Source organism: Lactuca saligna, chromosome 6, assembly GCF_052625555.1.
Source record: "Lactuca saligna cultivar CGN05327 chromosome 6, ASM5262555v1, whole genome shotgun sequence".
In the NCBI taxonomy this organism is placed as follows: Eukaryota; Viridiplantae; Streptophyta; class Magnoliopsida; order Asterales; family Asteraceae; genus Lactuca; species Lactuca saligna.
The window spans coordinates 56,568,259-56,640,347 of NC_136422.1; the positions used below are offsets into that span (position 1 = coordinate 56,568,259).

The 72,089-nt window shown below is 34.8% G+C and overlaps 1 protein-coding gene across 1 annotated transcript; it reads left to right on the top strand.

Annotated features, from left to right (window-relative positions):
• Positions 1–13,158: 13,158 nt before the first annotated feature.
• On the top strand, positions 13,159–19,726 carry LOC145000674 (linoleate 13S-lipoxygenase 2-1, chloroplastic-like). The gene is made up of 9 exons (XM_078959940.1): positions 13,159–13,581; positions 15,204–15,481; positions 16,385–16,628; positions 16,977–17,297; positions 17,398–17,483; positions 17,901–18,011; positions 18,097–18,404; positions 18,509–18,775; positions 18,849–19,726. The coding sequence occupies exons 1-9, from the start codon at positions 13,194–13,196 to the stop codon at positions 19,606–19,608; spliced, it is 2,763 nt and encodes a 920-aa protein (XP_078816066.1). The 5' UTR covers positions 13,159–13,193; the 3' UTR covers positions 19,609–19,726.
• The last annotated feature ends 52,363 nt before the right edge of the window (positions 19,727–72,089 follow it).

Below are 72,089 nucleotides of genomic sequence, written 5' to 3' on the forward strand. Positions count from 1 at the left end.
TGCCCCGAAGATACAAGATGTGCAAGAACAATACATCGGTGCCACCACCACCGCCACCTCCCCCACAAATGGATACTATTGTGTTCCAAGCTACATTGACCGCTGTTGTGGCTGCTGCTATAGCCCAAATAAGCAGTAGTACAGTTCCAATCAAAGTGAAAACCAAGGGCACCCGAGGGAATGTACTTATAAAGACTTTGCAAACTGCAAGCCCAAGCTCTTTAATGGGAGCGGGGGCGTCATTGCTTTAAAGCAATGGTTCAAAAATATGGAATCAGTATTTGAAATATGTGCTTGCCCAGAGGAGAGCAAAGTTAAGTTTACAGCCTGCACATTTTCTAATAGGGCCATTTCATGGTGTAATGACCACATCAAAGCCCTAAAACTCCCGGTAGCAAACTCGATGGGTTGGGAGGATCTCAAAATCATGATGCTCAAAGAGTACTGCCCAAGGGGTGAGGTACAGAAGCTAGAGCAGGAGATTTGGAATCTCACTATGGACGGTTTTGACATCGAAGCGTACACTACCAGAATTAGTGACCAGGCAATCCTATGCCCTGGAATGATCACTTCGAAGAGAAAGAAAGTAGAATGTTTCATTTGGGGACTATCTCCCTAGATTCAAGGGAATGTAATTGCTACAAACCCAACAACTTTCGACAGCACCAAGCGCCTTGCTCAAAAGCTCATTGACTATGGAGTACAGAAGGGCATAATGATTCCCGCCACTGTACAGAAAAAGGGATATGATAACAAAAGGAAGTTTGGAAGCAAGATGAAGGGACAACCAACCCAAGAACCCGCAAAGAAACAATAGATTGTGGCGGTCCATGCCACTACCACCCATGGTGCACCAGCACCTGCAAAACCGTATGCGGGCACTCTCCCAAAGTGTAATAAATGTAACTTTCACCACAACGGTGCCTGCCGAGAGATGCACTGTGCAAACTGCAACAGAAAGGGGCACACTGCCCGATACTGCAGAACACATACATAACAGGCCACCCAACCCACTAATGTTGGGGTGGGCCAAGTGTGTTATGGTTGTGGGGAAAAGAGCCACTACAAGAGGAACTGTCCTACTATTAACAACAAAATACTGGGGGAACGGGAAGATTCCTAGCAATAGGACATGACGAGACGATGAAAGATCATGCAGTGGTCATCGGTACGTTCCTCTTCAATAACATTTATGCATGCATACTATTTGATAGCGATGCGGAGAGAAGCTTTGTGAGTCCTAAGTTTAAGCATCTACTCAAAAAAACCCTCAAAAACTAAATAAAACATTCACCGTGGAAATGGCCAACGGAAAAACTAAAACAACAAATGATGTATTCGTAGGATGCACACTAACTTTGAATAACCATTCTTTTCAAATCGACTTAATGTCGGTTACCATAAGAAGTTTTGATGTGATCATCGACATGGACTGACGAAGTCATCACCACGCCGACATAATGTGTTACGACAAGGTCATTCGCCTTCACCTACCAAGAAATGAAACCTTGGTCATTTACGGTGACAAAACTGGTATGAACCTTCGCATCATCTCATGTATCGAGGCACGAATGTGAGTACACAAGAAGACCATACCTTTTTAGTCAACGTGGTCGACAAAAAGAAAGGAGAAAAGAACATTAAAGACATCCCGGAAGTATGCAACTTCCCCAACGTATTCCCTGAAGACCTCCAAGGAGTGCCCCCCCCCCCCCCCCCGAACGACAAGTTGAATTTAGGATCGACTTGATACCCGGAGCCACACCAATCGCCAAGTCGTCATATAGATTAGCCCCTGTGGAGATGCAAGAACTTTCCAATCAATTTAGTGAATTACTGGACCAGGGATTCATAAAGCCAAGCTTCACACCTTGGGGAGCTCCGATCTTATTCATAAAGAAGAAGGATGGGTCGTTTCGCATGTGCATTGATTATCAAGAACTAAACAAGCTCACCATCAAAGATCGATACCCTCTTCCTCGGATCGATGACCTAGTCAACCAGTTGCAAGGTTCAAGTTACTTTTCAAATATAGATTTAAGATTTGAATACCACCAACTACGGGTTCGAGAGGAAGATACCCCAAGACCGCATTTCGAACACGATACTATCACTATGAATTCGTAGTGATACCCTTTGGTATAACAAATGTGCTTGTTGTATTCATGGATCTAATTAACCGGGTGTGCCGACCTTACCTTGACAAATTTGTGATAGTATTCATCGATGATATACTAGTCTATTCATGAAGCAAATAAGAACACAACCAACACCTACGACAAGTTGTGGAAACATTAAGGACATAGAAGTTGTATGCAAAGCTCTCCAAATGCGAGTTCTGGATCCGAAAGGGTGGATTTCTTAGGTCATGTGATCAGTAAATAAGGGATACACATGGATCCTGAAAAAATAAAGGCAATCGAAGGTTGGGCAACACCAAGAACCCCAACAGAGATCAAGGAATTCTTAGGCCTTGCTGGTTACTACCAGAGGTTCATACAGAATTTCTCCAAGATCGCCTAGCTGCTCAACGCTTTTAACTCAGAAGGGTGTACCCTTCATCTGGTAGAAGAAATAAGAGGTTGCTTTCCAAACTTTGAGACAAGCTCTATGAAGCGCCCCTGTCCTCTTTCACCCAGAAGGGACAGAGGACTCCGCAGTCTATTGTGACGCACCCAATCGAGGATTATGATGTGTACTCATGCAGCGAGGAAATATCATAGCCTACACGTCAAGACAAATAAAGACCCACGAAGTAAACTACATCACACATGACCGCAAGCTGGGAGCAGTGGTGTTCACTCTAAAGATATGGAGACACTACCTTTATGGTACAAAGTGCACCATTTTCACGGATCACAAAAGCCTCCAGCATATTCTAAACCAGAAAGAGCCCAACATGAGGCAGCGGCGATGGGTAGAGCTACTGAACGATGACGAGTGCAAGATCCGATACCATATGGGAAAAGCCAGCGTAGTAGCAGATGCCCCAATCCAGAAAGAATTCCCGAGTCGCCGAGTAAAGTCACTAACAATAACCATCCATTCCCACCTATCTTCACAACTCAAAGAGGCTCAACTGGAAGCCTTGAATTGGAAAATATAACAAACGAAGCCTTGGGAGGGATCGATGAGAGCCTTACAGTTAAGAATAATGTAGCTTACTACCTCATGGATCGAATCTGGACACCAAAGTTTGGTGGGTACAAAGACGTTATCGTGAATAAAGCCCATAAGACAAAATACTCCTTTCATTCGGGCTCCGACAAGATGTACTAGAATCTCATGAAACATTATTGGTGGCCAAACATGAAGGCCGAAATCGCTACACACGTGAACAAGTGCCTGACTTAAGCCAAAGTCAAGGTAGAATACCAGAAGCCCTCAGGTCTACTGCAACAACCAGACATACCCGAGTGGAAGTGGAAACGGATAACCATGGACTTCATCACCAAATTGCCCAAGATAAAGAATGGACTTGACATTTGGGTAATCTTTGATAGATTAACCAAATCCGCCCACCTCCTGCCAATAAAGGAAACTGACAAAAATGGAGAAGTTAACCAGGACCTATATAAAAGAGATCGTAAGATTACACGACGTGCCAATATTTATTATCTCCGACAGAGATAGTAGATTTACTTCACGGTTTTGGCAGTCACTTCGAAGGTCATTGGGAACCAAGATCGATATGAGTACAGCCTACCATCCCCAAACAGATGGGCAAAGTGAGAGGACCATCCAAACACAGGAGGATATGTTAAGGGCTTGTGTGATAAACTTCGGCAAGGCATGGGATACCCATTAGCTACTCATCGAGTTCTCATATAACAATAGCTATCACACTAGCATCAAGGTCTCTCCATTTAAGGCTCTATATGGATGCAAATTCCGATCACCTCTATGTTGGGCCGAGGTAGGAGACATGCAGCGGGAAAAAGGGAAAGTACCCACTAGCACACTCACTGTCCCAAGATCATCAGAGAGACAACCGATAAGATTGTCCAAGTTAGGGAATGGAAAAAGGCATCCAGAAACCAACAAAAAAGCTACGTGGATAAACGACGAAAGCCCTTGGAGTTTCAAGTTAGCGACCGCATGCTATTGAAGGTCTCTCTGTGGAAAGAGATGATACGCTTTAGGAAGCATGGGAAATTGAATCCAAGATACATCAGACCATTTAAGATCCTTTCCAGAATCGGTCTAGTGGCTTATAAGCTTTAGCTACCGCCTAAACTCAACAATGTACACCCTGTATTCCATGTGTCCAACCTGAAGAAATGTTTATCCGTCAAAACTCCCATTGTCTCGCTTGATGAGATTGAAATAAACGAGAACCCTCATTTCATCGAGGAAACTGTAGAAATAATGGATATGGAGGTGAAACGAACATAACAAAGTCACATCCCTATTGTGAAGGTCATATAGAGCGCCAAACGTGGACCTGAGTTCACCTGGGAACGCGAAGACCAAATGAAACAGAAGTACCCACATATCTTCCCCAGTTTTTGAGTGACTACTCTGAACTAATTTCGGGATGAAATTCCCTTTAACGAGGGGATAATGTGACAATTAGTCAATGTATGGTCAAGTAAAGTCTAGATTGTAATCATGAACAAATGCATACATAATGTAACCTTGTTGCAATTGATTCTTTTAAATAAAAAATGACATTGTTATATGAGTACATAAAAATGCATATTTATAATAAACATTTAAAAGACCAAAATAGATCAAATAGTATCACATGAATTAAAAATGGGAATTTCTTTAGGGTTTTCGGCCATGGAAACCCCCATGACCAAAATCACCCTTAATAGGTGATTTATAAAAACCGAAAACCTCCCCATGAAAAGCCAAAAGTCGAAAATGCCCTGCCTTGTCCAAGAGATTTCAGTTGGGTTTAGTATCCAAGATATTGACTTTGCAAATTGGCATCTTCCCTTTACTTCTCATTAACCATCGAATTCTCATACCCTACACAATAATATACACCATGCCTCCATACAAGACACATAAGTGACCAACATGTATCAAGAAAAGCCTCATCCTCCCCTCCCTTTTAGCTTGCAGTCGAGAGGTCCTTTTCCTCTCACCACTTTCACTTTTCTTCAAAACACTCTCTAGAACAAACTCAAGTTTCTCCAAGATCTTCATTTTCAAGTCGGATTTAGAGCCCCTTGGTAAGCATTTTTGTGTATCACAAGTGCTTCTATACATTTCTAGGTTAATTTCATTATGTTTACACACATTTTTCATATGTGAAACCCTTAGGATACTAACACCTCCAAGAATCTCTTCAAGCTCATACCAAAATCTAGGCCCAAAAATCCTCATCATCTTCCTTCAAACCATCCACAAAATCAACTGAAGGTGAGCTTCATTCCCCCATTTTTGATTTTTTTTCATGCTTTTAGCATGCCGGGGGGAGGGGGGGGATACAAGTCAAAATGTGTTTTTCCTTTGGATATTTGCATGCTCTATTCTTATTTTATGAATATGGAGTAATATTTGTATGAAATGTAGTTACTAGTTTCTTATCATATAAAAATATGACATATAAGGTTGATAAGAAAAAATGACCAAAAACATAACTCATTTTGTGGTAACAAATATCAACAAGAAAACTATGGATTATGCAAACTGCAAGTGTATGGTAGTTTTTACTAAAAATACTTTTTTTTAATCTTTACACTTTAGACATTTCGATTTTGGTTGGTTAAAAACCTAAGAAAATGATGTGTTAATAACATATATTAACACTAGTCAAGATTTCAACTTTTTATTTATATAAAAATGTATATAAATAGTCCACACAAAAACATACAAGGGAAACTATAATGGGTATAGTTTGGGAGTCACAAAAACCATAATCTTATAATGTTTCAATGGTATAAACATTTCATGATACAAGAAAAAGGGAGTCGTAGTTTGTGTAAATCTGTTAATACTCTAGTGAGACATTCTCTTCACCGTACCTACCTAGCGTACACTTTAAGTCCTACATTATAACCAGAGTCTCCCGAAGGGATAGCGAGATATTTATGTATAGATCTATACGGGATTGACAACCCCACACCTGAGTTGTTCCCTAAAGTTAGACCGGCAAGTCTAGGGTGACAAATATCTACCGATTCCTACACCTGAAGAACGTCGTACATGCATAACAATAATATTAAGCATGGGTATAATAACTCACATAGGTATTAACAATACTATCTCGGTTTACGGGAAGCTTACACTTCATTGATTTTATACTTTTATAAAAATATAAAACTACATACTACCTTTCAGTATAATATTGCTTACATTTCTAGTCTTAGGGTTTAAGACTACAGCTCACATATAAGAAAATATTGGATTTTCTGGGAACATAAATTATCATGTTTACAAGGAAAAGATACAAAAGAGATACATACATTTTTATTCTTGGATATAAGACTTACAGTCGATTTTTATAGAAAATGTCGGATTTTCTGGAAGTATACAAAACCACTTTTAAACAAAATAGTTACAAACCCTTTTCATTCAAAAATGTTTATGAACTCACCAACATTATTGTTGACGCTTTTCAAAATCAATTGTATTCTCAAGGAGCCAGTAACAGGTATCCAAAACTTTTGAGATCAGGAGTTGTAGAGTTATGTAATTCTATATTCAGTCATTTGTTGTGTAATTTTTGAACAAATACAATATCTAAACTGTGAGAACCTGTATTCTCAATGTATGATGTTTGGGTTGCTATGTTTCATTTATATTCAACCGTTATGATACTATGCAATGACGTCATTCTCCCCCGGGCGTTTCTGTCGCTTTGATTCGGGGATGTGACAGCTTTTGATGGAATTTTTTCATTTATCACTATAGCTTGGTCAGAAATTGGTTTTGATGGTCCTTCTAATCTACCCAAAGGGGGTGAAAAAGAAACTGGATTATCATCAATAACATCAATTTTCCCTTCTCCTTTGTCCTTTTCACTGAGTGAGTCTCATTTGAATCTTTTCATTGTATAATTTGTAAACCATCTTTAGCAGTTTCTATATATATATATATATATATATATATATATATATATATATATATATATATATATATATATAAATCATATATGAATAAGCAACAATTATAAACACAATCATATATAAATAAATAATAATTATAAACTAATTACCTCCATCATATCTTTATTTTCATTTGAACAATCTTCTATTGCTTTCCCTAAAATCGAATCAACTTCAACACCATCACCTTCTACCACACCTTCTCCATCCTTATTTAGTTTAGAAATTTCAACTAACACTTTAGCACAACCTTTCAATAAACTTGGATCAATTAATTCATCTTCTTTTTTCTTTTCTACAATAACTTTATGAACAATATGATCTGAAATTACTTCTTTACTATGATCATCCTCACCTAAATTTACAGTCCCTAAATTATTAAAATCATATGTGAATCATCTATATAACATACTCATATGTATTTTGTGTATAGAAAATACATAAATAAATACTTACCGCCATCAAATTTATTTTTCACAAAACTAGTCAAATTGGCATTCACATCATCTTCAACTTTTTTTTTGATTTATACAACCATCAACCGAGTTTTCAATACCTATAAAATTCTAATATAAAAAATTAAAATCATATATGATTAAACTATTTATAACCAAAACAAATGCTTACCTCGATCCAAAATTTTAAGAAAACTTTCAACAACTAGATCGCACATTAATTGACTAAAAGATACACCTTCTTGGCTATTAATTAGACCAACACTCTTAGTAACATATTCGGCAATAGAATTTAAATTCATCGCCTCTTTTTCATTGCATCCACTTCCATTTCCTTGTTCATCATCTTCATTACCAAAATTTTCCATCATAACATCATCATCTTTCTCATTCAACAAATCATTATTTTTACCAATATGGTCCTCATATGCATGATCATCAACATCACCTTTAGCACCATCAACTTTACCTCCAGCATCATTTTTATCAATATGGTCCTTATGTGCACGATTTCCATCCCCCTTAGCACCACCACATTTCCCTTGATCATCATCTTCAACATTTTCATGATCTTTCAGAAAACCATTTCCATAATCTTCATCATCATTTACTTTTATGCTTTCTTCATCATCATTAACTTGACAAAAAGCAGGTGTTAGTATTGGTTCTTTAATTTGCTATGAAACATAATGGAAATCAAAATTTTATGTGCTTCAATCTTCAACAAAAAATAATAATTTCCAGTTTTTCAAAATTTGACTTTGATGAAACTTCAACACTACCTGATTTATCTTTACAACAAGATCCTTTTTCAAATCCTCCATCTTATGATACATATATGAAATTTTAGTTTCATACACCTACATAAAAATGATACTTAAAAATAAATACTTAATCATAAAAAGTCATAAATGAATACAGTAATGAAATCATAAATGAATAAAACTATAAAATTACCTCCACAACACCAAATTTACTAACATCAAATTCTTCTTCATCCTCAGCACATAAATCCTCATCACCACCAGAATCCTCTTCATTATACTCAAATTCTTGACATTCTTCTTCAACATATGGTCCATTAACATCTCCACATCCAAATCCTCCATCCTCTTGTAAAATATCCTCAAGAAACCTTATCTTCTCTGACAACCAATAAAAAATAGTTAGATGTTTACGTGTGACTTGCAAATGATCAAAGTTGAAACTATCCACATACAACAACTACAAAAAACATATATATATATATATATATATATATATATATATATATATATATATATATATCAAATAAGTTAACTTTCTAAAAAGATATATTTATACATTTTAATATATAATAAATAATATATATATATATATATATATATATATATATATATATATATATATATATATATAATATGATTAATTATATTACACTGCATAATCAAATATGATTTTATATATATAAATCAAATATATCATTTATCATAATATATATGAATAATCATATATGATTATGATAAAAAGTAGACTATATAATCATATATGATTATGCTGTGTAATATATAATTAATCATATATGATTTTACAATCATATATGCTTAAAAATAAAAACAAACATATCATTACAACTAAAAATGGATTTAATATTAAAAATTTGTTCATGTACCATAAGGTATGTTGCTAGACCAAAAAAGAAAGATGATTTTTTCTCTAGGTTGTAAACCTTCTTCGTCCTTACCAAACAATCGAAAATGAAATCGCATCAGTCAATGCTACTTAAATCAATATCTCTTCAGATTAAATACAATGGATTCAGATTACATTTACCCATGCTTGTAGACTCACATAATGTAATAATAAATGGAACCAGAAATTGATTCTAATGGTATCATCCTCTATACTAGTTCGAACAAGTTCATTCTTTACCTATTTCAATCTCAATTTATCATTATTTCCATATTGTTTCTTCCACTCAAATAGACATCTCTCTTCATCATCCTTGGAAATGTAATCCATGTTTGAAAGTAATGAACCACCAGATAGTAATCCTAACATCTCATGAACATATTTACTATAAACACTAACTTGATAGTTCTCAAACTCCACCTTCAAAGTTTCAAAATTAAAATGATCAAGAACATAATAAAGAATCTTTAACGCTACGTCAATCGTATTCATCCGTAACAAACTACCAAATCCCATAAACCTAACACACTCCTTCTGTTCTCTACTTAAACCTTGAATAATACCTAAGAATGACCCGGGTGAGCATCTATTCTTCAATGAAGAAAAATTCTTTTATAACAACAACTTTTTTCTCTTTCTTCACAACTTTAGCTTCTCTTTTTGGTTTCTTTGAAGATCCAGGACGATTTTGAAAATCAGAATCACCTTCATCATATAGTTCACGTTTCTTACATACGATTTTGACCTTCTCCAAAACTAATTTATTTCCCTTAACGGTCAGATTCACTTTTGGTTGTTCAACAACTGATTTTTTGGATTTCTTTGATCTTGTTTGCACCACTCCCTTGGCCTTATCTTTTTTGGAAGATGTTTGTGTCTGCCTTAAGCTTTCTATGGATACATTCTTTGTAAAATTACCCTTTTTAACTATATTTTTTATTAGAAAAATAGTATTAGTAAAAAAGGAAACAAAATATATATAGTTAGTTACAAATGAAGAAACATAATCACTTATGATTACCAAAACATACCTTTATCATTTTTAATCTTGGACATTTTCTCTAAAACATCTTTACTTTCATTTTCATAAACAAAGCATTTACTACAAAAAAAAAACATAATTAGTTATTAATACACAACAAGAATACATATGACTAATAAACTATGATTTTAACTGACATAATTACTAATGATTATAAAAACATACATTCATCATTAATATTTTTTTGACATTTTCTCATTTGATCGCGAAAAAGCATCTTCATATTCAGATTGGTTTCCTACATAAACAAACGTATAAAATCATTTATGATTAGAACTAGAAATAAACATATAACTAAAATTATAAAATATCACTCCATTGAAAAAAAAAATCACAAAATCAGTTATGATTACAAGACATACCTTTAACATTTTTTTCTTTGAAATTTTCTCTTTAACTTCGCCAGAATCGTTTTTGTATTCACGTGGGATACACAGAAATACAAAATCACAAAATATGATAATCAGTTATGGATAAAAAATTAATAGAAGAAAATGCGACAAAAAACATTACAGAAATCTCTTTGAACATTGATTTTTTGAACTGTGCCTTCGAAAATAACACCACTTCTACTGCCTTCGAGATTTTTTTTTTTAGAACTTTTTTCGAATATATTTTGTTTTGAAATCTTTATCTGTGAAAATATAAACAATTACTTAGATAAAAAAAACCACCACAAACAAACATAATAAAAAAAAAAAAGATGAACTGTAGACAAAAAAATCATCAAATCAAGTAAAAATGACGAAAAAACTACTAAATCAAAACAAAAATCATCATTATCAACATAAAACTACATACTAATTAAAACAAACATTCATTATCAATAAAATGAAAAATTAATTGTATTCTAACATTTCATTTCAATTAACAAAGATGCGACTTCGTTTAGATTTTCTTTTGAAAACATTCACTGATTTTTCAAACTTAATTTGCACAACTGACAAACGCAAAGTAGAGCTCAATGCGATAAAGAAAGAAAAAGAGGGTTTTCATGAGAATTTCTAAGTGGGATTTTGATCGAGAAAGAAAATAAGAGTATAGACGGTTACAGTATTGTAGCCTCTGCAAAACTGATATGATTGTTTGTAAAATTACAATACTCAACCTAAAATGGTTACCAATGGCGTTAATTTGAATAGTTAACTACGTATTTACAATTATATAACCGTCGGATTTTACAAATAAAGATCATAAAATCAAAGGGTTATACAACTATCTCATAATCTTTAATTTTTTATTAATCTCAAAAAAACCAATATATATATATATATATATATATATATATATATATATATATATATATATATATATATATATATATATAAGTACAATTGAGAAAAATAAAAAATGTTGAAAATAGGGGAATCATTCTCAGCCACAAATTTATTTTTGCCGCAAAAGCCTCCATCGTACCGGCAAAAATGGGAAATGAATACATATGTGTTTTCCAACAAAACATGTTTCCTTAAACTATGCTAATTATTACCTTAATATATACAAAAACATGATTTTTTTTTTTTTTTTTAATTTTAAGGAGCTATTTTTATTGAAAAATGGTTTTAAATATATCAAAATTCATAATTTTTTTTATTCTCAATAAATACACATCCATATTGCTATAGTTTTAAGATAAATTAAATTTTTTTTTTTTAAGCTATCATTATTCATAAGTGAATAAAAATGTATCAGATTTTTGCTATAGTACATTTGTTATTCACTTATGAATAAAAAATATGATTTTTTTTATAGTTTAGATATCATCTATACTACTTATTCATATACGAATAGCAAATTAATTGTAACAAAAATCTGATAAATGTTGTATTCATATATGAATATAAAATATGACGCCAACAAATATACGTTTTATTCATATATAAATATAATATATGATAAAAGATGATGTAAAATTATATTTTAAGAAACAAAACTTTATTACGTGTTATATTTATAGATGAACGATACTCAAACTATAAAAAAAAAGTTAAGCATATGTTTTTATTCATAAGTGAATAAAGAATATATTGTAATAAAAATTTGATTAATTTTTATTTACTTTTGAATAACAAGAGAAAGTCTAAAAAAATTAATTTTTTATTTTATCTTAAAAATATATTAATATGGATGTCTATTTATAGAGAATAAAAAATTATGAATTTTGATGTATTTAAAATAAATTTTCGATAAAAATAGCTTTCTAAAAATAAAAAATAATAATTTTTTTTTTTTTTTTGTATATTAAGGTAATAATTAGCATATTTTAAGAAAACATGTTTGGTTGGAAACATATGTATATCTATTATCCATTTCAGCTGGTACACCTAATTGTTTTGCAGCAAAATAAATGTATAGTGAAAATGATTATCTCATTCTCAACATTTTTTTTCTTAATTGAACATTTTCTCTCTCTCTCTCTCTCTCTCTATATATATATATATATATATATATATATATATATATATATATATATATATATATATATATATATATATATATATATATATATATATAATCGAAATGGTGGTTGGTTTTTTCTTAACATGCTAAACTTGCACCAAAATATACATACATAAATTATTAAATAAATAAAAATGTTACATATATAGACATATAGTATATTTATTTTTTTGAAAAAATGAACCAATTAAAAAATTATGCATGTGTTAAAAAGATATTTTAGGTGATTATTTGAAACTTCTTGGTCCATTCATTTTACTTCAATAAAACTCATTTATTCGTTGCTTTCAAAAAAATAAAATATAACTCCAATTTTATCAGTTCAAAAATAAATGAGTGAATATCACTATCTCCAGGTTTAGATATTAAACCATAATAAATAATATTATTGTATCTCCCAGAATAATACTTCAAATATAAAATATTCAATTATTTATACATATCGAACCTAAACCAAGACATAGTATCCCACCCTTCTCGTACCATTCATCACAACAAAAAAACATGATGAAACCTCACCTCCACCACCACCACTCAAACTCTACTCAACCCTTACCCACACGGCAGCACAAGGCTTTTGTCGCCGGAGATGGCAGCTCTTCTGGTGGTGACAGTGGAAGCGCCGCCAGTATCCTTTCTCTCAAGATGCTTTCATTTCCTATCAAACCAAACGGCTTACATGCAGTACGGTCATCCCGTCAAATCAAAGCCATCGCCGCTGACAAATCCATCGCCACCACAACCACCACCAAGGTGAAAGCCATTATCACCGTTCAGGTGACCATGGGTGGGCTCATATCCAGTATAGGGCTTACAAAAGGACTTGATGATATAACAGATTTGCTCGGGAAATCCCTCCTATTGGAGCTAGTTGCTGCTGATGTTGACTCTAGTAAGTCTAAAAACACATTAAAATATTATAAAATAAATACCATGAGAATATTGTCCTTTTAATAGTAATAAAATGATGAAAGATGATGAAGTTTAGAGAAAAGAGAGGAGAGTAATCTTTAATATTTTCCAAGACGTTAACATCTTAACAAGCTAAACCAAACTTACTTATTTTTTTTCTACTGTACAAATCTAGTTATAGGATAAAAGTCAACTAATTAAAAACTATATTTTTATGATTTAACGAAAATCATTAATTCGTATATATCACATGCAAAAATTTGAATAATTAATGAATGATAACTTGTTTGCAACACAACACCCATGAGCACAATTGTCCACCTTAAAATAATAACCTATCTGACCCTTCATTTAAAATTAAAAAAAAAAAAAAAAAGTCGAACTAAAAATAATGCAAATAACGCTTTTATATCAAATTTTACTGTATTTTTTACACCATTTATAGCACAAAAAAACTCTTCTAATATATATTTTTTGTAGCTTTTATATATTTGTCAAAAGCCTCATTTTAATGTTCGTTTTAAACAAATATGAACTATTTTAGATTTTTTATATGATTTCGATACATAAAAATTAAACTTTATTTTTTATGGTTAACTAACATGATAAAATATCTATACATAAAAATTAAACTTTATGTTTTTTATGGTTAACTAACATGATATCTAGCAGGATTATACGAATATTAGTTAGGGCACTTAAATTATTAGACTAAAAATGTAAAAACCTAAATCCAGAATAACCAATAGATTACAGATATTCAACTTTATTTTATATGCATGTGAATCATATTATTGGATATTTTCGGTTGTAGCTATAATCATAAACTCATAAAAATGATTGTTAACATTTATTTATCAACACTTTTGTCTTAATAAAAATAAAGGAATTTTTATGTTAAAATAAAACTATAAAAAATAAAATTTATTAGATCGAAGAATATCTAAGAAATTAAATGTAATTCAAAGTTAAAATCGGATATTGTATTATTGTACGGTCCTACTATCCGCCTAGTTAAATTTCATCTTGATTTTACTAATGATCGTTTTTTGTAAGATCATAGAATCATTAATAGTTTTTTTTAAATAAATTAATATTTTTTTCTTAGATTAAATAAATCTAATACTTTATCGTGAAGTGATTTATTGGATATATATATATATATATATATATATATATATATATATATTTAAAGAATTTATTGGTAAATGAATGCTTAACAAATAGATTTTTTTTTATTTTTATTTATTTATTTATTTATTTTTTTTGAACTTTTATGTAGATCACGAGGTATGGTATATATAGCAGAAATGTATGCACTTGCATACTCATAAAATTTTGTAAATCTGCTATATGAAAGTATATTTCATAAAGTGGTAGATAAGAAAATAAAAATGTACTATTTTGTTGTCACAAAGTGGTTGGCAAGACAAATGAAGTATAATTCATAAATAGTCAATATCTTTCATAGGAATAAGTAAAAAAAAAAAAAAAAAAAAAAACCATGGATATTAATATCTCCTTAACTTACAAATAAGTGAATAACACATGTAAATGTTAACATGCATCTAATAGATCTGTTTCACTGTTGTCTAATCAAAGGGACAGGGATACCAAAGGATACGATTAAACATTACGCACACCACACAGGGCTAGACATAAAAGATGTAAAGTATGTGGCGGAATTTGACGTTCCAGACGACTTTGGTCAAATCGGCGCCATTTTGATAGAAAATGAACACCACAAAGAGATGTATTTGCAGACAATTCGACTCGAAGGATTTTCCAACAACACGCTGGAAATCATTACCTTCAACCCGAATTCTTGGGTTCATTCCAAATTCGATAATCCTGAAAAACGTATTTTCTTCACTAATAAGGTTTACATTCTATCCTAAAAAAACATATTTTATATATATATATATATATATATATATATATATATATATATATATATATATATATATATATATATATATATATTCTTGTTGGCTTTTTCGGAATAATATTTCTGACCTGTGCAATAATAATAATAATAATAATAATAATAATAATAATGGAAGGATATGTTATATGTAGTATGATACAAGGTCGACGATAATAAGATATAAAATGGTCCTTTGTACTATGTTGATTGACGTGATGATCTGTCACCAAATATGGCAAAATCTTTTTGAGTTGTCAATTTTTGCAAAGATTGATGGTTGTAAATTGTAATATTCTCCAATCAAAATAATTTTTTTTTTTTTTAGATATGATAATATACATAGTCTTATTTTGGAAACCTTTGAAAAAGAATTTGTTTAACTACTAATTAGCTACAAATCACTATGCATAACGACAATTAACCATGTAATATTGAAAAAGGCTTTATATAAAAATAATTAATTTATCTTTATATAATGAAAATGAAAATTTTATATAAAGTCCTCTGCTCTTTTCTTAAATACATGTAATATATGAATACGAGATGTTAATTTAAATAATTTAATATATAACAATATACAAACTATTATTGAATATTCAATAATACGAACTAGTCAGTGAATAGATAAAATCGTAAAAACAGTAAAATACAGTTAAAGAGATAAAATAAAATATTATTGAATAAAAAATAAAAATTATTAAATATATTCAAATCATAAAATACAAATAAGTTTGTAATAAATATTGAGGTGATCTATTTTTTATTCTTAAATTTATTTAAATTAATATTCATGAGAATCTATCCAAATCAAATATGTAAAAGTATATGAATCGTGATTCGTGTTTGTGTGACGCAGTCGTATTTACCATCGGAAACTCCCAGCGGACTGAAGGATCTCCGAGAGAAAGATCTAGCAAGCCTTCGAGGCGATGGTGTCCCCGAAGGCCCTCGGAAAAAGCACGATCGAATATACGATTACGATGTATACAATGATCTCGGTGATCCGGACAAGAAGCCGGAATTGGCACGTCCGGTGCTCGGAACCAAGGATTTGCCTTACCCTAGGCGTTGCAAAACCGGTCGCCCTCGCACTAAATCAGGTATCGATCAACTTGACATCAGCACAACGATCTTAGATTTTCTCTTAGCTTTCGTTTGCTATGACTAATAATTCATAAAATCTCCTGCTGAATTGGAAATATTGTACGGAGATTATGACGATCCGTTAAGTTTCATCGATCTAGCCCTAAATTTGAGTAAATCAGCCGATTTCCGCATCAGAAATTCTCCTGAATTTGTGTTATTTGTTTTAAGTTAGTAGCTTCATTCTGTTAGTAACATGACTTGCCATTGATTCAATTTATCCTGCTAATTAACATTTCATAGCAATTAAACAAATTCATTTCCTTGTTGTTTGGTTGGATGATTGAATAAAATTTCGAATTCAGATCCTTTATCAGAGTCAAGACACAGTGGTATCTACGTGCCAAGGGATGAAGCCTTCTCGGAATTGAAAAATATGACATTCTCAGCAAGGACAGTATACTCATTGATGCATGCAGTTATCCCTTCATTACAAACATCCATTATTGACCACGAGCTTCCATTTCCACATTTCACATCAATTGACTCTCTTTACAAGGATGGGCTTCATATGCCCCTGTTAGAATCCAAAGGGTTTCTTAGAAACACACTACCTCGACTTCTCAAAATGGTTGAAGATACCCAACATAGCATATTGCGCTTTGAGACCCCTGCAATATTCAAAAGTAAGTTCATCAATAAAACCATTTTTTTTTATGTATCCAGCTTTTCATATCCAAGATATCCTACATTCGAAAAAATAAAAATTTACACTTTATTTTGCAGAAGATAAATTTTCTTGGATAAAAGATGAAGAACTTTGTCGACAAACCCTTGCTGGCCTACACCCATGTGCCATTCAATGTGTGAAGGTATACCTACTTTTCAACCCCTCTCCTCACATCTATTACTTAGTTTTCAATAGCTTAGGTAGTTTTTGCCTTTTTGATACTCAACAATCGAATTGGAAATGAAAATATCTTGTTTGTTTGCCATAAAAGAATGGAATGAAGCTTTTTTTTTCTCAGAATGTTATGCATTCTCATGGGTTGATTTACATTACATGGGGGTGCTATGTTTATAATTGTAAAGTAATTTTAAATATATAAACTTTTAACAACACCAACGTGTTTCAGAAATTTAAAACTCCAATCATTTTTTTTTTTCTTTAAACCTCCAAAAAGTATATTTAAACGATATAAAACATGTTTTTATGTAATTTTTCTAACGATATATCTTTATTAGAATAAAATTTATTTTTCTTAAATACCATTTTTATTTCTATATAGGAATGGCCTCTAAAAAGTCAACTTGACCCTGAGGTGTACGGCCCACCGGAATCAGCAATTACAAAAGAATTAGTCGAGGAAGTAATTGGAGGCATCATCCCGGTTGAAGAGGTACACGTCATCATCACATTCATAAATCACACCAATTTCATATTTATTATTTTATAAAAAAAATCATTTATCATTTACGATGCAGGCGTTAAAGCAGAAAAAGCTTTACATCATAGACTACCACGACATTCTCCTCCCATACGTAAACAAAGTGAGAGAAATCGAAAACATGCGAACAACGTTATACGGATCAAGATTACTAATGTTCTTAACACCTTCCGGAACCTTACGACCAGTCGCCATTGAATTAGTCCGGCCACCTGGCGATGGCACACCGCAATGGAAACAAGCATTCACTCCACGGTGGGATTCCACCGGAGCCTGGCTTTGGAAATTAGCTAAAGTCCATTTCCTTGCTCATGACACCGGAATCCACCAGCTTGTCAGCCACTGGTAAGTAGTTAATTAATCCATGATTCCATTTCCATAACATAATTCCCCTTTCGATTCTTCTAGAACCACAGGGACCATTTGTGTAATTTAATTAATTTTTGTAGGGTGAGAACTCATGCGTCCACTGAGCCGTATATAATTGCGAGTAATCGCCAGCTAAGCGCAATGCATCCGATTTATAGACTTCTGCACCCTCATTTTCGGTATACAATGGAGATTAATGCGTTGGCTAGGGAATCGCTTATTAATTGTGCAGGGATTATTGAGTCGTCGTTTTCACCTGGGAAGTATAGTATAGAGTTGAGCTCGGTTGCTTATGGTCAACTATGGCGTTTTGATAAAGAAGCTCTACCTGAAGACCTAATTAGAAGGTAACTTAACTTAAATCAGACTTTAATGGAAGATCCGAATTCTCCAAAAATTAACTTTAATTTTATTGTCTAGGGGTATGGCGGAGGAAGATCCGAATTCTCCACACGGGCTAAAACTATCCATCGAAGACTACCCATATGCAAATGACGGTTTAGTCCTTTGGGACGCAATCAAAACATGGGTAACCGATTATGTCACCCACTATTACCCCGACCCGAATCTCGTAACATCTGATCACGAGCTCCAATCATGGTGGACTGAAATCCGAACTGTGGGCCACGCAGACAAAAAAGACGAACCCTGGTGGCCCACCCTCCAAACCCCACAAGACCTAATCAAAATCCTTACAACAATGATATGGGTAACGTCCGGTCACCACGCATCGGTCAACTTCGGTCAATACGATTATGGTGGGTATGTCCCGGGTCGACCCACAATTGCCCGGGTCAAAATGCCGTGTGAAGATCCAACCGATGATAGATGGGAAAAGTTTAAGCAAAGGCCCGAAGATGAACTTTTGGCTACTTTTCCTTCTCAACTTCAAGGCTCGCAAATTATGTCGGTTTTGGATGTGTTGTCGAATCATTCACCCGATGAGGAGTATATTGGGGAAAAAATGGAACCGGCTTTTGAACAGGATTTGAAGATTAAAGCGGCGTATGAGATATTTGCGGGGAAGTTGAAGGAATTGGAGGGGATTATTGATGGGAGGAATGCAGATGATGGGTTGAGGAACCGGAATGGAGTTGGGATTCCACCGTATCAACTTCTTAAACCTTTTTCGAAACCGGGGGTGACTGGAATGGGAGTCCCGAATAGTATTTCCATTTGAAGTGGATTATGAAATAGGTAGTTGAAATGCTATTGAACAATGATGTGTCTATCTTTATAATATATTATATATTATATATTAGATACATAATAAATAAATAAATGTTTGTTATTATTAACATGAATGTTAAGAATAGAGATAAATTATTTACACATCAAAGGATGCGCAACGTTTATAGGTTAAAAATCAATACATACCAAATTAACACACTTTTTAGTTTTTACAGGTTTTGGAATACAATTAAAATAAGTTGTAGACTAAACTACAGAGAATTATTATTAGCAGAAAAAAGAAATCCAAAATATTTTTAATTTGTATTAATGGTCCAATTTCAATTTTTTTTTTATTATTTCGGTCATATATATATATATATATATATATATATATATATATATATATATATATATATATATATATAAAGTATTGTGTGGATGTAAGAATGATTGTAAACCAATCAAAATGAAATAAAAAATAAATAAATAATTAAATAAATGAATAAGGGTTATTTAGTAATTTGGTAAATGAATACCATAAATACTCCATATAATGTTGCTAGCTTTGACTTTTAACCTAATTAACTAAATCATTAAGCGTGTCTTTCTTTTCCATAGATTTAATCTCCCACCCAATAAAGCCCTAGCATCCTATCGAGAGTTAAGGAACAACCGAAGGTAGTCACGGAGGAAAGCACCAAGACAACGGTGCGGCTCTTGGTTATTTGTTAATCGCAGGCAAAAAAGTAGACCGAGAGGGTATTAACGCTTTCAGGTCGTGAGGAGGGAGAAGTCTCTGGGCTGCTGAGTCGTGGGAGAGAAGTAGCGAAGCCGATGCGGTCTCAGTGGGGCAGTGCAGATGAGACCTTCGAAGGTTTACGGTTTTTGGGAACAAAAGAGGAAAAAGGCGAGGGCAAAGGAGGTCTTGGTGTGGTTGAAGATTTTCATCAGACCTAGTGGATGTAGAGACGAGGTGTTGGTCAGCTGCCTCAATGGAGCCATCACGATGATAGTATCTCCTGTCCTTTGCTTGACCGAGGAAGGAAAGACGAAGGCAGCCGTAGGTGGGCTGTTTGTTAATCCGGAAAGGCAACAACTATCAACATAGGTAAGGTTCCTCTTTCTTTCCTTTTTTCTATTCATTTTTTATGGGTATCGAGGGGTATTTTGGATGTGTGTTTGTTGCTTGAGATTGACAGGAAGAATATGAAGTACAATTGTGTATGGGTTTGATATTTCACTTGACAGTTATTAAAGGAAACACACATTTCCTTTGGGTGTTCTATTGTAGGGATGAAAGTGGGTCTAAACCCGGACTGAATAGACCCGGGCTCAGAAAACCCGGAACCGGTTAACGGGAACCGGAAACCGGACCGGTATATAGGAATCGGTTCCGGGTAAAGTGAGTCTATAACCAGAAAACTCGGAAACATCAAAGTGGGTAGGTTGGAACCGGATAAAGTGGGTTTAGAACAGGAAAACCCAGAAAAACCGGAACATTTTGGTAATTACTTACTACTTAGTGGGTTGAAGTTTGAAAATTTTCATATTGATACCCCGACTTTGGGGGATTGTAACTCATTAAATATAAAACCAAAAGTAATAAAATTATAGTCTAAAATCATGTAGAAACTTTAAAATAAACTCTAGAAAAAACCGCATGTCAATCTGACTTTAAACGAATGTGATATGCATGTGTTAACATTTTCACATAATGCAAAGTACAAAAACAAATAGCTGTAAAGTTGAAAATTTTCAGTTTTGATATCCCGACTTCGAAGGACTGTAAATCATTGAATGTTAAACCAGAAATGACAAAATTATAGTTTAAAATCATGTACAAACTGTAAACTACAAGTTGGAAAAAAAACAATGTCACTCCGACTTCATACGAATTAGATATTCATGTTTTAAAACTTTCACCGAATACAAAAAAAACTGAAAAATTAAAAACTTTCAGCTTTGATATATCGAATTTGAAGGACTGTAAGTCAATAAATATAAAACGAAAAATTGCAAATTTATAGTCTAAAATCATGTTCAAACTCTAAACTACATGTTGAAAAAAAACCATATGTCAATCGGAGTTGAAATGAATGAGATATGCATCTTTTAAACGTTTCATAAAAAACCGGTTCCGGCCCTAAAAGTGGTTCCGGTTCCAAAAACCGGTTCTGGTTTTTAGACCTGTTTTACTCGGACCCGATGGACCCAAACCCGGATTACCCGGAACCCGGACCAATTTTCAAACTCGGAACCGGAACCGGTTCTATATATTCCGGTTCTAACGGTTCCGGTTCCGGTCCGGTTTTCCGATTCTAAATCTCATCTCTATTCTATTGGGTTGATTGTTATTCATATGAATTTTATGTTGATGATTCTGAATTGGAATTTTTTTCGTTCATGATTCATAGAAATGTGGTGATTTAGGGAGTGCCTTTAAAGTGTTTGATGAAATGCTAATGAGAAATATGGTGGTATTGATTGTTTAACATGTCATGACAGCCTCAGATTGTATTCATGGTTAGTGATGGAATTTTTATCGATTGTGCATCTCATCTCCATTATTCTACTGATTTATGCATTTTTTACTTCGATATTTTTCCAATAGAATGCATATCGTAACTGAATCTTAAATTTCAATTCTATCATAATGGATTCACGAATTCCAATTCTGTTGGAATGGAATATGGATATTTTCTCACTGATTTATACATTGGATTTGTTTCCACAGAAGCCGATAGATGAAGAACGGACCACGAAACTGAAAGTGATTCTTAACAAGATTATTCTTTTAGAATGTATTAATGTCTTTATTAGATTTTGATGTTTTTTTTTCTCGATTTGAAAGTTTTTTTAGTTTTATTCTTTAAAAAATAATATAAATCTTAGCAATTGTTACCCGTATTTTATAAAAACTGATGTAATTTTTGTTTTTATTCTTCAATTGATGGTTTAAGAATTTGTTATTCTACAAGAAGTTTTTAAAGTCAAGATCAAGAAATAGGTTCAACAATATTATTATTATTTTATGGTTCAAAAATATTTTTATTTTTGATAAACATATTCTGTCAGAATATCTAAGAATTATCATCCATACAATTAAAATTAATAGAAAATCCCTTAAAATATGTAATTTTCCTTTTTTAAATTTATGTTAATCTATATAGATATGTTCAAGTAGATGTCTATTAAGAAAAGCGGTCTTTCTTGAAATCTATTTCCTATATCTCATATTTAGAATATGAATTTGTAGTAAGTAATATCCTTGTTGAACTAATCATAGCTACTCGTGAAAAAGGTTTGATCATAGTTAATGTCATGAGTATGATGAGGAGCGTAGTCAATGATATGAGTATGAGAAAATCCTTTACTACAAGTCTTGTTTTAAATGCGTATTGTTATCTATGTAATTTATTCTTTCTAGAAGAATCATTTTCTCCTTCTAGCCTTGCTATAAGGATAAATTTTAATCAAGCTCATACTTGATTCTCATACATGGATTACATCTCATGTTCATTACATTAAGTCATTTATCAGATTCGAGATCTAACATAGCATCTTGGTACTTGATGGATTTTCCAGAAACTATTAATAAAAGCTCATCAATGAGTGATTCCACATTTCTCAAATCATAGATGATTTCTACCATTAATGCGAACAATTTGTGTTTCAATAGCTATTATTCAAGTTTAACAATCCTTGTTAAAACTAGTGTCAACTATTACTATATAAGGTTATGGTTCTTGAGCTGCTTCAAGTTTCTTGTACCTCCCACTTGCTTTTTCATTAGAAGCTCGTTTTCTACTAACTTAGCTTTCACAAGAATAAAAGAACTTATTCTTGGGGGAGGGGGGGGGGGGGTTGCATATGATAATCTAAGCCATATGTAGAGTATTACACAAATATGTATTTAGTAGATTTGGGTTTAGAAGCTTTAGTCCATCATCGACTTCAAATCCATAAAGCGTTAAGTAAGATGAGGATTGCATAGATTTCCGATCAAGTCGCCCAATTTGAAAAACTTGTCTAATCGGTCGATAACTTGGTTATAGAAATCGCGAAGACACCTCAGCCATCAAAAGACAACACTAAGCGGTTAGGTATCATTTATCCCACTAGTGCATACAAGAGATTTGTGAGTGTTCTTCAAAAGGATTGTATAGATTTGAGGTTTGTAAAAAAATGATCTTTATATGTTTTATAATTCTAGTTTAAAAACATATGATATCATGGTTATTAAACCATGGTATCAATTTTCAAAAGAAAATTACTTTTAAAGGTTTTATATAAGAAACCAGTTTTTATATAATTTGACGCAATTCAATTTTAATAACCGGTATTAATTTTGAGTGCATTTGAACCTTATATATCTTTAATAAAACTTTATTTTATTACTTATATATTTGAAATTTGTATAAGTTATAAAAATCACCATTTTAAAACTTATAATGGATTATTTAAAAATTTGTCATTATTAATGATTTTATAAAGTCGGGTTTTATTTTTAACAAATAATAACTTGTTACATCTTATGTTCAATTTTGAAAACCAAACTCCATGTGATGTTTATTTTGTCCAAAATTATTTTAGCATGTGAAAAACTAATTTATCAACCACACATAATAATTGCATAAAATAAACAACACAAACATGAATAAAAAGATATGTGCATAAACATAACCAGCTAATGACATGTTTTGTCAGCCAACGCAAAAAATGTCAAATCTATTCCTAAAAGGACATTTAAGGGGACCAAAAATTTTCTTGTAATGTTGTTGTAGAAGCTCCCACTTGAGTAAACACTCATTTCTTGCAATAGATTTGAAGAACTTCTTTAAGGAAAAATATGTTGCATTCATGATACTTTTCAGAAAGTGTCATCTTTCTGCTCAACACATTTTCATAACATGTGTAGCATTCATGACACTTTTCAGAAAGTGTCATCTTTCTGCCCAGCACATGTAGAACTCGAAAATTGCTTTCTAGTCTTCAAAAAATGGTTCAAACTTCATTTCTTGTTACATCTTTGTACAAATAAATTATTTCTAAAAACTAATCTATTACTTCACAAAAATAAACAAGAAAACTAAGCTATTTAGTTATTACATACCATATGAATAAATTAATTATTACAACCATTTTTATAACAAAAACAACAAACACAACAACACAACAATCATAATGATCATTGGCAAGTTTATGCACATAATATACATCAATATACACATAAAACAACCTTTGTTTTTCTAGAAAACTTTAAACGACAAAATATGAAACTTTTGTCACATAAAATAACAAATATAAAGTTATCATAGAAAATATGTATAAACTTATTTTTATACAAAAACAAGTTATCCATATTCTCCAAAAACTAAGATTTCCAAAATCAAAAAATCTAACCAAACTTGCAAGGTGGCTCTCTGATACCAATTGCTAGGTTTTATTTCAAAATTAGTTTCAAAAACTAGAAAAATGGCTACGGAAGACTTATGATTTTCAAAAATAACATAAACATTTTATACCCACCAATGATCTTCTTACAAGTATAAGAAAGATTTAAAGCACAAACAAAGAAGGAAGAAAAAGCAACAACCTTTGATGAACTTTGGATCCTCTAAGGGAGGCAAGGAAGTTGATGGAGAAAGGTTGAACCCAAAAAGACACCAACAATGATCAACTCGAAGCAATGCTAGTTTTAACTCTTAATCTTGAAAGTAATACCAAGTAATACTTTCAAGAGAGCAAAATAATGCAAGCAATTTCTTCTTAATCCAAAAGCATGAAAAGAAAGCGGGAGAGAGAGTGAAGTTTCGGCAATTGCAACCAGGAGTGAAAGTCAAATGCAAGTGTCATCCTCTTAAGCCATAAAGCCAAATCTTTAACCATTAGGTATTTTCACTTTAAGACTACCATGTCCCTATGTCATGAACATGTCTACCTAGGTTTAATTCTGTATATTAAACAAATGCAAAGGCCATTCCCTTCACTAGTCTTCACTAGTTTTGGCCATGCCTTTTAAAAGAAGACAAAATATTTAAATTTTATAAACTCCAAGTTTACAAAATATAAACTTTGTCTTTAGGTAAAAGACAGAAGACTCAATTAGTCCAAAATATTGTACATGACTTATTAATTCATATCTTATTAAATAATGTGTTACTTGTATTGTAAAATAATTATTTCCTTAAAATAAATATTTTCCCAATTTATTATAAGAGTTATGAATACTTATTAAAATCAATTTCTAATAAATAATCAATTGTATCAACTTATTGTTCGTGTGATCCTTAGGATCATACGTTATTTAGCAATATAATTTTAATATGACTCTTGAGTTATTGAGCATACTAGATCTTTCAATCTCCCACTTGCGCAAGACTCATATCAAATTGATATAGACAATGGTGAATGTATAGCAACATTTCACTACCCCCAACAACATATGATACAGTGCCATTCCATCAACACTTAGTTCCCCAGAAGCCCCAAGGTGACAATTGGTTAGTAAGGTAAGTTTATCAGTTATCCCTTTGTTACAGACATCATATTGAACATCAGATACGGATCATGATCAATCTCATTAGTTGTTCAACTTTTGGTAAGGCGCCTTAGATGTCTAACTCTCAACACATAAGAGGAACAAATCTCATCTTGATTACAGGAGCATCTTGCATAGTTCACACCATACCTAAAAAGGGCTTTTATAACTGCTTGGTTACGGAACAACATTTGACCATATCAAAGCATAATACTCCCCACACTTAAGTCCCACTATGTATCTCATGTGTTAAGGAGACGAAGATAACACCTTTTAATCAAATATTATTCATGATAGTGATCCACAAGATGATATTGATATGGGTCAATTCAATACTAGTTCGCTGACAAGTACCTATGAAACGTGGTTACAACCACTTGCCTACGTTCATCTAGTGAAAGTCAACCAATTCAATTCATATTAGTCTTACTTTATAATTGCTCCCACAACTATAACCGACTATGAACTTTTAGAATAATAACATTATTCATGGATTAAACATGTTAATATTGAACACAACAAGTATTAATGTGATGAGTGTATCCCAATATATCATAATATTATCTAATAGTTGTTGTTATAATGTTCCAATATCCAAATACTAAATTCAAATCAAAACCCCATTTCTAGAATAATAAAGTCTTATAGCTGAACTGCGACCATTCATACTTAGCTCAAAAGAATGACTTTATCAATTGATATGACAAAATTTAATTTGTGTGAAATATGTGAATACTATTATCTCCATACTTAACTTTACTCAAAGTACAATTAAATATCTTGGAGAATATGATTGGTGTTCTTTCGTAACATAGAGTCTCTTAGGTTGATTAAGTATACTCTCGAAGTCACAAAGATTTCTATGTGATCCTTTAATAGCAGAAATCAACATAGTTTTTTTTAATGATCCTATTCATCCAATCATATTTGAATTCAACTTCTAAAGTTGTGTATTCTCAATTTTGTAGTAGACTGTGTCATTATGTTTTGCTTGGATCTCATTCCAACAAAACTTACCTTTCATTCCATAATGAAGTCCAAAACTAATTATAATTTATAATTATTTATATGTGTTGAGAAATTAACATCTTGTGTAGGTCTTTCCATTGTAGAGTCTCGATATTGTAAAAGTCGAAGTGTCTGTTGTTTGTTTCGCATATTAATTATTTTACTAAGTCTTTATTTGTGTGAAGCGTATTGTTAAGGACTTAGTATATTTTTTGTACACTCAGGTTTCCTATAAATAGGGACTGGGGTTAGAAGTAGAGACAACGAATGATTCAAGGAGTGATTCACTAGTCATTCGCATTTTTCTCTGCTTAATTCTGTAATCAGTTTCTTCATCAATATAAGATATGATTAATATTTACTCCTTGTGTTCTTACTTTACTTACATATAATCATGATTACTTTCTGAATCTCGATTACAATTCTCTTCAATTGGTATCAGAGCAGGATTCAAACTGCATTGATCCGATTTTCGTTTTAGAATCATTTGCTTTTTGAGTAGTGATTTTACTCAAAAAAATTCCGTGCATTTTGGTTCTGAAAATCTCTTGATCTTTAGATTTGAATCGATTTTGCATTTGAATTGTTTAGTCGAGTGATCGATTAGAAATCAGTGATCAATTCACAAATTCATCAAGTTTTTCAAGTTTTTCTGAAAAAAATAATAATAAAAATAAAAAAATTCTAGTGTTCATCAATGGCGAACTTCAACATGAATACCATTACTTCTTTCTCTCACTTGCTTGGTTCTTCAACCAAAATTCCAACATTAATCCCTGAGTACTATGATCAGTGGGCTGATAGGATGGAGGATTACTTAAATGGAATTGATGAAGAACTCTAGAATTGTATCAATGGAACAGTTCTACCTCCTGTAAATGTTCAACCAATTGGAGCAACTGCTTCTTCAAGCGATGTTAATGAACAACAGAATCGCCTGTAGAAAAATGAGAAAAGATGTATGAGGGAGCTAAGAGGTGCTCTACCTCCTGTGGTTTACAATTACATTCGTAGTTGTAAAGCAACCAACGAGATTTGGTTCACATTGAAAGAGAAGTATCAAGGCAGTGAGAAGACAAAGATCAATTCCGTTAAGCAATGTCTTGTTGAGCTTAAGGAATTCAGACAAAAGGATGTTGGAACAATTGAAAACTATTATGATCGTCTAAATGAGCTTGTTTATCGTTGCAGCAGGTATGGAATCACAAGATCTCTCATGGAATTCAATCTGACATTCATCATGGGTCTTCACAAGGAATGGCGTAGTGTAAGTATGATGATAAAGAACCAACAATGTTTTGATACTTCCACCTTGAATGATCTCTACAACCAGCTGAAAACACATGAAAGCAAAGTTACAGAATTGTTTGAAGAATCGAAACAGAGTCTAGGAGGTTCATTGGATTTAGTTTCGAAGGTGACTGAAAGTGATGCTGGTGAAAGGAAAAATCAGACAATGAAGGTTTCTTAATGAATTCAGATGATGAAGATGTTGCATTTTATTCGAACAACAGAGTTAAGAAATTTTTCAAAAAGCCTTTCAATCCAAAAGGAAAGCAAATTGATGCGAATAGTGGTTTCATATAAGGAAGAACCCTAGGCTATTAGGCATCATACAATCAGACAATACTATCATGTAATTCCTGAAGATTACTAGCTTATCACTAGTATATTGTTCTAACATATCATAAGATCAAATAACAGTGTGGTAATTTGGGGTCTACTTACTGGCTCCGGTTGATCGTACACATCGCATCCTCTTTGATTTTATTGAAAACAATTTGAAAATCAATTTAAAAAAAACATTTTCATTAGTTTGAGACTGGATTCACACAACTGTTCCTGTAATCCGCTCAAACCAAGGCTCTGATACCAACTTGTAACACTCATAAAAATTATGAAAAATTTAAACTTTTTAAAACCAACCAATTTCACAAATTGTTTACAAACATAGTTCTCAAAACATGTTCAACATCAAAGTCTCCTAAAATCATATGTCAAAACATGAGGATGTGTACAGTCACGCCTTCACCTTCCCATGATCATCGGAAGTACCAAAAACATAACTCAAAACTGTAAGCCAGCGCTTAGCGAGATCCCCCAAAGTACCAACACACAAAACAAATAATAATAACCAACACCATGCATATAGAGCCTTCAGCATAACTAGACCGCCTCGCAGGCCTATAGACTATATGGACCGCTCACAAAACCTTCGTCATGATTGGACCGCCTCACTGGGCCTTCAGTCTATCTAGATTGTTCTTCGGGCCTTCGACGTGACTAGTCTGCCTCACGGGCCTTCATTTTATATGGTCCGACTTGGGTCTCTTGGCGTTCAATCTCCATTCGTCCGCCTCAACCCAACCACACATAACATGTCGACATATACATAATAAATAAACATATATAACTAGTTAACTGAAAATCAAACATATCTTACAGATCCCTTAGCATAACATCATCTTATATACTAGGATATATGTCTAGCAGATCACTACATCATACCAACATGCAATAAACTCGGATAATAATCCAATGAGCCAACCTTGGTGCCTTCGACCTGAAAGTATAATGAGGAAAACTCACCTCGAAAACTGAACAAAATCTAATAAGCTCCTAACTCCGAATCCCAGATCTCTAACCAACACCTATTTCCACCAATTGGCTAATTCCATCAAAATCCCAAAATACCCTCAAGGTCAAACTTGGTCAAAGTCAACTGGTCAAATCCACTAAGTTAACTGAGTCAACCCAATCGAGTCAACTCGATGCGGGGTGTACTCCTGAGGTACACAGGGCATACATGAGGCCTTGCAGATTGACCACCATCGGGGTGGTTGATCGAGAAAGTGGGGTGTACTCCAAGTACACTGGGCGTACCCTCTCAAGCCCATAAATCTTTTTAAGAGCATAATGGCTTAAGCTCTTACGTCCCAACTTCAGATCCATGGCCAAAATACACTCTAGAGTCATAAAAGTTTCCAACTTGATGACTTTACATGCTTATTAAAAGCTTAACGCCAGGTCTTAATCCATTAAGACTTTCTACAAGATACACGGAGTAAAACTAACCAACGGGACTTCATTTTTATGACTTAGGACCCCTCTTAGGGTCTGAAATGACAACTCAATCGTCAAGAACATGCCATGCTCAAGATAGGACATTTGGGACCAAAAAGCACATAAAATCAACACATAAGCAAGATCAAGTGAACTAGCCATCAAGGTTTGAACTTTATACCTTCTAAAGATGGAGAAGGATGCAAAACTCCCAGATCCAAGCTTGCTTCTAGCTTCCAAGCTTCATCACCACTTTCCTCTTCCTTTGGAACACATAAAAACTCGCACTAAATCTTCCAAGTGCTCAAATGAGGCTAGAGTTTGCAAGAGAACACGTTTTTGCTAACGGAGGCTGAAAAATGGGAAAAGATTCAGACTTAAGGATGCTTAAATACTAGCCAAACCCTAAAAACTAGGGTTTCCCTATTTGGAAAGTACGCCTAGTGTACACTGATGTACGCCCAACATATTAGGGCGCGCCCTAGTATGCTCAGCGTACACCACGTACACATGGTGTACTCCGAAGTCCCAAAAATTACAGTAATGCCATTAGGGTTCCGTTGCATACTTTCTTGAACTAAAGGACCAAAATGCAATTTTTGGAAACGATCGTATCTTTTGAATACGAACTCCGTATTATATTGGTTTGGTTTCTTATAACGATTGTATCTTTTGAATACGAACTCCGTTTTGGATGTTCTTTATATTTTTGGAAACGGGTGAACATGTATTACGAGACTAGAGTGTTTGCTTTGCTTACAACCGCCTAATACGAAATTTCAGTTTTTCGATTGTATTAACTAGCGTTACAGTTTATGCTGCATGATTTGTTGAGATTTTCCACCCTCAGAAGTAAAATACCATCTTGTATCTTATTTTAATTGTAATGATACTATTTATTTTCCAAAATATGCATTAAAGCTCAATAGATCAGGTTTCAAAGAAATTTGTGGTGAATTGATTGTTTATAGTTTTAGACCTAAATTCTCGGATGTCATATGAAACTGTAAAATATGTTAGGAGAAGATAAGGAGAGGGAGGATTATTGGTGGTTAGAGGTGTGAAAAGAATAAAAAAAAAAAAAAAGACTATAGGGGAATGAATATATGGTTTCTTCTAAAAGTGAAGGTAAAGGAATGAAAGAGGCCGAATTATTTATTATACAATAAATTTAAGTGGGCTTATGAACAGTTTCAAGATTGGAGTTGTGGCTTGCCCGGTTTAGGCTTTGGGTTCAATACCATTACCACAATATTTCCATTCGGCTTCAAATTGGAGTCGTTCTTCAAATTGGAGTCGATTGGAATCACCGCCTGTATCTCCTTTGATCTTCTTCCCAATTATTCTCGAACGTATTTCCGCTTTTAAGAACTTCACCTACCCCAATTCAATCGGTGGTCGTTTTTTCAGTTTTCTCTTCCGTTTTTCTGAATCTTCTTCTTCGATTCACACCAAAGCCTGTCGGCGACGATTCCCTCTTCCACAGTCGACGTCGACAATCGGCTCCTCCACTTTCGACGCCGGCGATTCCCTCTTACCCTGTAGATGTCGCCGATTCCCTCTCCTCCATTGTAGATCTCCGATTTTGTTAACCACCACAATACATGCGATTGATCACCACCTCCAATGTTGTCCTCTACACACTCTAGACACGCATGAACTGTGTTTTCGGATTTTAGGGTTTCTGCGCCAGCACGAACATCAAAGGCTTAAGAGAACGAAATCATTGGTATTCCATTGCTTCCATGATCTTTCATCTGATTATATTACACTCTCCTCTCCGCTCCGATAACAACATCTCTCTCCCCTATCAATGCTTCAACACAGAATCATCAAAGGTAAAGCTCAAAGAAACAGGAGAAATGATGATTTTAGCTTGTGGTTGTACAAAATGTTTCAACTATTTCTGCTTTTATTTTTATTACTTTTGGGAGTATTTTACGACAATGAAATCGGTATTTCCGGCAATGAGCTCGAAAATCGTCAACAATTTCGATACTTTTCCTCCTTCGTTTCTCTTTCAGTGCTACCCTTATTGCTTCTCTTCTCGGACAGAAGGTCGAACAGTTGGTGGGCTGATGTTGTAACCAAATCGTGACCTAAACGAAGTAAAAAAGAGATGATTATAATGTTAATATCATCATTAAGAAGAAGAAAAGGGTGTTCTTTTTGGATGTGAACCCAATCTGTTATGATGGCAGCAACCCAAGTCTACACTCTTTTGCTCACTGGATTTCCATCTTCTTCACCGAAGTCAGCATTACAGACCCTGTTATTGTCGCAAGCTCCTCTCCAATACGTTTCTATGCCATCCTAATTGTTTTATCTCAATGAGAGTTTGTTCATTTTAGATGACTCGTTGCTTTAAGCAAAAATCTTTGGATTTTAAGGTATCTGAATGACTTCTTGGAAGCTATATAATCAAATTTAGTTGGTTTCAGTAATAGTTTATGCATCCTTATGAATATTGAGCTCATTTCATTATTTATGGAATCTCCAATTCATTTTTGGGGTTGATGCTGGATAATGAAGTTATAGGAGTACTCTATGACCAATTAGGGCCGTTTGGTTTGCAAAATATTTCTGAAGGATTTGGAATTGAATTTATGTAATGTGTCTCAATTAGCCTTTTGTACTAAATTACTAATGAATAAAAGTATTTGTATTACTCATATTTCACCTTTAGAACACATCATTTTTGGAGGTTATTGATGTAGAGGGAGCTCATAAATATAGGAGACAAATGTTACCTTCATATAAAGCACATAAAAGCAAATTTTCACCATGGGTGTTAGAATCAGCAAAAGCTCCAATCAGAAGATCATATCAACTAATTTCAGATACCTTTACAAAATGTAATGTAACTGTTAATAATCCTTTGTAATAATTCCATATTTTTCACTTGTTTTATGATGATACTATTTTCTTAGGAGAGTGGGATGCTTCTAATATCTAGAATTTGATTCGTATTTTGAGATGCTTCTTTTTGGTGTCGGGCCTTAATCTTTAATCTCACTAAATCTAAGCTTTTTGGTGCGGGAGTCAATTCGTTGGAGGTTGATAGCTTAGTTTCTTTTACTGGGTGTTTGGCTGGTGTTTTTTCTTTTGTCTATCTTGGTATTCCTGTTGGAGAATCTATGGTGCGTATTAAAGGATGACAAGTTATTATAGATCGTTTTAAGAAGCGGTTAGCTTCTTGGAAGGTGAACTTGTTGTCCATTGGAGGCAGGCTGGCTTTTCTTAAATCTGTTATGGGGAGTTTGTGTATTTTTTTCCTCTCTATTTTTCGTCTTCTTATTACCGTGTGTCGTCATTTTGAGGCGTTAAGGGCTCGATTTTTTTGGGGTATGGAAGAAGGTCAGAATCGAATTCATTAGGTTAATTGGAATTTGATTTTAAATTCCCATGCATAGGGACCTGGGGGTTGGTAATTTGGATGCTTTTAACTTAGCTCTTCTTTATAAATGGAAGTGACGATTTCTTAATGAACCGGGTGCTCTTTGGGTTAAAATTATTAAATTTTGTTATGGAGATGGTGGTGGTTTTTTGGATGGGCAGAGATTAGGGTATGAAGGAGGGGTTTGGAATAAAATTGTCGGCTCTGTTAACCAACTTCATGAGTAGGGGTATTATCCCTTCTAATTCTTTGCATAGGGTTGTTGGAGATGGGGTACATACTAGGTTTTGGAAGGATGCTTGGTGTTCAGATATTCTTCTTATGGTGAGATTCGAAAGACTTTTTTGCTTTGGCTACCAATCAAGATGCTCGAGTTAGTGAGTTTTGGTCTTCGATAGGTTGGACGTTCCATTGGAGGTGTGGGATTAGAGGATGGGTTGAATCGACTCAATTTGATGATTTTGTGGAGCTTTTGTCTCCTATTCCGTTAGGGGTGATGCATGACAAGTGGATTTGGGATTTAGATCATTCGGGTATTTTTATTGTTAGTCTACAAGGAATTGGGTTGATGATATGAGACTACCTTTAGGTAGTTTTCCTACTTGATGGAACAGATATGTTCCAATTAAAATAAATATTTTTCTGTAGTGAGTTATCTTGGATCGTATCCCCGGTTAGAGTTAAATCGGTTGAAAGGGGGGGTAGAGTTAGATTCCTTGTTGTACCCGGTGTGTCATAAATCATAAGAAAGTGTAAATCATCTTTTCTTGTTTTGTTCAGATGCAGTACAGGTTTGGAGACGGGTTGCCCATTGGTTAGATTTGGATATTCCGGATTTTACCTCTATTAATGTTATGTTGGAGTGGATGGATGCTAGACATATAGCTCGTATGGAGCGGGTAATCGTTGAATCGGTAGTTATGGTGGTTATTTGGGTTCTTTGGACGTATCGTAATGCTTTACTTTTTAGTAGTTCTAAACCTAGAAAAGATAATTTTTTTTGATTCTGTTGTGAAAATTTCTTTCCGTTGGTTTTCATCTAGGAATTCGAAGGCTAGGATCAGTTGGACGATGTGGATGCAAAACCTAATTTTGATGTAATTTGTTTTTTCCTTTAGCTTCTTGCTAGAGTGTTTTGTTTTTGTTTATAAAATTTGTTGTTAAAAAAAGGTTTAAAATAAGTGACCAAAAATTTATATCACGTTTAATAATGGTTAGTGTATTTGGAAACTACATAACAAAGTAATCTCAATGATATAATCGATATAAAAATCTGACTCCGATTTGAGGAGCTATGATTTTATAGAAAGATAAAAAAACAACCGTGTTGATAACGCTATTAACGTCAAAATTATATAAAAAATAGGTTGAGTTTTGGTTAACATCACTAAAAAGAAAACCATAGTACTCCGAGAGATAAAGACTTTGAAAGGAAAAATGTCAAAAACGGAGTTTGTATGAAGGATATATAATTTTTAGAAAAATATAAAATACGGGTTTAAAATAATAGTTAAAATTTAACAATGCAACCTTAAGGAAAGTTGTAGTACTAGTAAAGAGCTACACAAATACATAAAGGGTAAGAAACAAAATTCATAAAAGGAAGATATGAATTTTTATAAAAGATTTAGATGTGCATGCCAAGTGCGTGCCATGGTCGAGGCGCACGTATGACATTCAAATTCGTTGAAATTAGGGAGACGTAGACCATTAGAAGTCTGACATGTAGCAAACTCTAGATGGAGCTAGGAATCGAGTGCACGTCACGTGTGAAAGTGCGTCGTGTATACAACCACTATAAATAGAGGTATTCATTTTCTTATTTTCTCACACCCAAACTCTATCTCCCTCTCAAGCTATTTCGGAAGTCCTCTCAATGACACGAATCTTCAGATGCAATAGCTTGGATGCTTCAGATTATGCTACAAGAGTGAGTTCATGGCCCTTATTTCACTATTTTAAATGTTTTAAAGGGGGAATACATGCTTATCAAAATATATTTATCTCAATAAATATCAAGTGGTTTATAAAGATTGACACATTAGGATAATGTAGCTATATATACTTTACCTAGTTGTAAGCTATGGTATTATGCTTAAGGGTTATGATATTCGATAGTCTACGAAGAGATAATACATAGATGTTACAATGGCCAAATCTATAGGATACTATAATACCTAGAAGTAATGCTGGTCAAATATAGGGATATGCACTGTACCTAATCGTTACTCTGCCCATATATCCAGTTGTCAAATTAACCATGATTAAGGTATATATGTATGGTGTGTGTGTGTGTATATATATATATATATACACACACACACACACACACTAGATAATTATGAAATCTAAAGATATAATTATCAAATATAAAATTAAAGAGGTCTATATTATGATAGTTACAGGAAATTGTTAAGAAAGATAAAAGATAAAAGATATGAGATAAAAGATATAAGGTTAATGCGTTAGTGAACTGTTAATATTCATCCTTACCGTGGTTAAATTCGGCTACCCCGAACCAATAATCGTTAATCTTGTGAGAGCTAGAAAAATATGTACAAATCTACATGGGGATTGATACCGCCACCTACAATTGCTAGCTACAATTTCGGCATTCGACGCCCGATGAAGCGTCCTGGTGGAGTAATCACTAGTCAAACAACGTCGATTATGGGGGCTCATGGCAATAAATTACAACCACCTTAGAGATACAACTACCAAGATGGACGCCTTAGAGTAGTAGATAAAATACGTTAGAATTAGTAAAATATCCTAAAAGATAGTAAATTAGGATTAATAAAACATCTTAAAAAGATAATAAGATAGGATTAATAAATATCATACAAAGATAGAAAATTAGGAATTGTAAAGGAACTTATAGAGATAATGAGATAGGATTAACAAAATGTCCTAAAAAGATAAGGTACTACAATAATACATAGGAAAATAGGAATTTAAGAATTATAAAAATTTCTAGAAAGTTTTTTAAAAGGAATTTATTATACATTTTACTCAAAACCTCTGCAATCACCAACATTATGTTGACGTTTTCAAAACTCACATGTGTTCCTAGGATATTGTAAAGATCAAGTCAAGGAAGGATTTTCAGCTCAAAGAAATATAGGTTTCGTTTAATAGATAGTTATGGTTTGCACTCTTTGATTTGGATAATCTATGTACCGTCACCACTCAGCATTTCCACTAGCGGCCGGGGATGGTGTGACAAAATGGTAACAAAGCTAGTTTCTATAGCGAATTAGTACTTCTTTAGGAATTACGACTATAGCTAAGGACATATACTCCGATTAGGTTTTCCCTCAAACCTACAAATAAAAGTATTACTATTAATTACCCTACTGATAGACTACTTATGGGAGAGGTGAGTAGTTTGTATTGTCACTTGGATTGCTGGATTTCAGAATGATTATATACTAAAATGGTTTAGCCCTCGTCACTTCTCATTTAGCCGATCCTTATTTTAATAGTCTAAAAGTACAAAATAATAATAGCCGCCAATCTTGAATAAAATATACAACACAATATATATATATATATATATATATATATATATATATATATATATATATATATATATATATATATATATATATATATATATATATATATATATATATATATATATAAAAGTCAATTACCTAAGCTGGTTTAGTATGTAAAGGTTGAGTTACTCCTAAATGTAGTCTGATCAACTATGTTTAGTCTTGACTGAACCAATACATCGACTGAATTAGGGTTAGATAAACAATAACATAGACACGATATATATATATATATATATATATATATATATATATATATATATATAGCAGAAATGAAGTCAATAAGAATTAAAACATGAAAAGTTGGAATCTTTACAAATATACATGAACTCATTTGATGCATAGACTTCACTGTCGTTGAATTGTTCGTCAAGTTTTACTAATATTTTTATATTGACACGTGATATCCCTATGGATAATGCAAAATAGATAAATTTTGCCAATGATTCCTCCATGTCCGTCTGAAGATGACATGTTCCCAGTCAATCTAAAGAGAAAACATTTTCCAATGCGGTTATATTTCGCGATGGCAATCAATAAAGTTCAGAGACAAACAATTTCAAATGTAGGTATATATCTTCCAGAATTGGTTTTCTGCCTCAATGACATTGTGCTGAAAACTTTTGCATGTCAATCTAGTGCTGTTACACAATCCTTTTAAAAGGTTCAATATTTCGTAACAATATTATTGATCCGACTTTTTACCGAAGGTAGTGATGGGATAACCCAATAACAGTGAATGAATTTAAGAATTCCACCAGGTAGAAGTTATTTCTATTATTTTCTGCTTCATCAAAACTATAGTAATTATCTCTTATCCACCGAATCAGTTGATTAAATAGTCATTAATCTGATCGATACTTTATTTTTGGTGGATAAACTGTACATGATTAGTGGACAACAAGTAGTTTCTTTCAACATATAATTTCTTTCACCAATTTGTTTATTTTTTGTTAACTGACAATATTTTGTAACCTAGAAATTTGAATGTGACATTATGTAAGAAATTTTCAATGTTTAGAGTATTTAGTTATTGATAAAAAAAAATATCACTTTACTATACGATTGATGAGTGATTTATTAATACAAACATTTGGTCTTCTTAGTTGAAGCATTTGATCATATACATATTTATTTGTTTAGCAACAAAAAAACATAATGGATTCATGTCAAGTTTGTTATCTAGTTTTATAGGCATATAATTATTGATATTATCAAACATATTATCTCTATTTTTTCAATTCATAATGATAAAAATTGATAAACGTGTTATCTCAGTTTTATTAATATAAGAATGTATAATGTTAAATTGATAAAATTATATATTCCGGTTTCACTCATCAAGTATTATTAATGATTTTTTTAATTTTTATTTACTAAAAATAATATGAATAAATATTATTTTTTTTACATTTTAACTTGAATAAATTAAAATTTAAAAATCAACCCACTAGCATTTATTTTCGTAAAACCTAACCACTTGTAGGTTGTAGAAGTGGAAAGTTTAACATTGTAACATAAAAATCTAAAGCTTTTTTATTAATATTTTATTAACCAACTCAATTTTTTACCACATGTCAACCTCTCATTAATTTTGACACTTGTTATTTTATGGTATTTTTGAAATAAATATTATCACTTATCAATTTTTGGTTTATTTCAATTTTTAAAATTAAAATCATATACTTATATATGTAAAGTATTAAATATGATATATATGATATTAAATTGAAATAAATATGTATCTTCTTTATTTTAAAGTTATATATTAAAAAAAATTTATGTTCACACTTTAATGTTTATTATTTTTTTTTAAATCAACCCGTGTAATACACGGGTTTCACAGCTAGTTAATATAAATATATTATGTTTAGTTAGTATTCAAACACGTAATCCAAATCGACCCTTTTAACATCAATGGGCTATAAATGGCATTAAAGTAAGTGAATTTGTATAATCTAAATATTGGTTAGGATTCTGCAAATCAAAATCGACAAATAATCATAGCTTTCATATTGTTTTTCTTGATTATGTAGGTTATAAAACTAAATGAGTGGCTTAGAGAATATCGTTATACATGTAAAATATGCAATGACATACAATGAGTCTACTATGCAAATTAAGTTCATTGCTCATTGCCAATGCAATATGTTTACAGTTGCTCTGCAACACAAAATATCATTACTCATAAAAGGTTTAGGTGGTGAATATTTATGTAAAATAGATCTAAAACGTAATCACATAAAAGATAACCGACCTCTCATAATTTGTCTCTAAAGCAAACAACTACGGACTTGCACAAATTTATTTAAATAAAAGAAAGCCGAATAAGAGAGAAGTAACATAAAATGACCAAATAAAACCCAACTGCACTTCAAGAACAAATATACCTAATTACAAGTGTAGCAGAAGGTAACAAACCTCCATAGTAGATTCGTTCATGTATTACTTTGAAATATCAGTAAGATCCCTTCCAATAGTGTATTTTTGTATATGGTTTTGGATTACCCTTCTTGTCCCTGTTTCACCTTATCTCTACAAACCCAAAACAAAAAATTCACCAAAATTAACCACAAGTTAGTCAAAATGGTGGATTGAAATTAGAACACTACCATTTGCTTTTAATCCCAACTAATAACAAAGACAAAATTAAATGACGGTTGTACCCCTTAGATCTCCAGAAGTGTTGGAATGGAAATTTAATGTCTTTTTTTTTTTTTTTTGGTAAAACCTGGATATAATTAAAAAAGATTTTTCTTCTGAACCTGATAAATACTTGAAGCATATTTTTTGACAACATCTCGTTCTCCTCCCTCCAGTTCTAGGGCCTCTTACTGTATCCACATCTCCTTCGATAAAACAAAAAGAAAAACTGAAAGATTAAATACACACATAGAAACATTCCCTCAAACTTCCAGGAAAGGAAAATCAACTTACATGCACAAGAATAATATTTACGCAGAAAGCTCTCAGGAATGATGCCATATATTTTATAAAAAAATCAAAATTAAGAGAGAGATTAAGAGAGGAGAGAGGAGATAGAAATCTATACATATTAAGAACTCACTTGTAAGAAATTGAGAAAACTAAACCATGAGTCTATGATTGATCAAACTTGTGTAGCCACGGTTGATCGAAATTCTCCTGATTTCACTCCTTCATGTAACTGTGGTGAATCATTGGCCACACCATAAACCATAAATCCATAAGAAAAAACCCATGAAGAAGCAGCAAGAATAGAATCATTTAAGAAAAGGAAAAAAAAACCTATTTCTTAACCACGCACCATTAAATAGGGAGTTAGATGATGGTACCAAATCAGAAAAATAAAACCCTAAATCGAGGTGGTGCAATGCTATTCACGTGAGATACATAGATAGATAAGAAGGAACAGAAGAAAGTGTTGTGGTTTGTTGTTGGAAGCTGGTCAAAGACAGTGAGATGATCGTGGAGGTAGTAACGATGATACTAGTGTAGGTGATAGTCGATGATGGTGGCTTTTCATTTGTAGAATTAAAGAGAGAGGTGGTGCAACGATATTGAAATGGAGAAGAAGAGTGGTTGTAGGGAGATGGTTATATAAATGGAAAAGATTAACAAAGGTATAGTATTATAAGGCGAAAAAAAATGCGACATAGTGGGTAGCTTGTTAAACAGGTTGGGGACAGGTTGGGGACCGAGTCAAGAGTCATCCGCAGAAGGGTTTTAAATAACTGACATCGAAGATTATTTATAAACCTCGTGTTTGACCGATCAATAGGGTAAAAGCGAGTAATACTTATTCAATGCCCATCCTTTTCAATTGAATAGATAAGATTTAGTTTGTTTTGGTTTACGAATAAGATTTATTATTTGTTAATGCATAAAATGTTTGTACATATTGCAGTCATGTTTGTACATCTTAAAATTCAGCATTTAGGGGTAAATGCTTATTAATGTGTATATATATATATATATATATATATATATATATATATATATATATATATATATATATATATATATACGCACACACAAACACGCACAAATCAAAGGCATACATAAAGTGTATCAAATACATCCCACAAAATAAGTATAAAAATTCAAAGTATCAACCCAAACACATCAACCTACTCATTGTTGCTCTCATACTCACCCTCCTTGTCCCCCATGCCTCCATCATTGTCATTATTAGTATCCCCATGATATGTACCTGACGGACCAACACCATGATGACCTGGCTGAGCAGATGGTGGAGCAGTAGCATCCGTATGAGGAAAAGGTGGATGGTCCATCCCCAGAAGCTGCATCACCCCCGTAATCAAAGCCATGATCTAGTGATGCTCCTCCTGTGCAACTTCTAAATACTGCATTACAACACGTAGAGTCGAATCCAGCTGATCAGGCTTTGCATTCCTAGGTCTCTGATGCCTCTCGAAGGCAGGCTCATGGATGTCCTTCGGCTCCACCTATCGGATTGACTCCACAATATCGTCATTCGGAATCCTACACTACCGCCCAACCCGAACCAACACCTGCATCTTCCCTATAATGGTAGTACACATCTCTTGGATAGGCATATGAACCATCTCGCTAGTGTCAACCTCATAAGATAGGGCTAACCGAGTGAGCCTGTGACCCCCGTAAATCCTACTCGAAGGCATGGAACCTAGAGCCATACAAGATAAATAGAGAGTTAGGGAAAAGGGAAGATGAAGGAAAAATTCAGTTTGAGTGAAGCACCATATATAGAAGAGATCGCCAGAAGGAACCTTGTCACATTCCTCATAATAACAAATAGTAGAAGCAACCAATGGGGGGATCAACTGATAAATAGGAGATCAGAAGGCACTCTCCTTGGCCGTCCTTAAAACATAGGTCCCCCTCGCATGACCCCAGACCTTCATGTAGTTCTACTCCTGCGATGGCTCAGCAATACAGCTGTCAAGATAGGCATAAAAATGAGGACCCAGAGTCTCCTCTACTATCTAAATCTCTAGACGCCTCCCCTACACAATCAGGCTGCAGGAGCGGGATACGCCTACAAAGTGAAAAGTAAAGGCCGATCTGCCAGCCTATCTAGTTGACGTCTTGTTGAAGCGCAATGTCGAAAACAACTCCTAGCAGAGCTCCTTGCAAATCACCTCCAGGGCCCCAAAAACCTGTTGCCACCCTTGATAGACAAAAAGCTCAAGACCGTTTTCATCCCACAATACATGGGTAAGGAATGGCTCCAGATGAGCTGTCAACCCGGACTTGTCTGCATCCCTCTAAGAAAGTGCCCGATGAATGCCAATCTTCTTATACAGAAGAACAATCATACAAGAAACAAAAGAACTCGGATTAGGAAGATCATCGAGGAACTGTAAGAAAGGATGCGATGGCCAATTCGGAGGTAACTAACCCACAGCTTGTCGAACTCATCTAGACATATTTGTAAAAGCCAATTAGGAATAAGGTAGATTAGTTAAATGCTACATAAGGTGTTGAAATGGACCAGACACGTAAGGTACACACTGCGTGCGAGTGCATGCGATGCACATGCATCTGTGCGGCGTGCTCCAAGAACACAAAGAACAACAGGCATGGTAACCTGCTTTTCGTCCAATTTTTGACTTAATAACCATATATGTGTTGGATTAATGTCTAAGTCCATAACTAGAATTGGTAAGACTTGACTCGACCCGGCGTGGTCCATTTGGGTTGCATGGCATCATGCATTTGGATAAGACTATAATGAGAGAAATAAGACACTTATGGTTATTAATATATTATAAGTTCTAGTATATTAATAATAAGAATAATAAGATTATTTAATTAGTATTGATCAAGAATTAATCTAGGATTAATTAAGTGATCAAAAGAAGACTAATTAAATATATGGGTTGATTGTGTAAATCATCCATACTTGTATAGTGGGCTAATGCTCCATGGATTATCTAGTTGGGCGAAAACCCATATGATGCTCCATGTATGCTCCATGGTGTATTTGAACCCATGGATCCAAGGAAATGGAAAGTCATGACAATTAGGGTTTACCCTAATTGTAACACTATATAAAGATCTTATTCTTGACAAAATCAGCCACTAGTATCATTCTAGAGAGGGCTAGCCGATTTCATGAAGTGTAGAATTCTCTCAAGTTATTCCAAGTGTATTTGGTGTTGTGTGAACCATTTGAGGTGTCACACTTGGGGCACTAGGCACTCAAGCTTCATGAAGACTTTCTACATGAAAAAGGTATGTATTCTAGCTTGTTATATCCATTGTTTTGTATGCTAGATTAGGATAATACATTAGATGTTCATATTTGCATGTATAATAGAGAAAACATAGATCCAAGGTATTTAGGGTTGCATGTACACTTAGGAGAGTTAGAATGCTCATAACCCAATAGTGGTATCAGAGCCTAGGCTTGTTTTCTTGTTATACTTGCAAATGGAGCTGAAAAATCAAGTTTTGATGTTGTCTGCCCAGCAGACTCGCCGATTCCAAGGCAAAAAGCATCCAACTCGCTGAGTTGGTTCGTGCACTCGACGAGTTGGACCCCCAGACAACATAAATTTGACTTTTTTGGCTGGAATTGGACTAGGAACATTACCCTAAGATGTTTTTAAACTTATAAACTTGTTTTTGATGTGGTAATGTTCATGCTAATCCAATTTCAAAGATAATTGTCAATAGATTCATGTTTTGTATTAGTTTAAGGTTTAGACTAATTACATGAAAAAGTTTTATTTGAATTATCTTGTTCTTATGAGTTGCTTAGATTAATAGAAAAGTTGACTGAAATAGTTGTTTTCAATCCAAATTAGTCTAAGAGTTGATTCTAAAATGTGTTTTTGTAACTTGTACTCAAGTTATATGAAAAGTCACATTTAAGTTTCATAAAACTCATAAAAGTTGGCAAAGGTTACAAAATGAAGAGTCTAGTTCTAATTAATTGGTGTTATGACTCCATAATTTGTCCTCAAGTTATAGAGGACCAAGAGTCTCTTCATTAAATAATAAAAAAAGTGTAACCTTAATTAATTTCATAAGTTATAAAATAAAGAAAAGTTAATTTTTTTTTATTAGTTTAAAATCTTCCATAACTTGTCCTCAAGTTATGGAACTTGAAGAGTTTTTGGGTTAAAACTACTTTAAACACATAAGTTATGGAATTAATTAGTTTTGAATAGTTTCAAGACTTGCCTTCAAGTTTTGGAATTTGTAAAGTTGTCTTATGAATACTTTAATTCCAAGTTAACTCTTAGAATTTTAAAAGTTAAAATTCAACCCTTATACTTTATAATATTATAAGTTAATAATATATATATATATATATATATACACACACACACACACACATATATATATATATATATATATATATATATATATATGTATATATATATATATGTGTGTGTGTGTGTGTGTGTGTGTGTGTATATATATATATATATATATATATATATATATATATAAGAGTAAAGTCAGTCTTACCGCTAATACGCCTCATTTACGAAGCCGGTCTATAAGGTGGGTATAAGATTGTTGCCTATAAAATGGCAACTTAATGGGTGTCCACTTTCACCCACCGCTTGCTTGACTGGTGGAGGGTCGTTAGCCGAATGGGTTTGACAGGACTATAATTCACCCTTCATTAAAAGTATTAATGATAAATACTAAGTAACTAAACTCTTAATAATACCCAATCTTAGTTACTTAGGAAAATGTGAATAAGGTGCTAATCCATGAAATTACACTTTGCACTTTGTTTAAGTCGATTAGTGGAGTGTGTGTGGTTAACCGGCACACTAACTCGTATTTAACAAGGTAGGAAAAAGGTAACTTAATGTTTATCATAGTATCGATGGAGCGTGTGTGGTTAACCGGCACATCGATTGAGGGGTAAACACTTAAGGGTACCAAGTAATTTGCATGGTTACTTCACACCATGTTTTGTGATCCTCGGCATCCCAGTCACAAAACCTGAAGGGCACACTCGAGATTGAAACATGCCATTGAACAGTTCAATGAATCTCAAAGATCTAGGAGTTTCAAAACCAATTAAAACCTACTTATTATTTCGTTTTTCATTGTGGAAATTGGTGAATCGTCATTCACCTACCTTAAAATATTTTATAGCTTGGATTACGGCATCCCTCTTCTAAGTTATAAAATAGTTTGTTGGGTCCTAGCCTTAATATTTCAGATTGGGTGTCATATTAAGGACTTTAGATCAACTATCTTGAATATCTCCGAAAACATGTCTGGTTTAGACATTTATGATCTTCCCAAATCTCTTGAAACAAGCTTTCCTAAATGAAGATGATGTCCCTTGGAAATCATACTTCTTTCACAGAATATTGGCAAGGCAAGGTCTAAGTGTGATCACATCTTGGAGATGTAGTCACATATTGACGAGCCGGGAAAGAAGGGTGTCAAAGTCTTGAGAAAGCTGGTGGTTCAACTACTTTCTAAGTCACACAGTGAGTTCTTTTGGAACACCTATGAAATAGACTATGACAAGACCCTTAATGATCTTATCTATTTGCTAAGATGACATTGGATATCTTAAAACTTTATGGACATTGACAATGATGACATTGGATATCTAGTAAAGCTCTCTCTTCCCAGTGGAAAGGGATCGGCCATAGTTAACTCGGTTGACCAAATGGTAAAGAGAAAAGCTAAGTATGTGATAGTCCCGTGTACCATTATCAAAGGGTCCATATGTTTATATTGCCAAAGGAAGGGTCATTAGTTGCGAAGCTGCCAAATTTACCTAAGGATGTTAAAGTCAATAAGTTTGACTCTACTTCAGGTAAAGTCCACTATCTAATTTTGCTAAGTTTCTATTATGAGATTCTTGATACATGATGTGACTAGGTCACACGGTGATGTTTTAAGAATCAAAGAAAAGTGAAGAAACTTAAAGAAAGAATATGCTGAATCTGATCGCGTAGATGGATTTCTATCGCGTAGTTTGAAGATCGGATTCTTGAGCTACTTCTTAGGAGTTATGAGATGTTTCTTAGGAATAGATAACAACAAGGTTTTCATATGGATTGTAAGGATAAGTTTTTCCGCTAAGTTTTTAAAATAAAAGGAAAAATGATGATTTTATTTATTTTAAAATATCCTTACAATGGCATTTGAGGAAAAATTGTTGCTTATATGATTCCATTAATAGCATGAGTGGAAATATGAAATTGATTCTTTCATTTGTGGTAATGTCTAAATTTACCAAATAAGGAAAGATTCTCATCACCCAAGTTTCAATTGGATGGGGACTTGGAATCATGCAAGTTGTATAGCATGATGAATGAGAACTTTCAAGTATTGGAAAAATTAAGAGTAATTACTTGTTCACATGGATGTGTGAGTCAAGTGAAGGACTAAGGTATCAAGTACACATTCTTGTGCATTGGTCAAGTCTACCACAAAAGATCGATAAGAATATTCGTCATAATTTACTATAGCTCAGTAAATATGGTTATACTTACAAGCTTAAGTGTAATTCTGAGACATTGGAAAGAGGTTCCAACGTATGGCAGAGCGAATAAGAAGAATCAACTTAGGCAGAAAGATAAAAGTTTCTCAAATCTGAAAAGATGGGAGAGTACTTTAGTATCAGTTTTATGATCATCTTAATGATTTAGAGACCTTATCACAATTCATCCTCTAAGTGCATTCTGATAGTTAAGAAGAGGAGTGATGAATTGTTGAAGTGGTTAAATCAAGAAGATGAGTGATACTTCGTTCCAATACAAGTCTTGGAGTTATACTATAAAATTGTAACTTGAGTGACATGTCTTAAAGAAGGTTTAAAACACTTGTCAAATGTAAGAGTAAAAGTTTTCTAGTCTTGTACATTTGAAATTGGTAAGTTGTGATGTTTTGGATAAAACAAAGACCAACTAAGGCCAACTGTGTGAAGTGTTTGTCTTGATTAGAATCGGCACTATCTCTTGGATGTTTGACAAGGGAGTCTTATAGGTCAAGAGGATAGTGGGAGTCTTAAAGGTCTTGAAAGTCTCAAGAACTAATCAAGAATAAAACCTAAAGTTCTTCATTAGCACACGACTTAAGGTTTATAACCTATTGTGTTGACATATTCTGTGCCCATTCCAATTAAAGTTGGCTTTGCATATGAGTTCTTAGAGTTCTCAATTGGTTCCACAACAACTTGGAAGCAATGGCAGGCCCTTGAGCTGCCAGGTGGCAAGAAATTAAGATTGAGTTCAATCCATATGAGTTTGGATTTGTCATTATCCTTGTCTTCGATTATGGTTTTGACAAATTCATATGGGTAGGAACTCCTACACCATAAAAATCGAAGTGTCATAAGGTTTCTCTCCGATTCATGAAAATGATGGTGAGGAAACACTTTCACTAAGTAGATTTTAGCTAGATAGCAATTGTGATGTTTGCATTCTCAAAGTCGTTAGTGGAGCGTGTGTGGTTTACCGGCACACTAACCTGGACTTGTGAGAAGTGGCAAAAAGGTCTAACCATTATGATTACGGCATCCCTCTTCATAATTGTGTAGACACACAAGTGTGCTATCTAAGGGAAGGTGTATGATTTTGATAAAGTTTTATCAAAACAATCTGGTATCAGAAATCTGAACTTTAGTAAGAAAGTCAGCTGATTTCTGAGAACAAGTCAGAGCTAGTGGGAGCATAAGTGTTATGCTAATAATCATCATGTTAGTGGGAGCATGATAATTATGATAAAGGTTGCAAGTTAGCAATGTTAATTATAGAAAACAAAAGGTTTCAATTGGGAAAAAGTTGTTTTGCTATAGTTAAGGGAGAGGAAATTATACTTCATCTCAAATCTATAAGCTTAGATCGTGAGGCTTTAATCATTTAGTCAAGGAAATATATATGAATTTCATGTTAGAATGGATCAACATAAGGAAATTCTGTATATGGGTCCATTATTTGCGTTCTATTATTCGATTATGATTACGACATCCCTTTTCATAATCTGAATTATGAGAACTTGGCAAATAGAAATGGAAATGTTATAGCAAAAGACTGGTTTAGTCTTTATGTGAGACATCATGAATCGTGTCCCATTTGCTTCGGATATAGGATCGATTACATGTGCTATATTCATCATTTCTAAAATTTTTTCCAAATGCCTGGGGCATTAAGAAGGGAAAAGGTTTAGAACTGGATATGACTAAAAGGATTAAACAATTGTCGAGGACAATCTAAGGCTTACCAAAGATTGGTAAGGACAGTCGGAAGTATAGTGATAATTCTTGAAGGACCATATTGACAGAATCTGTAAGGAGGCAACTCTTGTTCAGAAGTGATAGTCAAAATGGAATCTGGAAATGTTTCAAAGTCAGAAATTTCAATCTGTGTATGATTAAGGAAACTTAATGTAAGAAGGATATTTCCAAGGAGTTGATCTCCTTTGGAATGCTCTGTAATGTTTGTTGTCAAGTCTTTATGACTTTGTGCATAATCATTACAAGAGGACCAATGCATATAAGTTTAGAATCTAACAGATTTCAGCAAATGGCATGAATTTGGAATTCTCGCATTTGCAGTAAGGATTTGGGACTGTGAAAAGAGGATCATTGGAGTTATGTTCAATTGATCTAGTTCACAAAGTGAAGATCATAGACAAACATAGTATGCATACTTGGTGTATGGCATGACTAGTGTTTAGAAAACATAGTGTACATGCTTGGAGCATGGGACAACTATTGTTTTAAATTCAAGAATAAAGTTGATAGCTGAAACAATATACAATGAATAATGTGTAATCATATGGTGATAAATAAAAGGTGTTTTATTTATGTTCATAGGTTTTGATACCATATTGGATTCAATTATTATTGTGTTTCACTTTTCATGTTTTGACTTCCCGAATAAACTAGGTTATTCTTCCGGAATGACTAAGTTATTCAAACCATCCACAGTCAGTCATATGTTGGAAGTAGATATGAATTAAGACTGTCATGGGTTGGCTTGTAGAGGTCTAAGGTGTTGGACAAAGGGCTACAACACTCATGAGTGCTTATAAGTTCTGAGTATTGGATTTAACCTGCGCTCATTGGAATCACTTCATGGATTTTATCACGAGTGATCATGAGACGATAATATCTTATATTCTTCAAACCTAGAGATATGAGTTGTTACTATGAGTTGGTTGTACATTGATTGCACGAAAACACATTTGGTAACTCGGTGCTATAAAACGTGTCTTTGTGTATTGTTCAACAAGCAGTAGAACAAGCCATATGAGTCGAAGTTTATCCATTCCTTTTACCTTCGTGATAAAAGCGATATCTGTGGGCCCCTCGATGATTTGATGATGACAAATGGAAGTGTTCGGCTGGGTCAGGACTGACTTGATTTGTTCAATTAGTCAGTCGTCATAAATCGAAAATCGGGAAACAACAAATGGACACAGAGAATGATTATAATCCATGTCTCAGTCCATATGATATCTAGAATGAAGGAATATATGATCCCTTATCTAATGGACAAGTCATTGACAAAGGTCAGAGTTCATCTACAAGGTCAAGAGTTCGAAAGAAGCTTTTGAGAGCTACGATTTTCAGTCGGTTCCTGAAGTCATACACAATATTAGTTTTAGACTTATCCAAGTGGGAGACTATTGCATTAATGTCTAAGTCCATAACTATAATTGGTAAGACTTGACCCGACCCGACATGGTCCATTTGGGTTGCATGGCATCATGCATTTGGATAAGTCTATAATGAGAGAAATAAGACACTTATGGTTAATAATATATTATAAGTTCTAGTATATTAATAATAAGAATAATAAGATTATTTAATTAGTATTGATCAAGAATTAATCTAGGATTAATTAAGTGATCAAAAGAAGACTAATTAAATATATGGGTTGATTGTGTAAATCATCCATACTTGTATAGTGGGCTAATGCTCCATGGATTATTTAGTTGGGCCAAAACCCATATGATGCTCCATGGTGTATTTTAACCCATGGATCCAAGGAAATGGAAAGTCATGACAAGTAGGGTTTACCCTAATTGTAACACTATATAAATATCTTATTCCTGACAAAATCGGCCACTAGTATCATTCTAGTGAGGGCTAGCCGATTTCATGAAGTGTAGAATTCTCTCAAGTTATTCCAAGTGTATTTGGTGTTGTGTGAGCCATTTGAGGTGTCACACTTGGGGCACTAGGCACTCAAGCTTCATGAAGACTTTCTACATGAAAAAGTTATGTATTCTATCTTGTTATATCCATTGTTTTGTATGCTAGATTAGGATAATACCTTGGATGTTCATATTTGCATGTATAATAGAGAAAACATAGATCCAAGGTATTTAGGGTTGCATGTACACTTAGGAGTGTTAGAATGCTCATAACCCAACAATAGGGATGTTCGAATAGGATTTTAGAACACAAATAAGTAGCCCATTTATCTAAAACATCACCATTTTATGAATTTAGCTAAAACCTTAGAAAAAAATTTGAATTTTAAAAATTCAAAATGAGGATCAATGAATGAAATAAACCTGGAATTGAGTATCTAGGAAGTAAAATCAGTAGTATAGTAGGCCTAATTACGCATCCATTTCAAAAAAATTATCCAAAATTCATCAATTGGTAAAAAAAACCTCCAAGAATCTTAAAACTTGAAATTGAGCCTAATGTAGAATATAGGATTATGTATAGAGGATACATGGAAATAAAGGAGTCGAAGAAGATAAAGAAATCAAAGATTGGAAGCAGGTGTGTGATGTGTGTGTGTTGTGCATGTGGGACCTAGTCAAGACAAATCCGGGGGGACAAAAGGAATGTTGTAAAGTGTTGAATGAAGCAAAAATCTGACTTTAATGCTGATTTGCTGCAGGTGCACATGATGCATACGTGTGCCCGACGTGCATGTCCAAAATTTTCACTTTTTATCCTCAAAAGCATTTTGATCCCCTAGATATTAAAATCATTTAGGAGTTTAATCTAATTAGAAGATTAAAGGCAAGGAAGAGAGATTTCCTTGAAATAATAGGAGATTTCCATACATAATAAGAATTGCTAGGAAAGCAACAATAATATGGAAACCTCGTTCATAATAAGAGTTGCTAGGAAAACAACAATAAAAATAAATTTGCATATAAGTTGCTACGAAAGCAACAATAGCATGTCGTAATAAGAGAGAAACCGACAATAAAATAAAGATACCAATAAAGTCTCTATTTAAACAAGCGATAAGGAGACAAGTTGTTAGGAAAGCAACTGTAATACCCTACAAATGGAAAATGTAGTGTTATCCTAGTAAATTATGGATAGAATGACAACCCCGTTAGGATTAACGAGTAACCTTGCTGTTGTCATTTCAGGATAACAACCCTGCAATCCTAACCTTGATTGACACGACCACCATTTAGACCATGGTTCAATGTCAAGTCTCTAATGCATTAGGGAATCTCATAACTAGTAAGGATGAGGGAAGAAATGGGAAAGGTAGTCAAATGATAAGAACCTATCAGGATATTCTTAACAGTAAGCCGAGATCTTTTTATGGGGACAGGGGAGTAGATAATTTGATCCAATGGACAGAAGAGATAGAGAACAAGTGTGCTGGTGAACATAGAGTTAAGTTTGCATCATGCACGTTTATGGGAAGAGGTCTCCTCTGGTGGAGTATCCATGTCAAGGCTTTAGGCGTAGACGAAGCTTATGTAACCCCCTGGGAAGAGTTAAAGAATCATACGATAAAGTAATTCCATTCTGGAAGAGACATTGCACGAGCAGAACAAGAATTCGGTCATCTTAGCACCAAGGAATTAGGCCTGGCTTTCTATATGGTATGCTTCGAGTACCTAGTCACCATTTGCCTTGAAATTTTCAACTCGGAGATCCAGAAGATCAATGCATATCTCCAATGGTTAGCTCCCCATACCAGGATCAAAGTACAATCACACCAACCCAATACCTATGAGGAAGCTAAATATTTATCATTCACTCTTAAGGAACATGTGCACTAAAACTCAAGGAGAAGTAAGAAGAACTCCAAAGAACTTACAAAGAAGTGGGAGAGAATCACCAAAGGCAAATCTAGTCAACCCTTGTGGAAGGAAAGAAAGGAAATGAAGACTCGTGAGAGATCACCCACTCCACCAAGGGGATACTTGGGAAGACTCCCCTTATGTAGTAATTGCGGACTTCATTATCTGGGAAAATGTGAGGAGTATAGGTGTAACAATTGCAGAAGATCAGGGCACACCACAAACGTTTGTAAGAATCAACCGGGCCAGTAAAAGGAAATATTGGGTGTTAAAATAAAGAGGGTTAGGAAATTTGTCTCATATGAATGATTATGTAATGTTTAACAAGGGAAATGGAAACCCTTGAAGTTTTATTCATCATTATTATATGGAAAGATCTATTTTGAGCACAAGTAGTAATATGCAAATAAACATAGAAATCCTTCCACAAATCAACACCAATAGTAAGATAACAAGTTAAGGTTTCCTACTGGTGTAAAATAAGGATAAAATCAAATAAGATTTCAAAAGACGAATATTAGATTCTAATGATAAAGTTGAAGAATTAGAAGTAGGAAACCGAAAAGAGAAATTTAGTTGTCCCAATAAACAAGAAAGGGGATCGATTCCCGATTAAGAAACCGGTCTCCCCCAATAAGATGACCATCATGCCCGAATTTCGGGACGATATTCCTAAAACGGGGAGAGAATGTGACAATTGGGAAATTCCCATCACTATATATTAACATTAACAAATAATGATAATATAGTTTTCATATTCCTAGAAAAATATGATCACTTAGATAGTAATAAAATAGCCAAATATGAGTGACCAAAAGTTATCACTTTTAATAATGGTTAGTGTATTAGGAAAGTACACAATAAAGTGATCTCAATGATATAATCGGTGTAAAAATATCACTCTGATCGGAGGAGTTATGATTTTATAAAACATAATAATCAACCGCGTTAATAACGTGATTAACATCAAATTGACATAAAGAAATCGGTTGAGTTTTGGCAAACATCACTAAAAGGAAAATAATAGTATCCGAGATATAAGAGATATAAGGATTTTGAAAAGAAAAGGGTCAAAATCGGATTTCGTATGAAGGAGATATAATTTATAGAAAAATTTAGAATACGGTTAAAAATAAAAGTAAAAATTTGACTACGCAACCTTAAGGAAATTTGTAGTACTAGTAAAAAGCTATAAAAATATATAAAGAGGGTAACAAACAAGGTTCGTATAAGGAAGATATGAATTTTTATAAAAGATTTAGAGGTGCACACCAAGTGCGTGCCATGCTTGATGTGCATGTCTGACACCCAAATTTGTTGAGATTATGGAGACGTAGACCATCAGAAGTGTGACATGTGGCAAAATCTGGATGGAGCCACGAATCGAGTGCACGTTGCACATGAAGTGTAGTGCATGCACAACCACTATAAGCATAGGTGCTTGCTTTCTGATTTTCTCACACTATCTTTAAAGTTATTTCAGAAGTCCTCTCAATGACATGAAGCTTCAGATGCAATAGCTTGGATGCTTCAGATTACGCTAGTAAAGTGAGTTCACGACCCCTATTTCACTATTTTAAATGTTTTACGGGAGGGGAGGGGGAATACATGCTTATCAAACTGCTTTACCAAAATATATTTATATGAATAAATATCAATTGTTTTATAAAGGTTGAAACCTTAGGTTAATGTAGCTATAGATAATATACCTAGTTGTAAGCTATGATATTATGCCTAAGAGTTATGATGCTCGATAGTCAAGGAAGAGATAATAGCTAAATGTTATAATGGTCAAATCCCTAAGATAACATAGTACCTAAAACTAATGTTGGTCAAATATAGGGATATGCAATACACCTAATTGTTACTCTGCCCAAATATCCAATTGTCAAATTAACCATAATTAGGGTATATGAGTATGGTCTCTCTCTCTCTCTCTCTCTCTCTCTCTCTCTATATATATATATATATATATATATATATATATATATATATATATATATATATATATATATATATATATATATATGTCACAACCCCGAACCAGACAGCGGAAACATCCAGGGGCTTTCGCGTGACTTCATCCTTGTAGTATTATCACATAGTATATAATTGAAACATAACATCATCATCATCACACATGTAATATAACAACATACATTGTTTACATCGAGTATTGTATTTACATATTACATGCCGGAAATATAAAAGTACGATAGAACAAAATATAACAGAACATCCATTAAATTGTTTAGCTCAACCTGCTTCAGCGGTTTCCTAATAATACAAGTTAATTTGAAAAGGTCAACATAAAAAATTTGGTGAGTTCATAAGCATGTTTTGACAAAAATGATTTGTATGACTTTGTAATCACAAGAAAATCCTGTATTTTCTTAAAATAGTTTAGTGTGTTTGTGTCTGATCTGGTATTAATGCATGTGTGTTTTTTTAGTAGAATCCCAAAAGTAAGAGAATATCCCCAGGCAACCCTATGTTGTCTGTACAAGAGAATGCTACCATACCAACCCCTGAGGTTGAGTACCAGTGCGAGTATGTTCCTGAATAATCCAAAGAGAAAAGAGAATGGTCTCCCGTAAATTTCATAATGTTAATTCCTCTAAGTGAGTCATTATAACCATACTAATTAATGATAGTTTCACCTGTCTTGGTGTTGTTAAACGCCCATGGATAATAGAATAAGGTTTTTGTCACCCTAGACTCGTGTAGTCTAACTGTAGTGTAACATACACGTTCAGTTATCGTGTATTGTAAATTATAGAAGTGAGTAATATTACGAAATATTATGTGAAATTGAGTGTTGAGTTCTAACGGATAGTTTTTACTAGAAATGAAGTAAAATTATGTTTAGAATCACTCATAAAATATTGGAAGTTTTATGAGATTACAATTAAAAACCAAATAGTGAAATTTAGCGAAAATATAAAATTTGAAATAAATAAAATTTTATTATTTAAAGTTGTAAAGAATCTCGTTAGAAATGTTTAGGTGAAAACCTCGTCGAATCCGAGTTATAAAGAAGAAGTTATGACCAATCGAAGATCAGCGATAAAACCAACAAACACTATATCGCGTAAAAAGTGAGTTTTCGATAAGTTACTTTTTAGGCTTAGTGATCTAAATGAAAGTTGTAGAACTCGTTAAAATAATAAACTTTCATATAAAGAACTTTTAAATCTGAATTCGTATGAGGAAGTTAAGATTTTTCTAAGTTTTAGAATAGCGGTAGACAGCTAAAAACTCGAAATAAAGATTGAGCGATATTTAGCAAACACAACCCAAACGAGAATCGAAGGTCTCGTCAATAGTAGTACAACGGTAAAAAGAAAGACGAAAACAGATGTCGGATGAAGAAATATGAATTTTTAACGGATTTTCCTATCTCGTTCTGTTAAAAATAATAATATTAAAAATAAAGTTAAAATTAGCCGACAAAGTCTAAACGAAAGTTGTAGAATATATTCCCCCCTACGCGTGCATATAAAGGACGTAAAAAATGGAGCTCATATGCGAAAGTTATGAGTTTTAGAAGATTTTGGCACAAAATCCGAGAAATTTCGCATGGATAAGCTTCACCCGGAAAAGCCATGTCACTCGCTCCATGTGTGCCACGTCGCTCACTCCAGACGCGCCTCGTGTCCGACATCGTGACTCATTCAAAGACCATCCAACACGTGTAGAAGCTTTCGATCCGACGCGTGCCCTTCTCGCATCCGAGCCTCGCCCCTTCTGCCGCGTTTACCGAGCCTCGCATCCTGCGCGCGCGCGTCCTCCTTCTTTCGGCCAAACTCCGAACCTCGTAAGTATATATAGGGCTGCGAGCCTTGCATGGTAATTTTGTAAATTTAACACTTTTTCACCCCAAAATTTGTATTTTAGCAATTTCCACTTCCCCCGAAGCCTCGATATCATTTTTAACACCCGAAACACGCCCCGAAGTGCCCGAAGACCCCGAGAAATTTATCTTTTCAGTTTTGAAGCCCAACCCTCGTAGGGCCCGATTTTCAATAAAGCATCCGGTTTTCAACATAGAGTGTCATATTTAAAGCCGAAGTGCTGCCCAAGTTAATATTTTAACCCTCGGTAAATTCAAGGTGAGTTCAATATATAGGAACAATTGTATGTTATGTGTTATATGTGATATGTGTTTTTTCCGTGTTATTATCTCGTGTTGTTATTTCATGCTATATTTGTAGCAAAGTTATACCTTTGACCATGTGATTAGTGAAATGACTTAGATTCACGGTGGTACTGGTATGTAGCCTCTTGCCATGTAGAGCATATCTCGTAAGAGAATGACTTCTATCCTATGACATTAGCAGAAGGTTAGATAGGGCTAGTATGTAGCCTATGGCCATGTAGAGCACGTCTCGTATGAGAATGACTTCTATTCTATGGCATTGGCAGAAGGTTAGATAGGGCTAAAATCCTGAAATCTACCAAAATGTTTAATAAAAAATTGTGTCTTCTGTGCCATTTGGGGCAAAGTTTTATTGATGTACATCAAGTATTGAAATCGTTATGTCTCATTGATCATAAATCTTTGAATCAAATCTTTAGTTGATATTGAAAGCCTGACATATGATACGCATATGCTATTGTTGTTCTTGTTCCTCTTTGCTTCTGTCATATTGGTATATATATGGCATAAGATTATATTGTATCTATTTGTTGAATTCACTAAGCGTTATCGCTTATCCCTCTCAATGTTTAACAAATGCAGGTGATAATCATCCAGTATAGTCTTATACTGTGAAGATTTAGAATAGTTAATACTATTTTTGTTGTAGTTAATGTTCAAGTATGTATAAAAGTATAGTATCCTGGGTACTTGTGTAATATATAACACTTTGTAATAGTCGGTTTGTATCCAATCGTTTGTAATCACTTTATCAATGTAAAATATTGTTTTTATGAATATGCAAGTAGCATGTTTTGGAGTAACTATATTGCCAATTATAAAAGTTTGGGTCTTTTAGAAATATGAAAGTGAGGGTCTTTTAATCATGGTATCAGGGCCATAGTTTAAGTGAACTAAATACCACAGATTGGTATTTAGACTTAAACTGTTGGAAGTTTAATATGTGAATTGAATTCATAGTAATTATATGAATACAAACCATAGGAAATACTTAAGTAGGGTATTAGGTAGTGATAAACCCTAGTATTCTAAGATATTAAGTTCAAAATTTTTAGAGAATTAGTTTAAGTGAACTAGGAATTTTGAGAATCTCTAGACTTAAACATGAATTGTTAAGTGAAGATGATACGATATGTATCTAGTATATTTTAGGTTGAATACCTAAATGGAGACAAGCACTAGAATATGAATAGGAGATATGTCTTATATTCTAATATGTGCTAAATGATAAATGAATATAGCATGCCTTAGAGTGCTTATCTATAATTGTTATTATTTGATAAAGTTTAAGGTCTGTTGCCGACCTTGGTTTAGAAGAGAAGATTTTTATGTTTAGAATTCTAAGAATTTATGTATTAGAATTTACATGAAACTTTTCGAAGTGATAAAGAGACTTATGATATTCGACATCGATAAGTTTGTAGATAAACGATCGAAGGATATCGTAAAATAATATTTACCAAGTGAAATCGTAAATAGTGTATTAATACCAATAGAGTGGTATTATACATTTAAAGTATGTTTGATGATATAATAACATCTTTGGAAGAAATATGTGTGTTTGAAACACGTTTGGGCAAGATAAATGTGTTGGTACAAATCCATGAAGTTGTTCCATCGTTGTCCAGTGTGAAGCAATGCTTGTTTATAGAGTCGGAAGAACCGAAGCTGGTGATAAATACTTCGACAGTATTGAAATTAATGTGGTACAAGATTTAGAAGAATTAAATGAAGATTGAAGGAAAGGCTAATGAAGTTTTCAGACTCAATAGGACAAGACTTTGTGATGTAGTATGTAGTTCAAGTAGTAACTTTATACAGGATGCTCAGACTTAGTATTTAATAATACTGAGTAATGATTGACTTCTATCACATCCTTCTGGAAGTTCCATTGTGTGTTAAGCCGACTTTAACATACATGATTAGGATGGTGAATTAAGTCATTTATTAATAAAAGGTTAAGTAACTTACTTGTTTAAGTAAGGTAGAATGCTTAGTTGAAGAAACAATACACCGATATTATTGTATGAGAAGAAATGTTGTAGTTAGGAATGACAGAGAATGAAATTGAAGCTAGTAGAGCTTGCTGAGATGCAGCTATAATATAGACTTCTTAGGATAAACTCCTATGAAGTAGACTTAAAAGATACAAACATGAGAAGATGACTTACTCAAATATAGGAATGATGACGTCATGCAAGGATAATGGAATGAATAAATGTATATGGTGAATTACATAAGTTAGAAGATGATACAAGTAGTTGAAAACCATTTGTCTCTACACTACTAGGGTAAATTTTGGGTGTAGTATGTCTTGCAGAGTAGACACCACCCGAGAAAGAATTTATATGAAGAATTGGAAGTAAAATTCTACCGACCTATGAAAAAGTATTAGAATATCCTAGATCGAGCATATGCGTGAGAAGAATCTTAGAAGACGAGTATAAGTAATCCAAGATAGGTTTCATAGAAATGCGAAAATCCTAGTTGAGTCTAGTAGAAATTGTTGTATGTATTTGTTTGAACACATTCATGTGTGATAAGTTGTTTTGTGATTTTGAATGGTGACTTGGAAAACTGTGAATCAATATTTGGGACGAGTATGAGTAGGTGTGAATGATAGTAGAGGCCTATACTATCGGAAGCACATGACTCACGCTTGGATCAGGAAAGTCACAAGGTTACCAAGAAGCTAGTAAATGATTCAATTTTATTCATGTATGTCGTTACCTTCGTTTCGGTAATGACTAAGAAGGTAATTTTCGTTCAAATCTTAATGTTATAAAGAACTGAGTCCGATTAATATAAATCTACAAAAAGGGAGTAGATTGGTTTAGAAAGTCATGTCTTGAGTAATGACAACTTCAGTCAAGAAGGAGATGGTCGATAGAAATATAATGATCTTCATTAAAGAATTGAGCAAACATTAACTAGAAATGTTATCTGTTACGAAGACGATGAAGAATTTCGTTATTCATAGAAGGATTACAGTATGAAATCCGTGATTTCATAATCAATCGAAATATTCTGACATTTGACAAAACTGATTTGTATACCCGAAAGCATGAGTACGAATTAGAAATACATGGTGCTATTCTTTCTGTCTTAAAGCATCTACGTGTTCATCAAACTCTCTTTGTTTTCTCTATTCCATCAACTCGATTTATTCGATCTAATTCTAATACAAGAGTTTGGTTCGTTATGTGTCTTGTGCGTTATAAAATCAAAGATCATTAGAATATGTCCATCGGAGTTGTTTTTGTAGCAAATGTAAAGACCTTGTCTTGGGTTAGTCTATAAACCAAGAAGGAGCAGGAGTTTGAAATGAGAATTGAGTTTTAACTCAAAGATTAGGATCAAAGGCCCAATAGAGAATGAAGTGTGGATGCAGGTTTGAGCACCACTATTAACTAAGAAGTTTGAAGAGTTTGACAATAGTTTGGCAAATCAAAAGTTAAAGATCGTACATTTTAAAATATCACAAAGGAGGTACGTTAGGACCCGAATGTTGTGACTAGTACTTTTTCTCATAAACTCTAAATCTGCTCACGTCTTATTTGATTTCGATGTCTCATATTCTTTTGTGCCATATAAATTCGCACATTCCTTTCAAATTGCTTGTTACGCATTTGTCAAAACATTTAATATAGATACCATTGGAAGTGTACATTACTTGCTGATAAAGTTTATAGAGATTATGTCATAAGAATTGAAAGTTATAATCTTCTTACTAATCTGATTCCTATCTTCTTGCCCAACTTTGATATTATTCTCGACATGGATTGGTTATCAAAGAACCACGCAGAAGTCTTGTGCTACGAAAAGATGCTTCGATAGGGAAATACTCACAAGTATACTTGGACAAAATTGTGGCGAGACATGGTGTGCCACTAAAGATCATTTCCGATCGTGATACTCGTTTCACTTCTCATTTTTGGGCGAGTATGCAATGTGAATTGGGATCTTGAGTTGCTCTTAGCACAACTTATCATCCTCATATAGACGGTCAAACGGAGAGAACGATCCAAACAGTAGAAGATATGACTCGTCATATGTTTTGGAGTTTGGTGGTAACTGGGATAAGTATTACCGCTTGTCGAATTTTCATATAATAACAGTTACCACGCTTCAATCAAAATGCAACCGTATGAAGCATTATATGGTCGTAAATGCCGTACTCCATTATGTTGTCGTGAAGTACAACAGAAAATACTTGGAGGCCTTAGATTGATTCAATATACCACTGATAAGATTCAATTGGTATGAGAAAGAATGAAAGTGGCCCGGGATCGACAAAAGTTCTATGCAGAAAAGAGAAAATGACCCATAGAATTCCAAGTGGGTGATACTGAAGGTATCCCCATGGAAAGGTATTATGAAATTTGAGAAGAAAAGGAGATTAAGTTCTAGATTTGTTGGACTTTTCAAAATTATCTAGAGAATTGGTCAACAAGCATATCGCTTGAAATTGACAAAAGATTTGACTCTCTTGGAATTGGTCAAGATTGGACTTTTCAAAATTATTCAGAGATAATGCAAGACCACCGCACAGCACCGAGGGATCCCATTGATAGGAGTCGCTTATTAGAGGAGTAGGTTGTCACTCTTCGGCAACCACTATTAGCAGCAGAAGCCCGAGCCATGTAGGCAGAGCATGAAAGGGATGAGGTTGCTAGGGAGATGAGCGAGATGGCTGACCTTGTGGCGTGATATTTTGGCACCTGACCACCACCACTAGATGCACCCACCCACGATTAGGATCAATTCCACCCCCACTACTATTTGTTATGATTCCCTTTCGTGTACTAAGATGGTATCTACTAATGAAACAATGATGAGTTTTCCTTATTTCATGTTATTGCATGACTTCACTTATATGCACAACCAAACCCCCCGAAACCGCTAGATACTCAAGAATCTCGGAACCAAAATAATCCATGTACTCTATGGGTGGACATAATATTCGTATATAATCTACTATTACATACCACCATAAGTACATCATAGATATGTTGGTTGAAGCATTTAGCTTATCATCATGCAGTGGAAAATTTCATCCCACAGAAATAAGAAGCACACCCATGAGACTATGGCGAGTCCATCATGGAAATTATATCCAAATGCTTCCATTTGCAATTAATTGTGTTATTCATTAGTATTGTTGGACTATGGCGAGTTAGTCCATGAATCATTCTCATCAATTCTTCTATTAAATTCTTATCAATGTTTTCATCTTCGTAAACTTATAGATCAAAGATGCCTCCATGTAAATCAACAAGATGCAATCCTCCCACACCAACACCACCTACTCCTCAGTTCGATACGACAACTTTAAATGCTACTGTAGTTGTAGCTGTGGCTACAGCCATGGCTCAATATCATTCATCCGGTTCGACTAGAGGAGGAACCCCTATCCTATCTACTCATGGTGAAATCCCTGTGCACTTGAAAGAGTGCTCCTACATGGACTTCATCAACTGCAAGCATTGTCCTTCAAGGGGACCGGTGGAGTCATTTCCCTCTCGCAATGGTTTGAGAAAACTGAATCGGTTTTCGAAATCTGCTCCTGTCCAGAGGAGAGCAAGGTCAAGTTTGTTGCTTGCACCTTTGAAACAAAAGCCCTAACATGGTGGAATAGCCATGTTAAGTCACTATCTCTCATAGCGGCTAATGTTATGGGCTGGGAAACTTTGAAAGACCTCATGATTGAGGAGTACTGCCCGAGGGGCGAGATCCAGAAGCTGGAGGAAGAACTATGGAGCCTAACCATGAACGAATCCAACATAGTCACCTACACCGCCAGATTCTGTGAACTGGTGGCCCTCTGTCCCAACATGGTTCATACTGAGGGAAAGAAAATCGAGAGATATATATGGGGGTTGATGCCACCATACCAAGGAAATGTCTTGGCATCACACCCCACTATATTTGATAGTTCCAAACGATTGGTGCAGAGGCTCATAGACCATAGGGTTCGTACCTCGGCCGCAACAACAACCCTGGCCATTTCAGAACCCGCAAGAACCGCTGATTCCAAGTGGAAGTTTTGGGATGAAAAAAAGAAGACAAAGGCTGCCAAAAAGCAGCAGGTTGTGGTAGTACATGCTGCGATAGCACCTGCCGCTACTGCTCCGGTAAAGCAGTACGCTGGAAGTTTGCCCAAGTGCAACAAATGCAACTTCCATCACATCATTGCCTGCCGGGAAATGCAGTGCTTGAACTGAAACAGGAGGGGGCGCACTGCCTATTTCTATAAAGCTTCGACGAAGCCAATCAACCAAGTCCCCGGCGCAGGAGTGGGCCAAGCTTGCTACGGATGTGGTGAGGTAGGCCACTTCAAAAAGAACTTCCCGAAGGCAGGGTTTGTCGGTGGAGTGGCAAGAGTTCTGGCCATAGGCCATGAGGAAGCGGTTGCTGACACCATAGTGGTCACTGGTACGTTCCTCCTCGATAACGCTTACGCATGCATTATATTTGATAGTGGAGCGGAGAGAAGTTTCGTGAACCAAAAATTTGCTCATTTGCTTAAGCGAAAATCTCGAGCACTTAAAGAACCATTCACTATAGAAATGGCTAATGGCAAGACAAAGAGCACTAGAAGTATATTCATAGGGTGTACCCTTACGATAGATAGCCATTCATTTTCGATCAATCTCATGCCAATCTCAATTAAAAGTTTCGACGTCATTATCGGCATGGATTTGTTGAGTTCACATCGTGCCGACATCATGTGTTACGAAAAGGATGTTCGCCTAAATCTGCCGTCTGGCGAAACCCTAGTAGTTTATGGCTACAAACCCGGCATGAACCTTTGTATCATCTCGAGCATTCAAGCTCAGAAATTCTTGCGAAAGGAATGTCGAGCATTCTTTGCTCATGTGGTTGATGTGAGCCAAGAAACGAAAGACATTCAGAAGATTCCATTAGTACGCGACTTTCCTGATATCTTTCCTGAAGAACTCCCAGGATTACCTCCTCAACATCAAGTCGAGTTCCGAATCTACTTAGTTCCAGGGGCTACCCCCGTAGCCAAATCGCCCTATCATCTAGCACCTGCAGATATGCAAGAGCTACCCTATCAACTTAACGAACTGCTTAACAAGGGCTTTATAATACCTAGCTTCTCACCCTGGGGAGCTCCAGTCTTGTTCATCAAGAAGAAAGATGGATCGTTTCGTATGTGCATCGACTACAGGGAGCTCAACAAACTGACCGTCAAAAATTGTTATCCGTTGCCTCGTATCGACGAATTATTTGACCAACTTCAAGGGGCGAACTTGTTTTCAAAAATCGAGTTAAAATCCGGATATCACCAACTACGAGTGCTAGGGGAGGATGTTCCGAGGACAGCCTTCCGAACTCGTTATGGGCACTACAAATTCGTAGTGATGTCGTTCGGATTAACAAATGCGCCCGCTGTATTCATGGACTTAATGAATAGGGTGTGTCGTCCTTACTTGGATCAGTTCGTTATCGTCTTCATCGATGACATACTTATCTACTCTCGTAGTAAGGAGGAGCATAGTCAACATCTGCGACAAGTCCTAGAAACATTACGTTCTGAGAAGCTCTATGCAAAGTTCTCGAAATGCGAATTTTGGATCCGAAGAGTCAAATTCTTAGGACACGTGGTTAGTGAAGAGGGAATACACGTGGACCCTTCCAAAATCAAAGCCATTGAGAACTGGTCAGCACCGAAGACGCCTACAGAAATTCGTCAATTTCTAGGCCTCGCTGGATACTATCGCAGGTTCATTCAGAACTTCTCCTGCATTGCGAAACCGCTTACAACATTGACCTAGAAGGGCGTAACCTTTGACTGGGAAGAGAAGCAGGAGAGAGCGTTCCAAACACTCAAACAAGCCTTGTGCACCGCACCAATACTATCCCTCCCCGAAGGGATAGAAGACTTCGTAGTCTATTGCGATGCATTAAATCAAGGGCTCGGATGTGTTCTGATGCAGCGAGGTAAGGTCATCGCCTATGCTTCGAGACAGCTGAAGATACACGAGGTCAACTACACCACTCATGATCTTGAACTAGGAGCGGTTTTGTTTGCTCTAAAGATCTGGAGACACTGCCTGTACGGTACGAAAAGCACAATCTTTACAGACCACAAAAGCCTACAACACATATCCGACAAAAAGGAGCTGAACATGAGACAACGACGGTGGGCCGAGCTACTCAGTGATTACGAATGGGAAATTCGTTATCATCCGGGTAAAGCCAATTTAGTAGCTGACGCCCTCAGTCGGAAAGAATATTCTAGTCGTAGAGTGAAATCATTGACTATGACTATCCATTCATACTTGTCCACACAAATTAAGGCAGCTCAGCTCGACGCCTTGAAACCTGAAAATGTAACAGGTGAATCCCTGAGAGGGATGGATAAGAACTTGGAGGTTAAGGGTGACGAAGCTTATTATTTCATGGATCGGATCTCGACCCCGAAACTCGGTGGTTTCAGAGACTTGGTCATGAACAAGGCGCACAATACTCGTTATTCCGTCCACCCAGGTTCAGATAAGATGTATCTGGATCTTAAAAAGTTATACTGGTGGCCTAACATGAAAGCAAAAATTGCTACCTTCGTGAGTAAATGCCTTACTTGCGCCAAGGTCGAGGTCGAATACCAGAAACCCCCCGGTCTACTACAACAGCCTGAGATACTGAAATGGAAGTGGGAGCGGATCACTATGGATTTCATAACCAAGTTGCCCAAGACAACAGGTGGACTTGATACTATATGGGTCATCATCGACGGATTGACCAAGTCTTCACACTTCCTGCCTATCAAGGAAACAGACAAGATGGAGAAGCTTACAAGAACTTACATTAGGGAAATTGTACGACTGCACAGTGTTCCCTTATCCATTATCTCGGACAGAGATAATATATTCACTTCAAGGTTTTGGCAGTCGTTACAAAGTTCCCTAAGAACTGGGTTGGACATGAGTACAACCTACTATCCACAGACTGACGGGCAAAGTGAGAGGATTATCCAAACCTTGGAAGATATGTTTCCAGCATGTGTGATCAACTTTAGGAAAGCTTAGGATACTCATTTACCCCTTGTAGAATTTTCCTACTACAACAGTTACCACACGAGCATAAAGGTTGCTCCATTCGAGGCCCTCTATGGCCGAAAATGCAGATCCCCTCTGTGTTGGGCTGAGATGGGTGGTACCCAGTTAGCTAAAGGACGAATCCCTGATAACACTCTAGAGACCGACATAAAAGCTCTAGAAATCGTTCAGATTCGTGAACGATTGAAAGCCTCTAGAGACCGAAAGAAAAGCTACGCTGATAAACGAAGGAAACTGTTGGAATTCTGGGTGGGCGACCGCGTCCTATTGAAGGTCTTACCCTGGAATGACTTGATACGCTTCGAAAAACGTGGAAAGCTAAATCGAAGGTACATAGGGCCTTTCGAGATTCTCGCAAGAATCAACCCTGAAGCTTACAAACTTAACTTACCACGCGAACTCAGTAACGTACATTCTACCTTCCACGTCTCGAACTTGAAAAAGTGTCTATCCAACGAGACTCTTGTTATCCCACTCGACGAGATCGAGATCAACAAGAGCCTCAAATTCGTGGAAGAACTAGTAGAGATCATGGACCGGGAGGTCAAGCAAATGAAGCAAATCCTTATCCCGATAGTGAAGGTTTGCTGGAACGCCAAGCGAGGACCTGAATTCACTTGGGAGCGAGAGGATCAGATGAAACTGAAATATCCTCTTCTTTTTACTTAGTTATTTGTAACTACTTATTTGCTTAAACTCTAATTTCGGGATGAAATTCCTTCTAACAGGGGGATGATGTGACAACCCGAAATTTCTATTCCTTACAACATTTCAATTCAATAGAAGTCAGAACAGTTTCTGCTAACTTTCAAGCTTTTTGGTTTAAGTTTGAGTCTTTTTAAGTTAGTACTTCGGGAGATTCCAGGAGAGGGGATGCCCTAGGGTTTATTGTACAACAATGGAGTTCCAAAAACTTCAAGAGTTTGGAGTTTATGGCCCAAATGGTATTTGGACCGTAAACCCTAGTGACTATATATATGGCACTTAGCCATTTTTCACACTTTTTCACTGTTTCAAAATTAGAACTCAAATCCTCTCAAGTAGCATCCGACTTTTCCTCCTAGATCTTCAACTTGTAAGTTTTTCTAGCCTTATTAAGTTGATATATTACTTAATCTAGTGATCTAACACACTTTCATCCATGAAATCATTCCAAAAGGTTAGATCTTCAAGTTCATCAAGAACACCAAGAACACACACTAGTGTTCTTGGACTTTTAGCACCTTTTCAAGCCTCTATCTTGTAAGTAATTCTATCCTAGACTATCATAAGGCTTGTTACACTTCCATATATCAATAAAACACCCAAGAAACCAAGGATCAAAGGTGTTTACGGTTCAAGATGTTCTTGAACCGTAAACCCTAAAAAGGGTGCCAAAGTGTGCCCTTTACTCTCCTAAGCATTGGAAACTAACATGGATCCCTTCATTGATATGTTAAGGACTTGAACACATCAAAATACCATAAACCATAGGGGTTTATGATGATAAACCCAAAGGGAAATGGTCTAAGGGCCGTAAACTCCATTTAGGAGTGAAATGGTGCCCTGATCCCTTCCATAGGCTTATACTTCAAATGGAAATGCTTCTAGGGACTTGTAGAGCCTCAAAACAACTCATGTTAAAAGAATCATGAGTTTACGAACGTAAACCCATGATTTTACGACCTTAAACTTAATGGGTGATGGTCACAAAACCGTAAACTCATATAAGGGGGTTTCCTTGAACCCTAAACTCAATAGCAATGTCCTACAACACTTAGATGCAATCCTTGGGAGTTATAACACTTATATAAGGTGTTTATCATGTCCTAGGATGTCTTAAATTTGTTGATTAGTTGTTTAAAGACTAATTGGATACATATATGTGATATTATATGTCAACTAGGATCCATGTGTGTGTTTAGGACTTCACTTGACACCTAGTAATCCTGTTTCATCAGTTCATCCATACCACTCACTACAGGTGAGTTCATACCCTTAATTAACCTTTTAAATGTTTTTAAATGCTTTTATTGAGGGGGGATACAAGTAAAGCTACTATAGTTATTATATCAATCACATGTGATTAATAACTATCAACAAGTGAATCTCTTTTTTTCAAACCGTGTTACCAAACTGTTTTACTTCAAACTATCTTACAAACTCTTTTACATACTAAATGCTTTTTATGAAACTTCTTTTATACTTTAATATTGTCAAATGCATGCCTATATATGTATAGTTATATAAGTAATGTTTAAAAGACTTAGGATAGCTAGGTCGCCTTATTTCCTTTTCCTCGTTGGGATGTGGCCTTAGGGCATCGGTTAATCATCCGATGGTCGTTTCAATATTAGTTATATATCATGTATACATATATAGACATAAAAGTTCCATCAGTCCGTTCAATACCTTTGGGTAGCAAAGGTATACTCACATGCTCATATACACAAATAACATTGCTAGTAGACTATAATAGGTATAATTTAGGGAGATACTAATACTATTACTAGAACAATGAAACATACAATGAGTAAGTTCATACATGAGTCAATAACAAACAATAGATACTATGACGAGAAACTAACAATAGATACTATGATGAGAAACAAAAAATTCATGCTAGACATAGAAAGACCACACAATACAGTCAACACTTACATTACATATACATTAATACAGTTATGTGAGCCACTAAATGGGGCATGACACTACCTGTCATGACCGTTTTTGTATCCATAATCTCCTTAATTGGGGAGCGTATGAGTTTGTGTATAGATCTATACTGGATTGACTATCCTACACCTTGCTGCTCGCTACAGTGGGACTTGCAAGTCTACGGGTGCCAAATGTCATTTCTTACGGCGTCTTACATTGTCTTTTTACTATTGAGTCGGTAGTAGGGTATAGGCCGATCACATGGTACTTTAAATAACAATTGGTTTAAGGTAGTTAGTACAACAGTAGTTACTTAATAGAACATTACAGTACTATAAAATTTTCCTAATACATTCACTTCGTGAACATTCACACGATGCACAGTAATGTAAAAACTATATTTTTGGTTAATGATAGTCGGATTTGGGAAAATACACACTCTTACAAGAGACACACACATAGATACTAGATGCCTTGGTAGAAGGCTACTTTTAGTAGGAAACTTAGGGTTTTCTAGGAGTGTTCAAACAAATACAAACTTTACAAAACTTATACATTACATCTTACAAACATCTTACAAATGCTTTCATACAAACACATAAACTAATATACTTATGATCTCACCAGCTTTAAAGTTGATACTCGCCTTCAAAATAACTTGTATTCTCAAGTCACCAGTAGACATGTACCGGTGCCAGGTTTTTACGAAGATGGAGCTTGTTCAAGACTCCTCTTTTATTTTGATGTACATTTTTGGTCTCTATATAACTTGACAGAACACACTTGTATGAAATTATATTATTAATGCAATGGATGATGTTGTTTCTTGTTTACTACTTTGCATTGTTGTGATACTATACATGACATCCTCCACCCCCGAACGATTCCGCCGTTCCAGTTTTGGGGTGTGACAGTTAGTCAAACTTGTTATAGATGTAAAGGGACCGGTCACTACAGACGTAACTTCCCCAAAGCCAATAACCAAGGGGTAGGAGGATCAGGAAGGATCTTGACTTCGAGTCAAGGTGAGGCAATTCAAGACCCGACTATTGTTACTGCTATGTTCCCACTTAACAACACCTTCGCTTGCATCTTATTCGATCAGTGGAGCTGAGCGAAGCTTCGTTAGTAATAAAATTAAACACTTAATAAATCAACAACCCCATAACCTCAACGAAGCCTTCACGGTGGAAATGGCTAATGGGAAAAATGAAACAACCAAAGATGTCTATGTAGGGTACACATTAACACTAAACAACCATATGTTTCGAATAGATTTGATGTCAGTAAATATTAAGAGTTTTGATGTGATAATCAGCATAGATCATGCTGATATTATGTGTTGCGAGATGGCCGTTCGCTTTCACCTCCCTAACCACGAAACCCAAATAATCTATGGTGATAAACCTGGAGCCAATCTTCGTCATTCTCATGCATCAAGGCACAAGAGTGCCTGCACAAGAAAAACTGTGCTTTCCTCGCTCATGTTGTGGATAAAACCAACGAAAAAGTGAATGTTAAGGACATCCCAGTGGCATGTGACTTCCCGGATGTATTTCCAGAAGACCTTTTGGGGTACCCCCAGAAAGGCAAGTTGAATTCCGAATCGACCTAATACTACGACCCACATCAATCGCCAAATCACCCTACAGGTTAGCTCCCACCGTAATACAGGAGTTATCCAGCCAACTAAGCGAGTTGTTTAGCAAAGGATTCATCCGACCAAACTTCTCACCCTGGGGAGCTCCGATCTTGTTTGTCAAGAAAAAGGATGGATCTTTCAGAATGTGCATCGATTATAGGGAATTAAACGAGCTCACTGTCAAAAACTGATACCCACTTCCTTGGATTGACGATCTATTTGACCAGCTTCAAGGAGCTAGTCACCTCTCCAATATAGACTTAAGATCCGGTTATCATCAACTTCGAGTCCTAGAAGAGGACATTCCAAAACTGCCTTTCGAACTCGATACAGTCATTACAAATTTGTTGTGATGGCCTTTGGTCTAACAAATGCCCCCGCTGCATTTATGGACCTGATGAATCGAGTATGTCGCCCATTCCGTGATAATTTCATGATCGTCTTCTTCGACGATATTCTTATATACTCTCGAAACAAAGAAGAGCATTGTCAACATCTCTGTCAAATCTTGGAAACCCTAAGAGCTGAAAGATTATATGCAAAGCTCTCCAAATGCGAGTTTTGGATCCGTAGTGTAAGCTTTTTGGGTCATGTAGTCATCAATGAAGGGATTCATGTAGATCCTTCCAAGGTTAAGGATATTGAAGGTTGGGCGACCTCGAAAACACCAACAAAAATCCGTTAATTCTTGGGTCTCGCAGGCTACTACCGAAGGTTATCTAGAATTTTTCCAAGATAGACAAACCCCTCAACACATTGACACAAAAAGGCATGTCTTTCAACTGGACAGAAAATCAAGAAACTGCCTTCCAAACCTTGAAGTGAGCCCTCTGCAATGCACTGGTGCTATCCTTACCGGAGGGAATTGAAGACTTCGTAGTCTACTGTGATACTTCGAATCAAGGGTTAGACTGTGTCCTAATGCAGTATGGAAAGGTGATAGATTTCGCATCCAGGCAATTAAAGACGCATGAAGTAAATTACACCACCCATGATCTCGAGATGGGAGCTGTGGTTTTCGTCTTAAAGATTTGGAAACACTACATGTACGGTACAAAGTGCACCATCTTCACCGATCACAAAAGCATACAACACATTCTAAACCAAAAGGAGTTAAACATAAGGCAGGGAAGGTGGGTTGAGCTGCTAAATGACTATGAATACGAGATCAAGTACCACCCATGCAAGGCTAACGTAGTAGCTGATGCCCTGAGCAGAAAGGCATACTCGGGTCGCCGGGTGAAAATCCTATCAATAACTATCCAATCCCACCTAACCTCGCAGATCAAACGATTTTGACAGAAACTCCAGAAGGCTATAGGAACACAGCTAGACATGAGCACTGCTTACCACCCTCAAATCGATGGCCAAAGCAAACGAACCTTCCAAACATTCGAAGATATGCTTCGAGCATGTGTGATTGATTTCGACAAATCATGGGATACCCACTTTCCCTTGATTGAATCCTCATACAACAACAACTATCACACAAGCAAAAAGGTTGCTCCTTCTGAGGCTTTATATGGTCGCAAATGCAGATCGCCTCTCTGTTGGGTTGAGGTGGGTGACACCCAACTAGCCAAAGGGAAATCATAGGACACCACCCTTACAGATCCAGAGATCATTCGAGAGATCACATAAAAGATAATCCCAATTCAAGTCTGACTCCAAGCATCGCGTCACCGGCAAAAGAGTTACGTTGACAATCGACGGAAATCTCTAGAATTCCAAGTTGAAGATTGAGTACTATTAAAGTTCTCTCCTTGGAAAGGGATGATCTATTTTAGGAAACGGGGAAAACTAAACCCGCGATACATCAGACCGTTCGAGATTCTTGTCCGAATTGGTTTGGTAGCTTGTAAGCTGCAGCTACCTTCAGAGCTCAGCAACGTACACCCCGTGCTCCACATCTTGAATTTGAAAAAGTGCTTATCAGATGAAAATCTTGTCATTCCTTTAGAAGAGATCGAAATAAACAAGAATCTACTGTTCGTCGATGAACTAGTCGAGATAATGGATAGGGAATTGAAGCGTACGAAACAGAGGCGCATTCCGATTGTGAAGGTTCGATGGAACGCCAAACGTGGACCGGAATTCACATGGGAACGTGAAGATCAAATGAAGCAGAAGTACCCTCACTTATTCTCTTATTCATGATCCTACCTTTCAAAAGAATTTCAGGACGAAATTCCCTCTAACGGGGGGATGATGTCACGACCAACATTTTCATCTAGGAAATTCTATTCCTATGTGAACATCACCTATTATAGAACTTGTACTCTAAGTGAATACCATGCTATATGCTAACTTGAAATCATCCATTTGAATCCAAACTCTTGATTGAAGTTCAAAACCTAATACAATACATCTCATATGTTCAAACATGGATTGAAAACCC

Coding starts and splice junctions, on each gene's coding strand:
- LOC145000674 (XM_078959940.1), top strand. CDS start 13,194: ATGATGAAACCTCACCTCCACCACCACCACTCAAACTCTACTCAACCC. Junction 18,012..18,096: donor GCATCATCCCGGTTGAAGAG/GTACACGTCATC, acceptor TTTACGATGCAG/GCGTTAAAGCAGAAAAAGCT. Junction 18,405..18,508: donor CACCAGCTTGTCAGCCACTG/GTAAGTAGTTAA, acceptor TAATTTTTGTAG/GGTGAGAACTCATGCGTCCA.